The 72089-nt window shown below is 39.0% G+C and overlaps 1 protein-coding gene across 1 annotated transcript; it reads right to left on the bottom strand.

The window, feature by feature from the left end:
- Positions 1-41392: 41392 nt before the first annotated feature.
- Positions 41393-70838, bottom strand: CDH26 (cadherin 26). The gene is made up of 18 exons (XM_010281481.1): positions 70812-70838; positions 70398-70520; positions 69749-69910; positions 68345-68492; positions 67501-67667; positions 67201-67329; positions 64750-64935; positions 64295-64563; positions 63540-63682; positions 63062-63295; positions 62285-62512; positions 61082-61206; positions 60593-60667; positions 59497-59580; positions 58595-58791; positions 56710-56794; positions 43642-43727; positions 41393-41861 (listed from the first exon to the last, which is right to left on the bottom strand). Exons 1-18 carry the CDS (start codon positions 70836-70838, stop codon positions 41393-41395), a joined length of 2937 nt encoding a protein of 978 aa, XP_010279783.1.
- Positions 70839-72089: the final 1251 nt, after the last annotated feature.

Genomic DNA, 72089 nt, shown 5'->3' with positions numbered 1-72089 from the left:
CGGCGTGGTCCAAGTTGGCTGAATAACTGGTATGAGACAGCTGTGTCTTCCTGACACAGTCGTGAAGCCTTTGGGGGGTTACAACTGCCCCATTTTGTTTAACAGAAGTTATAAGTAGGTATTTTGAGCAGTTATAGCTGGGTTCAAAACTTCATTTCCTGTAGACAGCTGAGGAGACGGTTCTCTTCACTTAATTATTAACTTTGTCTAGAGATCCAATCATGTTGCACCAATGAGCCAAACATAATAAGACAAACATGTCAGTCTTCAAATTTGACTCTGACTTATGGGCATTGATCATTAAGGCTCTTTTCTCATTCTCTATCAGGTATTCACCTGGAAAGAAGTGAAGCCTTTTTTTTACTATTCTGAAAACCTGAGAGTTTCACAGGGAACTGATGATATCCACTCGCCACTGGTAGATTTCAAAATAAGAAGTAAAAGTGACAGAGGATGAACCAGCCAGTTCTCCACCTCATGCCATCTCCTGGAAGTTGAGGTTCTAATCTTCCTTTAGATTCTTTTCCTGAATTGAAAATCAATTAATTGAAAGGAAAAATATAATAGGATAACAGAAACTGTCAGAAAACTTTTTGATAAAGATGATTTTTTTCCCAGTGGGGCAAATATAGTCTCCAGTTGGTTACAGCAAGCTTACAGATTACTGAGACAGAAGAATCCTGTGAGTGTGAAATTCTGCTTAGTATTTACCTGGATGCTGTCATCTGACTCTTTCTCTAGAGACAAATGCAAATGTGTGCCACAGATTTTAAATATGCCGTTAATTACTGAACACTGCCTCCCTTGCACATAGTCACTGAATTCCATAAGTTGTCTTCGGTGTAAGGGGTACAGGGAAAGCGTGCCAACATTTTTCAGTTTGCAACTTACTGTCACTTCTGGAATCAGCTTGTGACAGCAGATGTTAATTCTCTGCTCAGTAGAAAGCCTCAGCACTGGTAAGCAGCAGTTAGCAAGAACAGTTGTCATAGTTCAATGCAATCTTAATGTTTCCAGAGACTTTTATATTCCAGCTCCATTATACAGAGGGAAATTTAACCTTGTAAATGGAAAACCTGTTGCATCACGTTGAGCAAAAGACACAAAGCTAACGGTACCACTGGCAGACATGTGAAATGCACGTGGAATCTAACTAACAGAAATGAATTTAAAAAAACAGCAAACAGGAAAAAGCCATTCACAGATTTAATTCACTATGTAAAAGCAGGACATGCTTCAGATGAGTATCATACTACAATATTTATATGTAACATCTTTCAGAAATGTGTTCCCAGCTGTTTTTTATTCTATTTTAAAGAGTTCCTCCTTACCTGCTTCTAAATGTTTGTCTCAAGCTCACAGCATAGTACTGTGTGATCACTGAGTATCTTCTACTTATTGCCAGAGGAATGAGCATTTTAACATGAAGACATGACTTTGATCTTACATATTCTTTGTTGTTACTTTCCAAAACTGGAATATACCCTAGTGGATTCAATTCTAGCACTGTGTATGTTGCTTCATTGAACCGGCCACTGCTGGCAATATAACAAGTACTTTCAGATATAATCTGCTTTTTCCCAGTTTTTCTGTTTTTTTCTCCCAAAACCAGATCCGCTTCACACTAGCGGGCTGTGACTCCGTTAGCCTTACCCGTTCAGAGCAGCAGTGCTGTTTGTAAATGAATTCTCCCACAGTCCCCACTTGCCACATGTTGGTTCAGTTGCAGAACCGTTTCGATAAGTCCAAACTAGATTCTTTTCTGTGAAAAATAATTCAGAAGCTCTGCTACTGAGGTGGACTGCATGCTGTCCAACAATCAGTGGGGACGCCAAGTCCAAACCAGCACTTGTTCCTTTAGACAGCTTCAGTCTACGTGTGTGATGGGAGGGGTCCAAGGGATCAGACTAAAGTCAGTCCAAAGTAAAACCCCAAACTACGTACAGTTTCAGCAAATGAACCTTTACACTGATGGCTTCATTCTGCTGATGCTTTTCTTTTGCACCCAATTTGTTTTTTAGACAAAGTCCTTTTAAGCAAATAACTTCCAGTGGTGGTAGAGGGGAAGGAATGGGGAATTACTGCAAGAAATTAAAACAAACAGCTTGGTCTGAACAGTTTTGCAACTGAAAAAATGTCATACTGCCTTGTATGCAATGCCCTCGTAAAGATAGAGTGATCTGTCTGATTCCAGAGGGGCAAAGAGGAGATGTGATTTTTTTTTCCAGTTGAGATGCAAATGTTAGTCAATACAGTGCCTTTTTAGTATACGTTGTAATATTAAAAGCTCTGTAATAATACAAAATTGGACTGCAAAATTGGACTTTATTTTTTATTTCTTCATCTAATTTCTTTAATCTGATTTATGCCGTTTACTGCATGTGTTCACTGCTTTACATATTTTCTTTGGAAAAATGACACAAAAGAGTCTAGCAGGCTTATGTTTAAGACCCCTTGTTAAATAGACGTATTTGTGATGGATGTTCTGCCTTGGAAATGTGTTATTTTCTAACACTTAAGAATAGTACATTTTGCTTTCAAAGTGCACTGTGTGCAAGAGACTTCTGTTCGTGAAGCAAAGCAAAAAAAGGCCAGACTATTGTGTATCTAGAATTAACTTCAGTAACTAGAAATCTGGACCTGTATTTTCCCTGAAAGCAGAAATACTTGCTCATTCCACCCACATTTATGCTATACACACAAATACCCAGTAAAACACTGTCATTTGAATTATTTTTCTGCCTCTTCTTGTTAAAAAGTCTTGCAGATGTGCACACATTGAACTAATATTTGGCTTCCAAAACACAATGAAAAAATATTTAAATTAAGATCTAGTTTGAATTAGGTATACTCAAAACTTTTAATCTTATGCTATGAATTTATATTGGTTTTATAGACTATGTTTTCAAATGCTTAATATTCTGTGAGGGTATATGTTTCCAGGTTTTTTTTAAGAGTGGTTCTGATGTTTGAATTTCCTTGATCTTTCTTTAAACGTTTTGTATTGATCTAACATATGTTCAAATCATTTACAGTAATCACAGGAACAAATGTAGTCATGATATAAAAGTATTGCATAAGTATCCAATATAATCCAATAGCTTGATTATTTCATACTCTTATTATCAGAATAATATTTTCTTCACATTAATGAACACTTGCAACATCTATTATATATTTCACCACATTTTAATATGTACTATTTTCCTTGGTATTAGACCTTGGACTTAGACTAAAAATAAGATAGCTTTAAGAATTGCTAGTTTGAATATTTGTTCATGTCTCAAATATTGGAATGGACTTTTGGGCTCAATCAAACTCGTTAATTTAAATTTGTTAATTAGATTCAATATTTAACAATTTATAGTATGGTATCTTTAATCCAAGATTATTGCCTTGCTGTGTTAAGGTCAAGGTATAATGAGAAACACATCAGGCTCACAGATCATACAGTCTAAACAGTCAAAAGAAATAGAGGGCAGCTGCCTTCACTTACGGATGGAGGCCAGTTAATAGCTGAGCCCAAAGCAAATTTAAGCTCTCCTGAATCTAAGGCAAGAGTTCTCTTTAATATTTCATGCTGCCTCTCAATATTTTTTTTTTAGATTTCTGCATTGTCAGTCTTCACTAAAAATGCAAGCGTAGAAGTCACAACATTGCTATCCTTTCTGCCCAGCTGTAATCAAAAGTACTGGAAATGTCACCAGGAAACACAGTTTCACAGGGCATGGCCAGCCTAGGTTTGTGGACGGGAGTAGTTCAGACAGCACTGATGATTTCTGAAATGCAGCTCAACATTTTGTTACTTATGTGAGCAGGGCAATAGCTCCAAACCTGCAGAGAGTTCCTCATTGTGCCTGCAAAGTAAGGAATGGTAGCAAGGCAGGAAATGAAACAATTACAATATTGAGTCTAAAAAGCATCTTTCATGTAGTTGATAAGCTATCCTTAATTGGGGTCTGGGATCTGTTTTAGTATCGCAAGATAACCGAAGATTCCTGGGGTATACAGGAAGGTTATGTCAGAAGAGTGAGAGATGTGATTTCACAGCAGTTATATCAAACTGATGGGACACTTCAGAGTGGATATGCTCAATCCAGTGTAGGAATATCTTTTTCAGTTGGCATATTTCATTAAAGAAACCGATCAACCAATAGTCATTTTTTCACTGGAAAAGGGAGAGGAGACAATTCTCATACACATACAGCTATACATACAATAGTGGCTACTCTTTCTGAGACAGAATATCCAAGGGTCAGAGATCATTTATCACTTTAATAAATATTTTAAAGTACATTTTCAAATTACCATTCCTGGGAATTTATTACAAATAAAACACTAGGTATCTCTCTGCATAATTAAGCGGGGGTTTTGTATTTCTGGAGCATTCTTTAAAATAGAGTTCAGGGTACACAGACTAACACCCAGATCTATCAGATTTGTTCTTCAACCTTAGACCTCAGTATGACTAGGGTTCGCTGATCGTACTGTATGACCAGGCAGTTAAGAATGCACTGAATACTTGGAGGAGTTTTAAAATAGTTATACCTAATTACTGACTGTATCAGCTCTCTTACTCTTTTGCAAAAATTCTTCTTTTTTTCTTTTCAGCCATAAAAGACCACACATTACTGAACAAGCTGACACTCTCTCAGATGCAGTCCTTTTTGCTGTAGCGGTTTGCTTGTCAGATTTATTTGTAGCAGTATCTCATACCAGACAACTCGTACAACGGCAGTGTCTTACAGGGACGTTTCAAGAGAACACGATGAATCTTCATGGCAATTTATATGGATCCAGATGATGGGTATTTGCACAGTATTAGAGGCAAAGTAGTTCTTCCTGGGAACACCTTTTAAGAGTATAACTTGTGTATTGTTTCACTGAAGGATTTGGGGTTTTTTTCTGTCTATTGGCTACCTGTAATGTGGTTTCTTATCAAGTTAGGGAATCATGAACTTGTTCTCAATTAGACTGGAATTATTTCAGGTTTCTATATTTGAAACATAATTTATTAGTGAAGGAGCTATCATATGTTAAAATTAGTACAAATATCAATTTTAGCAAAGCATTCTTGGTATCATTGGATTTTTGAAGTGTTGAGCACTGTTAAAAATCTGGGCCAAAGTATTTGCTGCTGAAACACTTGCAGACTGCATTTGAAAAATAGCCCACCTATAGACTGTTTTCAGTGTAGTGTCCAACATTTCATCCTTCGCCTTAGCTAACCAAGAATACCTTATGCACCTTTGTCCATGTGGAGAATTTTGTCTTTATCACCAGTTTTTAAATATGAAGAGAGTTGAATCATTGGATTTTGATTCCCATTCTACAGTTAGTTACCTCTGAAATTGTAGGCTTTGCCTTTCCTAGTCTACATTAAACCTGCCTTCACTGAGGGTTTGGTATGTGTGCAGGGGAGTTACGTCACCGCAGCGTATGTCTATACGCTATTGAGATTGCTAAACAAATTAATGGCAGTCGTTAACATGAAAACTGAAGCAAATGTTTGTGTTCTCTGGATTCCTAGTTCCAAAATTACGTGGAACTATGAAATGTAGAATTTGTCTATACTGTACAAAGCATTTCTGTCTTACAGTTCTCCAAATTAGCTCAAATACCAGCAGCATAGCACCTAATGGAAACTTTGATAAGACAAATTAGCCTGATAGTGATACCATGCTGACTTAACTGTACTGCTTTTGTAGCTACACTGTAATATTCTGCAAGGCATAAGTATGTTCATAGAACTCTTGATATCAGGTAAGACTTCATGGGGTCTTGCACAAGATAGTGTTTTTAACTGCATACAGCACATTATAACAAAACATTATTAGTTCAGCAATTAATCTACTTTCAGTTCAAATACGCAGCACCAGTCCTGACCTCTGCCTCCGTATTCCAAGGTCGCTGGGACTGAATGACACCAGCCATGCCCATATCCGTAAGGGTCAGTCAATTCTGATGAGTGCTGCCCAGCTAATTTATCAATAGTTCTTTGCCAGTTTATGACAATACAGACACTTTTGTCCTAATGATTTTTCCGTAATAAATACCATTTTAACCTGAATCCTGAATACAAAAAGCGATGAAAGTTACTCTCATCCATTATATGCAATACCTTCCAAATAAGTAGTTTCTAGACAGACACTTGTAATGTGATTTTAACTCTGCCCAGCAATTCTACTAAAAGATATGGTGCAAGAAGGAAACCAAATTAATTAAAACTATTTCCAAGTAAAACAGGAGTGGGAAATAGATAAGACATAATTATGAATAATAGAATTGCTGTTTCCTACCCTACAAGGAGTAGCAATACAGATCATTAGCATGAACTGGCAGGACATACACTTTGTGGTTTATATACTTTGCAATTTTTTCCTGGATACAGATGAGGCAAGGAGATACTGAGTAACCTGTTGTGGCTTCATTGTTCTCTTACTGGACCTATACCAAGTCTAAACTCAATCTGAAAGTCTCCCCTATTATTTTTGATTTCCACTGCTTCTACAAAACACCCCTGGTGTTCTCCATGGACCTGAGTATGCACTGTGTTAAACACCATGGAAACCATATTGATAACAGCTGAAGTGCTGGGGCTCATAATTAATAACTTGTGCTACCAAACTAGAATGGTTTATACTGTGTCCCAATAAGACAGTCAGGGTTTTGGCCATGAGGGGTTCTCAGAGAGTTGTTTCCTAGAACTTTACATTCACAGGGTACCTTGTCCCATTTTATTGAAGGTTCTCTTTTACCTTTTTCAAAAAAATTGCATGGTCATTACAGTCCATTGGATTTTACCCTAATGTCATTCTTTATAGGACTGCGGAAGAATTTTGTTCAAGTAGCAACCTGTGGGTGGTATAAAAAAAATGCAATTTGAGCACTTCAGTGGATTGCTGAAGTGCCCCAAGGTATGTGCATCTGATGTTGAGAACCTGGGAGCGATTCTGACCTTTCTACCTAGGATTGGGCATTTCTTCAGTAATGGATTTTCTCTTTTCCCCCTACTGTTCTGTTTGGTTTTTCTATAATAAAGGGAATTCTTTGGTCACACTGGCAAACATTAGTTGCTATAGAAATGCATAACTGTTTACAGGTGCAATATTGAATTATGCTTGCTTCCTGGAACTAAACAAGTTAGTTGTATTTATCTGTTATGGACAAAATAGCCTACAGCATTAAGGGGAATAGGGGACATACAGGTTATGGGGGACAGAATCCCTCGAGCCTATTCATCTGCCTTTCTCTTTAAAGATAATGTGTTTTCAGCTGCAGTGTCTTACACAATTTGTTATGAAACTTCATCTCTAAGATCTCCTAAAATGCAAGCATTGCACTCATTGATCTGTATATATGAAGGAAAGAGCACAAAGCTTTCTAACGTGCGTGTTTGCAGGCGTTCCCTGTTCCACCCGTAAGCAGGGTACGTAGGCACCGTTCTTCGTGGCACGCAGAACTGCTGTTTGTACAGGCCTGTGTTCTTCTATGTTCTTCTGAGAGGACACTGTTCAGAATGATCTTGCAGACACGTTATTCCAAACTTTGTTGTAATGGAAGTATATCTTCTACTTGGTATTCAAACGTATTTAGTAACACGTTAGAGTCACATTTTAAAGCCCAACAATCTGTTTCAGAGGCTTCGGGAGGCCACATTTGATGCTGCAATGCAGTTGCTTTCCAACGCGAATACAAGATAAGGGGCACAGAAGAATGACCTGTTACTTCTGTCTGCCAAAAACCACAGATTGCTTTCCTGTACCTGTCCACTCCATGATACATTTCAGCCTACTGTCATGTAAAAAAGTATATGTTTTTATACAATCATTTTTCTAAGCTCTTTGGGCAAAAACCCTATTGCTTGTTTGGCAAAGCTGTCACTTTTAAAACACTATATATGTTTAATGTTTAATTTATGTTTAGGTGTATGCTAAAAATTATATGAACCAGACATGTATAATTCTAACATAGTGACTTTCTAAGAAAATTTTTAATAATTTTAATTTGATAAAACTTTGAATTAATCTCTCTACTCCACAGGATTTATTTCTTTTAAATAGTATGAAACTGAGGATCTCATCCTGCAGAGCAGTTAATCGGGTATTTAATTTTTATACACTGAGTTGAAACAAAGAGCCGCTATCAGTCTGTAAATGCCCCATTAAATCATATTTAGGAAAAAAGTAAGCATGTGTGAGCAAGAAAAAGTGTGTCCTCCAAGGATTTCAGTACTCTTAACTGATTTATATGCTTGACTTGGCTGTACAAGGTCACCTCATCACTGAATTCTTTTTTAAATATAACCCTACAATGGTACATTTTATTTAAAGAAAGTTGTTGAAATAACTGTACCTGTGCAGACAGCTTGGCCACGTTGAGACAGTTGAGTTGATCAATTTATGCCTCCAATACATCTCTTCTACTTGGCAAGTGAACTCAGTTTTATCAAGGTAACTAACAGACAAGCCACAAGGTCAGAGGTTTCTTTCCAGACAGGCAGGCAAAAGCAAGATTTCACATGATCTGGTCTGGTTGTTTGCTGTGTCACTTTTATTCATGCAAGCCAAGAGGCAGAGATCTGGTGTTGATCCTTCCCCTTTCTCAGAAATCAGCTTGGGTTTGGGGACTTCCCCCACTGTTTCTATCATCATCTAGTTTCTAACTCTGGCGTGTTTCCTTCGCCTTACTTATCAGTCAGCCTGTTCCTGCCTGTGAAGGAGTACGAGATGGGTGTAAGAGCAAGGCACTCTTTTGGAATGCCTCAGTATCGCCTCAGTCAGAGGGAGGACTTTGCTTTGTAACCAGCTAAGTAGATGCCTACTTCTGAAAGGAGACTTTCCCACTTTGGAAACTGGGCAGCTCACAGAAGAGTCTGAACTGTTAAGTTTGGGATTTATGGGTTTTAAGAGCTGAAGTTTAAGTTCTGATTCTGCATGGCTTTACATCTTGTTCTTTCAGCCACTAAATGACACTACCAAGGTGGGAAGCTTAAGCTCCTGGTGTTCCTCAGTGTCTCAGATTTAGTGTGCTCAGTCGGTATTGCTCCCAGAATGTAACACTTACATGCCCACTCCCACACATGCATAAAAATAAAATGTTATGTCTGAAGCAGTAGAACAAATGTAACTAGTCTTGGTATTTAAATTAATCTTTCTAAGTTAGTTTTTTTAATATAAAAATTAAACTTAAGATAATTATTTGAAGAAATTAATTTTTCAAAGAGCAAAATGCCAGAATTTGTTACACAGTCAAATATAATCTTTTCCTTTTTTCTTAGTTTAGGTAGACCAAGGAAAAAAGGTGAGGGGATTTTGATCTTTAGGAGCAGCTTAAGGTTAAAAATACTGTAACATGACACTTGATGCACAGTTTAATTCCCACTCCCCTCTCCCCTCCCCTCCCGCCCAGTTAGGACATTTCCGTTACCAAACTGTCAGTAATCACAGAAATGCAACAGTGCCATCTCTAGGACAGACTCAACATGCCCTTCCTTGTAGGATATGTCAAGGAAGTTCAGTAAAAGACGGTAGAGGATGCATGGGAATTCACCCTTAGAGTTTTACAAAAAAGGAAGATGATTGCAAAAAAAAAAGGCTCATGTGATTCCCCCCTCCTTGTTCTGAAGTTTGATGAAAGTGTTCAAAGTTTCATCTGAGCTTATCTTCCCAGACCTCCTAGTCTTTGTGAGCCCTTCGCGTTCCCTGGGTGTTTTCAATCAGTAAGAACAGAGCTGCGGTTTTCAGATCAAATCCTTCCAAGTGTTTCAGAATGCAGCCATGGATGACACAAAGGGAAGCCCAGGCTTATTTTTCACATTCAGATACAGCTAAAACACCACAAATATTGTTGGACTGACATGATTTTAAAACCTTCCCATCCTAACTCTGTTCTTTAATGGTTTCATTAGATTTTCCATACCAGCATTTTTGTTTGTTCAATTAGAAAAGCAAAATGCCCGCATTATAATACCAAAGTATTTCATCAATTCCGTTCAAAATCTTTCAGTTCATTTTATTCTAGTATATTTTTAATTTTCCTTGCTCTTTGATAAACTGTGTCATCAAAAATAAATCTAATTTTAAAAAATCAAATTCAGAGTTATGTTATGATAATTTTTATTAAGTATATGTGTGCAAAGAACTATAATTTGGAAATTGATATATGAAGCAAAGTTTATTACAGAAAAAAGAACCCATAACTCTACATTTCTTTATCTTTCAGTGGATGGAAACACCTGCACTAATTCTCTGCTAGGTTCAAATTTTCTGTTTTCTACAGTGTGCACAGTATTTCAGAACTTCTGACACAGATTCATAAAAATTCTGATGCTAATTATTGATGTATGTCCTCAAGTACATTCTTGAAAGGCCCCGCCATACGCCTCATTTTGAAACGGTGTAGATTTCTGATTCTAGGCAGCCATTCTCTTTAAATTCAATCGCCACAGTGCTAAAAAGCACCTTTGCTGTGGGAGCTACAAGAACGTAGGACAGTTACAGTATCACCTGCATTGCACATTACAAGGGCTCACTTGCTTGAAAATACAAATGGTATATATGGGCCAAAGAGAGAAGAATTTGTGTCTAGGAGACTTCCCGCAGAGAACTAGATGATACAATTAACCTCTTATTTACTGTATTTGGGAAGAAACAAACTTTGGGTGAATTTTATTTGAGAAAGATAATTTCTTACTTACCTCTGTGTCTGAAGAAGTTGCTCCTGGCAGCTTTGCAGACAGAATATTGCACCAAATGAACTCCTCTGCTGGAATTCCTCTTTTTTTACCTGCTCTAATCTACATCCAAGACTAATATGTATTCCATACAGTACATACTATTGTTATTTTTATTTCAAGAAAGGGCATGAGAGAAAGATTAATGAAAGGAGTGTTGCCTCAGTGACCATATAGAAAGAGTATATAGTAAGACAACAGAGTAAGAGTCAAAAGGCAAGACCAGATGACTATTTCATAGGTTCTCTTACAATGCAAAATATCTTAAGCAACAGTAAACTATAAGCATTGTATGAGACATCTTGCTACAGTCTTAATATATACAAAAAGATGCTTCTGGATCACTACCATTTTCCTTTCAAAACTTCCCAAAGCAACACTTGCTGCTTCTTCTGCTTACAGAAAACTCCGGTAATCTGTTTGAAGAGTAAATATTTCAAAAAATTAAATAAATTTCCTATATAAAACACAGTGCTTTAAGCTTTTCTACAAAACTTTCAAAGTTTGGGAGCCAAAAGCCTTCCTATTTGGAAGGGAACACTACCATAGCCTATCTGCCTACATTTTAAACACTTGTTATTTTTAAAAAGAAAAGATCTTGGTCATCTCAGCTCATCAGTCCATCATAGTCATTCCACGGTTAAACAGGGCACTCTACAAGGACTGTGAAATATTCTTGTAGCCTTTCTTACCTTGGAAATAAGAAAAGAAGCATTTGTTTTTGCTTCATCTAACTTTCTCCTGCCCTAAGAAAACGAAAGCGTATTGTTTTCTCCTCAAAACCTTCCATTTCTCCTCCTTCCTTTTATTAGCATTCTCTTCAGTGAAAAGACTTTTTATTTTCTCTCATCAGGTGGACCAAAGAAGACTACTTTAGTCTTCATTTACTACCTTTTATGTTGAGCCTTGGGGTCACAGTCCCTTCTCTTTTTTTTTTTCTTTTGTTTTTTACTGTACAGTACAAAGGGAATACAATTTGCTCCTGGTCAATACCAATAACAGGTTATTGGATCAGAGAGTTAATTCACCTCTGTGACACCATTCGTGTTCCATCTAGTTCTGCCCCTATCTTGCCACTAAGAGATGCCCCTCATTGGCTCATCTCTTGTTTAGAAACACCGTAAATGAAAGAAAAGGCAGAAAAATACAGTATCCAATCTTTTGTCTTCTGCCTGATCTTAAGGAGATGGGGAAGGAGCTTATCTGCCCTCTTCCCTTTCTGAATCGCACTAGCAGGATCCAGTCAGGGTTCTTATCTTTTCTTCCCTTCCCGCTGCTTCCCCTTTAATTTAGTATTATTTTGTTGTACAGGGTCCTGGTTTCTGGTATGCAGGCTCACGACCAAGACTATGTGTGACAACTTGAGACTACCCAGACACGTGCTGTGTTATGGCTTTAGCCAAAGCTTAATACAGGTCCTATAGTTTATCGTGGATATAGAGAACTTGGAGGACTTAAGGGCATTACAAAAGGACAATGCTGATTTCCTCTGTCTGAAGGATTGCATTAATATTTGCTGCCAGTAACAGATTAAAGTGTTGGGAACACAGAAGTGCAGTAATGAGCTCGATAAAACAGAATTATTCTATGCTGCCTTAATATATTAGAATCACAGCTAACTACCATTTTAATGTTACTCGGGCTATGTGCTGACAAGACTTCTTCACAAAATGGATGAGTTAATTGTTCCTTCTAATTGTTTTATTTCTGGACTGGAATTTCTTCCAGACTTCACCATGCTTTTATGACTCTCTATATGTTTCCAGCCATGTGATGCTGACCAATGTGTGTCTTTGGTAGTCTCACGGTTGATCTCTGTCTATAATTTAGTTTCTTTCTAAGCTGACAGTTCTGTTTCTACTGTGACACTTTGTCCATTTATTTAAAATGTTTCTGCACAACATCTGTCCCCTTATTTTTCCTTCATCTTTTACTCCAAGCTGTCTAAGTGCTTATTTGTCACTTGGTTACATGCCATATTTTCATATTCATGACAACGATTAGTGAGGCATACAGGGGTATGAGCAGTCAAGTTGCATCTGAAGAAAACATTTGTATGTGCTATTGACAGTAAAATGTTATTTGGACAGCTCTCCGAATACTTACATGCGTGCTTAATTGCCATGTGAATTTTATTTTTTCTGTCAGTTGACATCAATGGAGCTGTTCAGGGTAATGAAGTCACATGAGATTACAGGTTAGGAGCTAATGGAATAACAGGGTCTGTGGCTATGCAGAGGGATTCAGGCAGCGAGCTCTGCAGAGTCCGCCTCTTCTCCTTGCCTGGAGCCCCACTGAAGTGTCAAGTTTGCTGAAATGCCAACCTGTGTGAAACCATAGACTCGGACCACAGCAGAATGAATTCCCTACGCTCACGGGGTATACATATCTTTACAAGTATTTGGTGGACAGGACGGTGTGTGTTTTTCCTAGAATGGTTGCAATGGCTGGACCAATGAATAATGACTTTTAAATACTTTTGACATCCATATAATCTTGAACCCTCAGGAAAAGCAGGTGGTGATGGTGACATGTCTGTATAGCATCTGTGGGATGACCTTTTTAAAGTACGTATTTTCATTATCTTCCTCTTCCATGAGGGCTTTCAGGAATTAGTTTGAAGGAGAGTGTACCAATTTAAGCATCCAAATACTGGCATGTGACAGTTAACTGAAAGTTAATTGTAAATGTTAAGTAGAACACAGGAAATTTGGTGACCTGTGTTCAAATGTCAATAAAATGAGTCAAATCTCAAGAAAATGAGGCACCTGTGTGATATTTTCAGTATAATATTTGCAAAGTTTATATAGTGCTTATTACTCTGTTATGTCTGCTCACTCTCCTCTACACATGAATTTCTACCTTTTTTTAGTACTTAAAATGTTTCTTCAGTATCAGGACGTTTTGCTGACATGGTACAGATTCTTTTAGGTGAAATTCTCATATTCTATTAGTAATTTGAAAGTATAAAAGAAATACATCTAAACCATTGCAAAGAAAGCTATAACAGTGCATCCTGCTGATATAGATGAATGCAAAACTTAATTTCTTATTTCTTCTTTTGTCTTGCATACAGCACATCCTATGTTGGTTTCCACTATAATATTTCATGCTGTCATGTTCTCCTAAGGTCTCACAGACACTTCAAACAGGAGAGGGAAACATTCTGTGCTTGCATTTATGTTTTACATGTAGAATATGCCTTCAAAACCTCTACACTTTAATTTTACAATTTAAATACATATAGGAGACATCATCCATGAAGAGTGAGTATTATGTTTCTTTCAAAAGTGTGAAGAACCCATAACTCACCAGACCCTCAGGTATGAATGAATTATGAAGGCCTTTCTCATGAGTGAAAGAAACATAATCACTCTTCAAGGGTGAGATATTCTACTTACTCCACAGATATTCATTTTAGTCTATTTAAAACAACAACAAAAAAGAATGTCTGTTTAAATCCCAGTGTGTGTCTTTAAGGGGAAAGGGTGACAAATATGTTAAATTTTCAAAACATCTCTTTTTCCCTTTCTTTTATTTTCACTTTCCTGAACACTATGATGGGAGGAGTGGATTAACCAGGTTTGCATTCAACTATCTGTAGACCCAAAAATATGGATATATCTGACTACACTGAAGATTTTAAAGTATAATTTTTAATCTCATTCTACAGATGGGGAAAGTAAAGAACACTTGATTGACAGGTGGATTGGTGTCAGTCAGAAATAGATCACAGGTCTCATGTGTCTTTATCAGGCCACACTTTCAGAGGATCTTAAAACTTGATCCTTGTGGGTACTAAGCATTTTACGTAATGTAGAAAATGTCCCAGCTTTGCAATGTGCAAACAAGTGATTTATGAAGGCCATGAATTTCATAATCAGAGTCTCAGGAAGTATATTAAGGTTTATAAGAGTTCTGCCAATCCTCAGAACATCATAAATCCCAAAGTGTTCTGCAGTTTTGAGAATCGGGCCCTTAAATGTGTATCTACAAGCTTGCGGTAGTTTCCCGGTACTAAACGGTTTAATCTACACTGCATGGCGAGATCCCCTTCCAAGAGCAATCGCAATTCTGTGAAAGTCAATCATCTTATTCCATTTTATCCAGCACTCTGTACATCGGTACAAAATTAACATGGAGTGAGTGTAAAACTCTTATACACCTGAATAACATTGATCTACATATGATTTGTAATAGTGAAAAAAAACAACAGAACAATGCTTTTAAAGCATTCACCTTAAGTCACGTGCAGCATACATACTATGCAGTGTTAGCTGTGTGTATGATCTGCTTGTAAGCCAACATGTTGTTGAATGATGGGTCATAACTCCCAGAAAAGGCAACAAGCATATCTAAATCATCTGTCTGTTCTTAGTCTAGCTAAGACCATGTAATAGACATGATTTACAACATTTTGTACAATCTGTGCAGATTAGGAAAAGGAATCTTCATAATTATATAGGCTTGCTGTTATTTAAATATTTACCAACATTAAACACCAAAGGGGCTGTGCAAATGATCCAGGGGATTCATATTGTTCTAAGCTAATATCCGTTGTACAATATTATGCAAATTGCGTAAACTTTATTTTGTTGCTTCTGCTCTGAGCAGTGTATCCCAAGGCAGCTATTCACTAAGTTGAAACAGATAAAGTTTTAATAATAAATAGTGATGATGAATAAGTCAGAAAGTTTGTGCAATGCTAATGTACTTGTTGGCCCCAGGGTAGTTTATTAGATAAACAAGTAACATTTTATAAGTTGCCTGCACATAAGTGACTTTCGTTTTCCAGGAAATGTTTATATGATAAATTATTTTGAAACATTACGTGTTAACGAACAAATTGTATTCACTTTCAATTGGCCACAACTTTCCCGAGACTTAAGATTTAAACAGCAAAATTCTACATTTGTTTTGCTTTATCAAAATGGCAGTAGCATGAGAAATTGAACTTTACTATGGGATGAGGTACAAAGTCATTCTGCTCTTTAATGCAGAATTCTTAAACCAAGAAATAGAGCTGCAACTCTTTTCATTAGTATTCAGGGCATTTTCAGAACTTGGGATCACAGGATCTTAGAGGGTGTAAAAATTAGATAAAATAGTCCAAGGAATACAGGAGTCCCAGTATGCCGATATTATAGTTTTGGCCACTTGACAGTATTGACCCATGGTAGATCAGACGAAAGGCATTTGTATGATTGGGAAAAAAGCCCTGCTAAATTAAAAAGGAATGAAGCATAAACAAGCTTATTTAAACAGCATGTTGTAATGAAAAACCAGCCAAATGTATTAATGGCTCTTTCTACTCTGTGCAATATATTCCTGACCCATATAGGGCTCTCTTTTTCTAAAGTACATTTTGAGCATCTGCATTCTAGTTATGTGGAAAATCCCCCTGATGATACATCAGATCTTAATAAACACAAATCACCATCATTTAGATCTTTGCTGGATTTTTTTTTAATGTAAATAACAAAACAATTTTATATCCTTGCACAGAAAGAACAGATGGTGCACTGGTGAGAAGGGTCTCATTACATGTTCCTGGGTTTTGCAGCAATGGTCTATAGTCTGTCTAGTTACTGCTGGACTGCTGTGAATCAGTGATGGAAACATTTATGACATGGGACATGGCTGCAGAATTTTTGGAAAAAGACTGTGTTTCCCTCTGTATTTGCTAACTTAGTGGACAGTATCAGTCACAAATTCCCTTCATTTCTATCATTCTTAGAGCTGGATGGATTCTGAATCGCTGCAAAAATATCAGGAATATGTATTACTCTCCAGAGTGAGTCAGAAAAACAAACGGATAGGAATTAGGTTTAATGGTTAGAATTTTGCACTGCAGGAGATAAGATTCCCATTTCCGTCTCTGCCAGTTTGTTACCACTGGTTAAGATAAGTCATTTGAGTGCTAGTGGATTCAAATAGTTTTGGGGTATTTTTTAAGAAATGTGTAGCAAAAATCACATTTTAATTTTAAAGAAAATTCTTTTGGCCTCATAGATGAGAAGTAATATAGAAAAATCCTTCCTTTGGCTGTACATCAGCACACCTGTGCTCGTATTTATTTCAGAAGGAGGTATAAAGATATGCAAAAAATAAGGGAGAAACATGGATTAAGTTTTTAAAACTCAAAAACTATTTGAACTTCTTAGAGTTTGGGCATAGTTTTCAGAACAGTGAAAAGGACAGTGAAACTTTTAGAGAGCTATCTGCTCTCTATTCCCCAAAATTAATTTGATCATTTAGATATTTGGCTCATGCACGTATGGGATCCAACATGCAGCCTGCTCTCCAACTATGGGAAGCCTCTCGCTCACATCCTTATTCTGTACTGAGGTGAAGTTCCTGGTGTTCAGATTCTTACTATATAGAGTGATGTTTGGCTTAAAATTTAGACATAAGATTTCTATGAAAGTAGGAGCTGAAATTGTTTTTTAAATCCTTTTTTTTAAAAAAAAACTTAAACAGTTGAGGAACTTCCTAAGAGGTCTTCTAGAATATCACTTCAGTGCTTGTCAAGTGTCTTTTTTCTGTTTGAATTTTCCACATTAACGGTCGTTGCTATGATACATCAAGCCCGCTGGTAGCAGCATACAACATGATTCATTTCATGGGAAGGAGATCCCATGACAAAGACTTATCGGAGCAGGAAATTAGAAAGATGCTGTTCCTGAAAGCCATTAGCATAAGAATGCACCTAAATATAATTTAAAATAATTTACCCTTAGAAGAAAATAGAAACATTTTAGCTAAAAGAAAAGTCTGGCAAAAATCCATCCGAATTGTTTTACTTTTAATGTGTTGTGGAAACCATCTTTCACCACAGTCGTGCAGTGGATGAGCATGAAAAATTTCTTTTGAAAATGTTACATACCCAAATCGTTTTAGTTCAGACCTTGTGGAAGCGAAATATCTTCTCTGATGAAAACAGAAACTAATTGTGCACTTCCCCCTACATTCTTTCAACATTACTCTTTGTTGGTAAAAGACATATCACTTCCATTCATCCATCTTCCACATCCTCCTAACTACACTAAAATAGTCAATTACAGTCCTTTATTTCTAAAGTGAGAGGTCCATTAGTTTGCAAATTTCTGCAGAACAGCTGGGCATACTAACTTTTGTTTTGACATTTGAGAAGAAGATGTTCTTCAGGAGATAATGAACCAGATCCTCAACAGATATATGTCAAAACAATTGTTTGGCATGAGTGAAAAAAGAGATGGAAGGGATGACATGGCTTGGGTGATAAAGTGAGGAAAACAGTACCTTTAATTAAATTAAAATGAAATTAAAAAGATTAAATGGAAACAGAATAACAAATTAGCACCAGAACTGCCAAAAGATTACTGAAGAAATGGCCATTCATAACATCTGAATGGATATAAACTAACCTAAATCTTCACCTCAGAGTTGTAACATTTTCCAAAAATACTTGCAGATTTTAAAATATGGTCCCAATACTTTATTTCTGGTTTGTGACGTTGATTCTTCTCTTGTTAAATCACTGGTAGCACTGTGCGTATTGAATTCATCCAGCATTGCAGTTCTAGGAAACACGTTAGTTGATTAGGTCTAGCAAGGAGTTGACTTATTCCCAAGTTAAACCATAATTCTCATGTTTTATGAAGGTTACAATTTTGCCAAGAAATAACATAATTATATAAAGTAAATGCATGTACAGGCTTATATAGACTTACATGTCCATGACCAGTGTGCTTATAGACACAAGATGAAGATAACAAAGAACTGCAAAGAGATCTTTTTCACAGCACTCCTGTAACAGCTAATTAATTCCACTTCCTTCCTGCAAACAACAACGCTTTTTTTCTTTAATGTATAATATTCCAGTCTCTCTGTGACCTCAATAGTAGGAGGCTATTTAGACAAATTATCTGAGTGCCAGTTTGCACAAGGCTGCTGAGCTCCACCAAGAAAAAAGGCAGTTTGCAATTCTCTTCAGAGGATTTGATTTACTCAGCACTCCAGTGAAAGCAGATAAGATTTGGGATTAGAATTCACATTGTTTTCACTAGTGAGATGCACTCTTGAAATAGCTGATAAAATGTCAGTTATGCTGTATTAAGTGAAGTATATAAATTGAATCAATCCCATACATAATTGCTCCCTTCTTTCAAACCAAACGAAACATGTACAACCCTCAACACCCTGATGCGTGCCTTAAGGCTCTGTTTTAACAGCTTGCATGTAATTTGCATTTAGCAAGCATCAGCTATGACAATTTTTGCGTTTGGAAATACCACAAGACGAGTACACTGGAAAAAAGATTCAAGATAAATTAGCATATCTTACCGATGATACAGCAATAAAAACTGCATTATGTCACTAACCTACATGCAGTACAAAATTTTTTCAGCTAGTCTCAAGATAGATTCTTAACTTCCTGGTCAAATTCTTGTTTCCTAGAGTTTGTAAGTATAATGCAGAGAAACAGAATCAGACTAACTGATTGAGTGGTTTAGGGAACATGGTGGTGCTGGATTAATGGTTGGACTTGATGATCTTGAAGGTCCTTTCCAACCTAGTGGTTCTGTGATTCTGTGAAAGATAGTCTGCAGTTTTTTTGCTGGAATCTCTCTTAAAATACACTGGCCTCTTCAAACGTGCCTGTAGACTCATGAGAGGAGAAATTCAAGAGGCAATGCTTTAAAAGAGAACCTACTGAACTTGCATATGGAAAGAATGAAGAAAATTAAGAAATAAAAATTATTTGGTAACTTTCAAAGTAATTCTCACTTTGCTGCAGATTCTTTCTATTATCCTGGCAAATTGGACAGGAAGAGATGGGTGTGCATCCTCAGAGATACTTAATCCATGCATCACCCATTTCTTGCTCTCCTGCCCGGTACAGTCCACAGGCAAAGAGGTAATGTTCAGAACTCAGCTTTTTATGTCTTGCCTGGTAACCCATCCCTCTGTTCTTGCTCTTGAACTGTGAGCCTCACCAGAGCTAGAAACCTAATTTTTGCATTTGCGAAAAAAAGAAAATACCCAGAACTCATCAACCACAAAATCCAGAGAAAGCGTGCAACTCCGTAATAGTCAGTTACTTAGTGGCTAAAGAACTAGTGAAGTTTTCACTGCCTTTTTGCTTTTAATTAATGTAAACGTCAAACATGTGTCCTTGCAAAGAGTTCGTATGTGTTATCAATGGGATATCTTCTGCAGCTAAACTTAATTGTGTTCACTAGTTTGTACAATGCTGGTATTTGTCAGTGGTGGCAGCATCTCATGGTCTGTATTATTCACCCAAACTGAGTAGTAGGGGTTCAGTTCTGCATATAAAGTTAATTGAGACTGCTCCATTGGTTTCAACATATACTGGGCAAAATATTGATCATATACCATTTAAGAGTGTTTCATTACAGTTTCTTATCTTCAAATGATTCTGTTTCTTAAAAAGACCTTTTTTTCCCCTTGAGAAGTAACATGTGAATTATTTCTCTTCCAGTATTCATTCTTCTGCTAGCATGGTTTGCATGAAAACAACAGTCTCAGTACTTGTAAAGTGCTCTTGTGATAGCTCTAGAAAAGCCCCGAAGGGCCTGACAGTTATATCACTACCAATAGATCATCCATGAGTAGGTTAAGATGAAAATTAGTTCATTACAAAATTATAATGTCATGGTGAAAACAACATCCTTTTCTGCACAATAAACTTACAGCATATGTCTAATGTGGAAAATGCAGCCCACAGACAATCACTTGCAGAAATCTGTATTGCATATTAAACAACCAGAACTGCCTCCTCCTGGGCTATGTGTAAATAAATGATCACAGTATTAGGCTTCAAACAATCTGACTTTAGAGAAGAGAAAATAAAGAGAGTGTAATGCTGACACACAAACCTTACAAAAGGCTCTTGGCTCAACTCAGATGCAGCCTTTTTACTATTAAACCAAAATAACTGAAAAAAAAAGTTAGTGGAGCACTGTTCCCTGGTGGCTAAGGCAAGGCTCTTAGGGCTCTGTGAATAATTGATTGGTTTTTGGTTCAGCTGCCAAACTGAGGGAAAAACAAATTCTGCTTGGACTGACCCTAAAGAAAACTTCTTTTGTTAACATGGAATATTGAAAAAAAAAACTATTTACACCCATGAATGTTTGTTCAACACTATTTGGGTCCAGATTTTCAATGCTTTGGTCTCTACTCTGACTCCAGAGCTGACCATGGGGCAAGGTACTGACAAGTGGACAAGAAGGGGGATAAGCACCGCGTCAATAGGATGTTGAAATGGTAAGAAATGTGAGTCTAGGCAGGTAAGCGGGAGGAGGTGACCTGTGAGACTACATATAGATTTAGAATGAGCTGCATAGAGGAGTAGCACTGCAGCGTAACATTTTACGATTATTTTCTGTATTTTTTTATCATTTTTATCTTTCAAAAAGTGTTAGTTACCTTAAAATGAGGCTGCTTTATATTTGGACATCATAGCAGTTTGTTATCTATGTTAACTTACTAATGCTGTTGTATTGACCCTGCATCAAAGCTGATACTGTGCTCTAACATACCAGCTACAAGGCTATTGTAGTTGCCAAAAGTGATGTTCTTTGTGTGCTCAGAGCTATATGTATAGCTCTATATAACCTGAAGATTTCAATGCAATGTTGGTGTGGAAAAGAGGACCGCAATCAAGTTATTGATTGATGTGCTATATAATGTTGAGGCCAATTCTGAATAGAGTTTACTCACTTCATTATTGAGGTAAAAACTATGACAAGAGTATCAAATAGGTTTAGATGTGATTGATTTCCCCAAACTGCTGTACAGTCATACCGGGTAACTCATTACAATGGCAAACTGTTTTCTAAGGGCGTCTAAATTGCCGAAAGGATGGCATTAGCAGGATATCTCCACTTACTGCAATTGCGTCATGGTATAAAATTTGCTCCTAGACCCTTTCTTTTAACCAGATGATCACAAATTTGTGGCCTTTGGTCTAGACTGTGAAAATGGTAATAACCATAATCACTTCTATCAGAGGATTACATGTCCACAAGGCCATATGCTCATTTTTATGGTACTGGAACAAAGCAGCATTCAAGACAGAAAGACCACCGGAGGGAGGTTGAAGTAGCATTGGTTTAGGGCCCAGCATGGGGATGCTTTGATTGATCACATACACATTGCAGCTTCTGCCCGCAAGGCTCTTCTGTCCCCAGTAGAGAGAAAACCTCTTTATCCTTCAAAGTGTTACCCTTCTGAAAAAGTGACTCTGTAGGGAAAACTCTACCTTCTTGTTTGAGGCATTCTGAATCTAGCTGAAAGGCAAAAGATATATGTCCTTCCTTTTTAATTCCAGGTTTAAGAGAATACTAAATGGAAAAAGGAAAATTTCTGAGCCAGCAAATAGAGAAAAACAGATTATCAAGCTGGCCTGGTTTGATCTGACAGTTGAGAATGACTTGCTGGTCATTGCCTTGCAGTGTTTACCTACTAATATTTGCATATTTTTTGAATTATGAATGAATATCAAGCCTATTATGTAATTTTACAGTGTGGTCCTTCCTTGCTCCCTCCCTCTGTCCCTCCCTCCCACTGCTGACTCTCTTAACAATCCTGACAGTTTCCAAGACACTCCTCTTTGTAGATCAAAAGAGGATTCCCAATGTTGTTCCCAAACCTCACAGGGCACATTCATGTCAGAAGTTTATATATGTCACCTGCATGTTCCTGTGCACTTGATGCTATGCACATTTACTGCTTCCTGGGAAACACCACCACAGTGTTTTTCACCTTTTAACAGCATCTCAAAACATGTTAAGCCAGAATGCTCTCACCTCTACCAAAAGGCTCTTTCCATGCTTCAGACTCTTTGGACATAGGTGGTTTTTTCTACACTTGTACAAGAGATAGTGTGATGATGTTGTAGTTCATGAAAGGCTCCCTACCACAGCACAGATTGTTAAACAATATTTTTATCAAAATTTTTACCACAGGTGTGAATCTCTTTCAATTTCCCCTGAAGCCCAAATTTTACTTTCCACTTCCCAGGCTGCAACATCCACAGCAGGAACTGAGCATCAGCTAGTCTTAATTTCTAAATTTACTTTTCATTCAGCTGGTATAAAGTTTTGTATGGTGGCCTTTCCATGTCATAAATATTAAATGTTAATGTGTAAGCTCCATCTGGAAGACTCTTCATTCTCGAATTCTCAGCTCTGTTTCCTCACATAACAACCAATAACAGAGATCATTAAATTAGAAGATTTTTATTTACGAACACTGAGAATGCAACCTAGAGTAGGCAACATATGCAAAAAAAAAGGAGTAATGTTTTATTGGCCAATTTTTCTTTATTGCTGCTTATCTATGAAGAAATGAGAAGATAAAATCATTAGAGTAGTAAAAAACTACCATACCAAGTATACTGCTGCAACAAAATTTACCTTACTTTTTTTGTGTGGTTAAAGTATATAAAGGAAAATATGCATATAAAACATTTCCTACTAACTACTCCAGTGTTGCTTACTGTAATATGGAGCTTTCAATTTCTTGTGTTCCTATTTGACACTAATTATCCCCCTCAGAATGCTCCATTATTCTCAGTTTTCTTTGCCTCTATATGTGCTTGCATGTGTGAAAGAGACGTAAAGTCTGTTGTTGTTCACTGTAAATTTTATTCAAATTCAACAGCATCAATTTATAATCACATTTACAAAATGCCTTTCACCCTGGATGATCCAAATGTGCTTTTTAAGACTTTTGTATATAGAAATGTAGAATGCAGCCAACTTCATGTGGATTGTACTATTTGGTAGCATCCAGCAGTATTACACATGTGGTTTCAACCTGAACGTGAGTATCCGCTAGCAATGTCATCAAATGTTGGTAGGATGGATACAGCGCCTCATAATTTCCAAGATAATGCCTTTCTAGTAGAAGTACTAATAAGTCTTTAGGGGTAATGGCACTGAAGGTGTGACTTCATAGCAAGGACTGAACTCCCACCAACTCTCTGCCAAGAAAAGCAGAAATCTCACTAATCACAGATTTTTGTTCCTAATCACATACTTCATCAGTGCTACCTTTATATTGGCTGTGATGCCTTCCTATCCCTTTGGTGAGCCAAACCAAAAGGAAAAAAAAAGAAATATAATGTTCTGTTGGTTAAGTGAAATGAGTTAACTCACCAAAGGTCACTTAAGGACAGCAGCCAGGACAAGAGGCTCCTGACTGTATGGCTGGGAGCCAGGGGAGGGGAAGCAGCACACTCCACGTGTCAGGAGCATGACATGATTGCTAGATTGGCCTGATTTGGTTGTCAAACCAAACTCTGCCTGGAAGAGTACCTGCAGCAAGGTCTCCTTTTTAGTACCTGCTTCAGAAACTGGGCAGTCACATTCCTATCTGAAAATCACCAGGACTGATTCCTACAGCACACTTGCCTTTTTCTCATGAGCCCCCAGTAGACAGATTGATTTTGCTCCTCTTTGGTTGCGAGATCTTCTGCAAATGCGCGGTGAATGCTGACACAGCTGCGATGGAACCACACAGTATGTGTTTCCGGAGTTAAAGTCCACTACTCGTAATCACAAGGATCTGGATACCCCACTCCAAGCAATGGTAGTGCAGAATTCCAGTACCCAGAGTGGCTAGGGAGTGGAAGGTGTATACTTCCTGCCCTTATGAAAAAGTTACATTTATGGTATTTTGGTTTCTCTTGTAAAATGAATATGAGCAAACTGTCCCTCTGATGTAGATTTTGTCATTTATCTTTGTAAAAATTGAGTTCTGCTGAAGCTATTATATAAAATTCAGTACTTTCTAATAGCCAGATCTAGCTGACAAGTTTCACAAACTCTTCGTAAGACAAGATCAGGTATTCACGTGAGCAGGCAGAGCTATGGAAATCAATTGAAATACTAAGACGACTAGTGGCAAAAAAAGGACTTCTCTCAGCCCAAAAAGGCTGAGAAATTATCATATTCTGAACATCAACAGAATTTTTTTTTTTCTTTGGGAAGGGGCTCAGGAGATGTTAAAAGCAATATTGTTTCCTTACTGTTTATGAAACCATTATATCTAGAATTCTAGAGGACTTCTCCAAGTTGTCTTTCAAAATATTTGAATGTTATGTGTAAACATATAAATGGTTCTTTTGAAGACAATAGGGTTAAATACAGGCATCTGTTAGATGTGACAACTGCTTTGTTGTGGAATCTAGCCCTACCATTGATTGTCTTTCTAATTCATATATTTCTCATCTATTATTAGTTGCATTTAGAAGGAGAATTGATGTGTTTTTCCTATTGTTTTAAGTAATTCTCTTTACTTTCACAGAAATAAAAGCAAATAGAAAGCAACTCCTGCTGATTTTCCAGTGGATAGATTACAAGTGGTTCATGTTGTTTTTTCTAAATATTTTCTGTAATTCCCTGGGCCAGCTGTTAGTTTTAATGTACATCACAATTCCATTAAGCGTGACACATAACTGTTACAAACCACAGTGCACCCATCAAGCTGATGTTTACCTGAAGGCCTTTGAATAGATTTTGTCAAGATCAAAAGTAATTACTTTGTAAAGTTCATTTCCCACCCCGCATCTCTTTTCTGCTGAATAAATATTGCAAGAGGATGAAATATGGACGAGTCTTTTACATCCATCACTTTTAAATATTAGTGATAGGCTTATGCAGCTCATTGTTGTGTGAAAATCATTTGGATACATTATTCCAAGTTGAATAACAGAGTATTTCAGATAAAGAACTAAACGAAGGCTCTCTTTGTCATCTTGTATTGAATAAAGCAAAGGGAAGGGACTGTCTATTAATTTTATGGCCATTATATCTTCCCTTTAAATGGCTACACCTTGTAAACATTTTTGTTAACAAATATTATTAAAGTGAGTATCTGATTCAAACGTCTATTACGGCTTATTAAAGTAAATACACTAAGTTACCTACAAGGATACATAATAATACATCCTTTCATTCAAGTAATAGATATTTTAAAATTACATTAACTTTCCATTTAAAGTCTACTTGGGAATTTAACTTTCCTCCAAATTTTGGGGGGTGATTTCATTCTTGAAGGCACATGAAGGCATCAATGAGCAGTCTCCAGTGAAGTTTTCTTCATGCCATGCTACGGAAAAGCAGAGAGAGAGGACTGGGAAAGTTTAATGCCAGCCATTTTTGCCCATCTTTTTGAGATTTAAGGTCAAGTCTCAAGAGGAGTCATAAAACTATCGGAAATGATATGGTAGAAAAACTTTCTCACAAAACACTGGAAGGTGCTTTGGCTTTATTAAGCTGTTGTTTTGTTTCAATTAAATACTCTTATTCTAATAAGTTTGGAGTTGCTTTACTCTCTTCCATGGAGTAGTTAAAGTCATTCAAGCACATTCTGCGGATTCAAAGGCAGACAACTTTTATCATGGCTATTTCAATTTCTAGAGCCAAAGCAGTAATGAACAGTGACATGACTTGAAGGTTCACACACATATCTGCTTTTTTTTTTTTTTTTGGCATGCAGACTTCCAACATGATGTTGAAATTTTGTTTTCACTTTAATTGGGATCTAGATGAATATACCACAGCAAATCTGATCCTAAAGTGTTTGTAATGGGTTGTCCTTTTTTTTTCTTCCCTCCAAGTTAGACATTGGTGTCTAAAGTAAAAATAAAAATGCTGCTGGGTGAGGACCAGGAGGATATTTTATGTATGAACTTGCTTCATAAACAATGTCAGAGAGATTTTTAAAAAACCCAAATCATGGAGGATTTTGCACATGTTCTGTCTTACAACAAAAGGTTCATCCATAACGTTGTTAATCTTGGTTGGTGTGACAAATTCAAAGTGTTTGAAAGTCTCTCAGGACAGTTCTTTAAAGTGTGTTTTGCTCTCTTTTTCATTAAAGAACTAGGCTCATGTTTGAAGATGAATCCTCAGCTGGAAAGTTGCTTTTAGTTTTAAATGGAGAATTGACAGATTTTTTTCAATTAGGTTTTGGCTGCAATCCATCCTTGTCTATCAACCTTTCCAGAACTCCAGTTTCCTCCTCTCTTATCCTTTTCTTTTTGAAGACAAGGGTTTTAAATTAAATAAATAGTGTGTGACATTCAGGAAAAGGTAGACTAATGTAAATTTTACAGCAAAGGGGGAGAACTTTTAAATTGGAGAGAGAACAGTGCTGAGGAATGGTCTGTTACAGCAATCTGTGCTTTCAGAGTCTACATATCCTTAGGGAAATTAGGAGTCTTGACATGTTTGATATCCATATCCAGAAATACAGTTTTGTCTGCACAAGCATTAATTAGCAATTTTGGGAATGATTTCAACAAGGCCAAGGATCAACCGGAACACTGAATTTATCCATTCCCACTAAGTACTCTGTTTGGGGAAAGAAAACACTGTATGCATACTTTTTACTGACTTGGGCAGGAGCCAAAAAAACTTATAGTCTTCAGTGGACCTCCACCTCAAAGTACGTTGGATCTGGTAGGTTGTGGTAAGGCTTTCCAAGAAACTAGATTCTGGTTAGCAACAAGCTTCCAAATGCATAGGAATTCAGATCAAGCTCTAAATTAAGTGTCTTAGTCTGCCATTTCTTGTAGCTAAAGTGTGGACACAACAGTTATTAAATTTACAGGAGGATTTTAGTATTTCTTCAGCAAATTCTTTGTCCTTCATTGTCTTTCTCTCTCATATACAGTAACGACTTCTACAGAGGTTGGGAGTAACACAAAGCTAAAACTGCTAACTCCATAGATTTCCCTCCTTTATTGTTAAACAATTGTGGAACTTCTTGGATTGTGCAGTTTTGGCTGAACCTCATTCAGAGAGTTCCTTGTCTCAGTTGCCTCACTGACTGTGTATTCATTTATTACCTGTTTTGTTTTCTGCTGACATATTCATCTGTCCAGCCTGAAGTAAAATGGTTTATCTTTAGTCATTACATGAATTCTTATGGCAATAACATTCAGAGGAGTCTTTCACTGGGAAATAAACTGTAGGCTAAAATGTCACAGGATTTTATTAGACAATCTAAACTTAATTGCAGATAAGTTGATGCACTCATAAAAGATGATGCAATGTTTCTATTAACTCCAACATATGGTAACTATTCATGGGAGGACAGCAAATAGAGATGTCACTAAATGTTACTTTAAAATGATCAAATTAGGAAGCCCATTTATTTTTTTAAATAGAAACTTCTAATGTATTAAGTACTAGTGAGACTTTACCTAGCATTAGAAGTATTGCTTCTAAGTATTCTAAGTATTAGGACATTGCTTATATAAAACTGTGGTAGGAATTTGATTATCCCTGCTGAGGCACTGGGTTGTTTATAATATTTTCCCATGATCTGTGATGGAAATGAGAAAAGATCTCTGTTTCCCTGAAGAGCTGCAAGGCTTACTTAACACAATGATCTTTCAACCTCAGTAATAAACTGCAGTGCAAACAAATAGATGTACCTGCTTTGGCATTTCATCTCTTAGTCGATATTCAGCAATGTTATGGTGATGATTCTTGAAAACTGAATACACTATTTAGAATAAAATGGCCTTTGCTCATTAGACTGGTAAGTTGGACTGGGAGCCATGGCTTTTGACCACTGAGTTTCAGTAAAAGTCTTGAACATATTTCCCTTCTTTCATTGAGATTCATGTGAGGTTTAATTAATTAATTCTACGGTGAATGATACTTGTAGGTAGAAGATATTGCAGATAGCACAGTTTAATTATTTGTGTCATTACTGTCCCTATCTTTAGAAATTTTAGTGATAAGCCCTAACAATTAAATGAACTGTATTAATTACAGTGCGAACTTTATTCTATCTTGTTCTCATGCTGACAAATTCTGTACCGTCCCACTTTGCCTTGATGTACAGTTTAAATGTGCCATGGTGACAGGTTAACTTTAAAGCTGTTCTGAGTTAATCACATGCTGCTAGAGACCATTGCACACAGACGAGTCCTGTGCTAGCAATTCTAACAAAGCATAGACGATTATATTTCGTGTTCGCCTCAGCTAAGATATCGACTGAATAAAGAGTGGGAGCTAAAGCCAGTTGCAATCAGTAGACGGTTAAGCAATTTCAGTTTTTTCCTTTCATTGCCAACAATCAAGATGGTTTCTGAAGACATCTGAAGTCTTGGCTAAATTACAGTTGTTCTACAGCAAGCGTAGTATGTAAGGGAGGACTGGAAAGAATCCAGGGAGCTTGTTTTCACACAAAAGATCCTTTATAGGATATGAAATCATACTGGAAGGACAGTGTGCCTTGGAGGATCAAAAACCATGGTGTGAGTTGTGATCAAAAATCATATCTGACTCTGTAATTAGTTTCACTCCGCATTTACATAGCCACTTCTTTAGGAGTTCCGATTAAAGCTCTTAAATTATACCATAGAAGTATTCAGCAGAGGCGAATATGCCCAGTCTGAGTAGGTTGCGACCGTGACACACTTCCAGTTTTCTCTTTGCTTACCCAAGTAGCCAAAGACAACCTTTAAAAGGTTTAACAGAGTACACCAGTAGTGTCATTATGAAAACATAATCTTTTAGAGACTGCTACTTTAACAGAGCACCATCTTCCCTCATCCAGTCAGGATTTACAAGTCTTGGCTGGAAATTCTCCACAGTATCAGTCAAAAGTATAGGATTCAGGAGTGTCATAACCATACAGAGCAGGACAAGCTCCAGAAATAGGACATCACTGAAAAAGAGTGCTAAAGAATGCCTTTACTAGCTGACTTACTAAATCGGTTAAAAAACAACAAAAAAGTAGGTTGCTAATGGTATGGGGTTTTATTACAAAACAAGTTCAAAGGGCAAAAGAAAAAAAAATTTACAAGTTAATGGATGGTGCAGGAAGAATATCTTCAGTACTTAACGCTGAGGAAGAGGATTGTAATCCCTCAGGCAGATGGTTAGCACAGAGGATAAAGAGCCTAACGCAGCTGCCACTTAAAAGATTTATGCCCTTCATGCCACAGGTAGTCAATACTCTTGCTGCCAGGAGCCAAAAATCCAGTATACACTTCCAATGCATGTTTGTGTTGTCCCATGTTTGTTTTATTAATAACATTTCTCACATTCAGTAGATATGTGTTTCTGTCGTGCTTCTTAAGAAATACTGTATTTGGAAAGTTTTTGTAGCTCTTGAGAAGCACTTTCTGGACTAATTTTTTTTTTTTTTTTGGTAGTTGATACAAAGACCCTAGATGTTCTATGTCAATATGGAAAGAGGTTAGAATTTTGTAGCCAATTTTTAAAAGTATTGTCTTCGAATTTATAAGACAATGTCTTCCAGGTAATGTATGATAAAATATTATGTCATCTGGAATATAAAGCTTGGAGATTCTACTTCTATTCACACACATTAGGGATGGGTAAGGCTGTTTATTGCGCTATGCTCTTTTACTTCCCTACTTAGTCTATTTGCTTCATAGATAATAGCACAAGTAAGAGAGAAAACTAAGCCAATGTCTTCACAGAAGTAATTTCATCTAGGCAGTCCCATCCTCTGAAGTCAGTAGAAAGCAACAGGCAGGTGAACCATTCGCATCTCATTTTCCATGCCGATGCTGTTCTCAGCCGTGAATGGCAGTCAGACTTCTGGGGGCACATGCCATCCAGTTAATGCTTCAGTAAGCTGAGCTGGGCTATCACAGCGAGCGTGATGCAGCGTGCCTCTTCTTCCTCAAATGGGACTTGTGCAAAGGTACTGAAGGCTAAGCTGCATTTGAATGCAGCTTGGCCGGGTCTGGTCTGCTTGGTGCTTATGGAAGCAGCTGAGAAGTTGTGCTTTATGAGGCTTTAGTTCATAACCTATCTTAGGTCAGTCAGTGCAAGTCGAAAACACTTAGGCATGTTGTGTTTAGGTGGGAACCGAATAAGGAGCTATAGCTGAGTTATAATTTCAGTTAATTTAGCATTGGAGGCAAGCTCTAGACGGGACACCTGTATATAAAGCCCAGCAACAGTAAACTCATTTAGACCGGAAAGTCACTTGAGACTGATCTACATGAATAACAAGCCATTCTCTTTGTGGCGTAGCTGCATCCCTTCAGAGCCGGTGGGGGGTTTTTTTATCTTTTGTGCTCCTGGGGCATGCAACGCTGCATCACCGTTACTCACAGCAGATCAGGTTATGTTGTTGCCCCAAATTCTCAAACAAGTACCTGTAAACATTTTGGTTGAAATAGGGAGTTCAGCTATTCAGAAAAAAACAAAGACATCGACACAGCTTGGTGACAAGTGATTAGAAATCAGTGAAGCAAAGAAAAAGAAAAAAGCAAGCTGTTAGTTATTAATTCAAAGTGCCTTCAAAAAGCAGTTGCTAAACCTCTAGTGATTTTGTATGATACCAGGTACCCAGGCTACAGGTGGTTGGTAAGAGCTTAATAAAGCATCAGCTCATCAACTCAATTTCTCATGATTTTCACTAAAAGAAATTCACTGCAGTTATTTAAAAACAACAACTTATTTTTTTAAATGTCCAGCCATACATTTCTGTACAGTAATGCCTGACTGCACAGAAACTATAGTGGGCAAGCGTTCATAGTTTTCAGCTGGATTGTTCTAATAATTGATCCATCATGTGAATAAGCAAGAAGAATAATGGATCTAGATCTTTCACTGTGAGACACAGGTCCGACGGCTGTCTCTGCCTGATATGTAAAGTAGTGCCAGCAGAATGAACACCTAGAAAAGTGTCTCATTAGTATAAAAAGTATAATTAGAGTTAGTCAATTTATTTTGGGGAGAAAAAAGGTTGCTTGTAACAAAAACATATTTTGCAGAAACATTTTTTGTCAGATGTTGAAATTAGCAAAATAATGCTTAGAAAAAACCCACAGTCACTTGCCATGTTTACCTGCTTTCCACTGAGAAAATAGGTAAGCAAGCTTTTGGAATCAACAATTTTCATATCATTTTAAAAAACAATGTAAAGTTTCAAATAAAATAATGATTGTTTAAAAGAAAATTACAGAGGAAAGAAATTTCAGAAATTTTTCTCATCATTAGTGCAAGACTGCCTCTAAAATAAACCTTCTCTGATCCCGCATTATATCCAGAGGGTAGAACACCCCAGGAGTCTTTACTAGCTGAAGAACTGAGAGTTTACTTTTTCCCCAAGAGAAAGAAAAGTGGAACAAATTATGACACAATCACAGTATTCTCCCTTTTCTTCTGGGTAGTACCAGCTACCTGCTGACCTGCACTTCAATCTTTTAGCATTTATGCCACAGGAGCTAGTCAGTGACTTCATAGGTGCAAGGTTGCATCCTCAGATCAAATTTAAATGTAATTCATAAATGGAAAGGGGATTTCACTTAAATGGTAGTAGGATGTGAGGAGGAGGGAAATGGTAGTAAAAGCAAGAGCAAAAATGGAGGACAGGAAATACCAACTATTATAGCTTTAATAGTGTGCCAAGATAGGAAATCAATGTCTACATGACTATCTAAAAATTTACCAAGTAGAGCTAAGGGCAGTAGTGAGAGTCATGATTATTACTGTTATTGCACTACATCTCAGTCATGCCTGAGTCACACTCTCATTCAGTAGAGCAGCATGAGGCATAACCTGGTATGGATGAGTAAATAGACTTGAAATGAGCATACGTGCACCCAGTGAGAATTTTCCATAAATGTAAATGTTACTAAATAAGTAGTTGCATGTAGTTGCCAAGTATGTCTGCTTTTCTTTAATCCTGTTGTGTTCTTAAGATACTGTTATGTCATTAAATTGACATTTCTTTTGTTTGAATAACAAGTAGAACATAACTTGTATTATTATACTAGATTTGGGCAGGTATTTTGTCACAGTTTCTGACTAAACATCACTTTTTTCCACCTACTTGCAGAATAAGCACCAAAAGGTGATTATTACCCCATGTTACTAAAGCTGCATGTTTAGTGAGGCATTCCCAAGGAAACATAGCTCATGCAACTACATTGCATCTGTGTAATATCAGTTCCTGACCCCCAGTAGCTTTTAAGTCCATTGCCCAACTTCAGCAGAGCGTGACAGAGGAATAAGGTTGGAAGCTAAGAGAATATACTGGGGAAGCATCTTTGTCTTGCCTTGTCCTTACCCTCTTCCTCGGCTGCCTATTGTTCACTGTGAGAAACAGAATGCAGACCTAACTGGGCTTTGGACTGGACTGGTAGAGTTTGTACTGAAGAACTATTTGCAATTGCACTTCTCAGACTCTGGAGCAGCTGTTTGTAGAGCTTTGGAGTACTTTCAGTGATTTTTACCATCCATTCTTCTATTCATCCATTTTTGCCCATCTCTTCATTGGGTATTTTTCAGCTAGAGGTAAAACACAGCCTCATACCCCAGTTGTGCATGCAAGCATGATGATCAAAGTGCAATCAAATGTATTTGAAGGTTTCAGATAAATGAATGTTTAGGAGGAGGAGATGAATTGGAGCCTTGGCCAGCAGTGGGTCCATCTTGGACCAGCTGGCATTAGCTCTATCGGACATAGGAGAAGCTTCTAGCAGCTTCTCACAGAAGCCACCCCTGCAACCCCTCCGCTGCCAAAACCTTGCCACGAAAACTCAGTACAAGGTCCTAGAGCTTTGTTATGTAGCTCCACCAACAGACCATCGTGTGCCTCAGTTGCCTCTCCTGTAAAAGTGTCTTTCTTGTCACCTTTTATTAAGCTTTCGAGATCTATGCAATTTTTATTTGCTATTGCTCTTCTGCTATCTTTTGCACTTCTGTTATCTTTTCTTGTATTTTAAAAGCAGAAACACTAGACTTATGCTACTTAAACAACTAGGGTCCTTCACTTGCTCTTGATAATAAAACGTGAAGTAGTGGATATTTTGAGTCTGTTCTGTCTTGATAAGGTTGCTGTGATAGGTGAGTTAATAGAAAATAAGTAGAGTAGATGTAGTAATAAATTACTACCCTGACAGATTTGATATATCTCCACCTATGTACTGAAGATGAGTTGGGAGATATGTGTATGATTAACGTTGCTTAAATGGGTGGTGTCTGAATTAGCATATTGTGCTGTAGGCGCCTGGAAGCTTCTACTTTAGTGGTAATGCTTAGCAATTAAATTGCACTTTACATCTTCCAAGTACTCAGAACAGAGAAATTACGTTCCATTAAAAACAGTGAAAGATTGTCCATACGTGGGAGACAAAGAAAATACACAATGTTGACCATGAGCATCGAAGTGTTAGTGGCAGAGAGAGATGCTAGAAAGACACTGCAGTTCAGTATTTTATAATAAGATCTTTTTGATAGCGAAGACTTTTACATAAGAGTTGTCTGGCTGAGAACTTGAATGTACTGTAGGAAGAGCTGCTTATTCTATCTAGTTTGAGGTCTAGTTCCTGCAAACATTTAGGTATGTACTTAGCTTAACTTTAAGCAGAGGACTACTCCCATTTGATTTCCACAAATATGAACATGGATCAGACAGAGAAAGAAATGTGGGTTTTCTTTTTCCTTGCTATGTGCACTGAATGCAGCACATGCAGGCAGCCAATATGCCCTAACAGAGACAGATTGTACGTTAATGTTTTTTCCTTTCATATTAATTTTCTTTGTAATTTTTGTGTGCAGCCTGTGTATTTTTTAGTTGTTTCTTTGTGTTGTTCAGTTTCTTGATTTATGAAAACAGGACTGCAAATGTAGTGTCAAGTTTTGGAGCAGCCATGTCTTGGTGAGGACAAACCATGTTTTGGTAAATTTAAATGGAATCCAATGGCAAAGGGAGGAGATAGTGAGCTGAGTTTAAAAACAAGAATATAAAAGGGATTTCAGATACCTTATCTACCCTTGGACTTCCTGTCTCTTTTTTAATGGTATGTACCTAGCTGAACAATAATAAACAATGCGATGCTGTTTGTTTAACAGGGGGTTATATCGTGTGATGCTATGCAGACCTACACAAACAGAGGGAATCCAGCTGACTGTACAGTATAGACATGAGACAGGCTAGACACAAACTGCTGTCAAAGGTACAAAGTTAGCTGACAGGCACGATAGATAGTTTCCCCTTTTTCGATTTCATTTGGGGTAGATATTGTTTGTAATCATAACAGAAATATTTTTTTAAAGAAATGCAATTTTAATAATTTCTTTTTCTGTTGAAATATTTCATAGCAGCAAGCATCATTTCAAAGAATGTCCTGTGGTATTAACCCTAAACAAATGAATCAGTGGACAAATCTTGAGTGGTTCTAAATATTTGCTAAGAATCAGCAGCTCTCGGGGCACACAGTAACACTGCAGGAGCTCAGCACTACATTATGTTTAAGATCAACTGCCTTTAATCCAGACCTATTTCTGACACAGTTTTAATAGAATCAGTTACTCTAATAGATGAATGTATTGCATTCTTTTTTCATTACTATTGTTTCCTACTTTTTCTTCAAAGAAACTTTTTTTTTAGACTTACAAGAGGGGAACTGAAGTCCTTTGATCTCTACAATGTATGTACTATTTATACCAGAGACAGTGAAACTGCTTTTGTCTAATTATTTTTGACATCTTGCAAATATTTGCAAAATTCTTCACAGGGATTAAAAAGATCCACAGAGTTCAATCTCTCCATGACAAAGAAACAGTGTTCTCAAAAGGCAAAACAATTGTTTCTTTGTTTTCTTTTAGAGAGATCCTAGACATTTATCTTCCAACATGGCACGTTTTATCTGAGATAGCAAATGAATGCATCCCATTTTTTAGAAGATCACTAAGTTTCCATAAATAGAACTGTTCCTTACAAGATCAAAATAAAATAGTGCTAAAAATGGAGTGCATTTGGAAAGCATCAATTCCACCTTTTTAGAATGTTTCACTCCAGCTTTGTAGAAACTGTTCTTTGCAGAAGCTCCCATTTTAGGGTGTAGTATCTTTGAGCTTCTGTTAAGTTACTTACTAGAACTAAGTTTGTGAGGTCGTCACTGATGCATTCCCCTGCAGTGGCTTACAGAACATCTATTAATTTACAAGTATATATTTATTTATTTATGCAAAATTCATTCCATGTGCGCAATTACAGTTCCACTTCAAAGGAATAGCCAGGGTTACTAACTCTCACTATGACTGAGACTCATCATTTTGTTTCTGTGGGTTTTTTTATCCCTCATCTCATGACAGAATTGAATGGGGGGGTTATCAGCCATTACCAAAAAAAAAAAATATTTCTAGTCTTTGTAGTTTGAGTCTTGAGAATATGGTCCATATGTCCAAAAAATGAGAAGCTGAAGTCCATTTTTTAAAGCTCATTATTTTTTGATTCCTCATGGAATTTATGACACTTAGGATAGGCAATAGTAATGAAGTCCACAGAAATCCCCTAAGACTAGACAGGAGGCTGGGACGGCTTAGGGGAGCTGTCAGCTATGTGGTCTCAGTCAGGAAATATTACCAAAGCCAGGCGGAATTACCAGTGGATGCTATGCTGGCTAAAAGTAATTCAGCAGATTTGAAGACTTCTGGATACTTTCCCTTCTGAAAATGGATAATTTCTTCTTTCACCTAGGCTCTTTTCTCTGCTGAATTTTCTGAGAGTTTTTGTCCACTTATACAAGTGTGCACTGACAGATCATAATAAAGTAATAATAATATAAAGTTTCCCATCATTTGCCAAAACTGTACTTCTATTGTACAAACTATTGTACAAAGTGTGGAAAAATTGAGTCATAAGCGGTTTTGCACTGCAAAGTAGATATTTGATTACCTTATTTAAAATTTGTATATTTTGTACACGGAGTTGAGAGAAGCACTATAAAATTAAGATACGTAAATTCTTTAATAATACAGACATATAGACTTTATTTCCTTAGTAAATCTTTTTGTTTTCTTGGAAAAGTTGTATTTCTTGGACATGATATGACTCATACAGTACAAGCACTGCAGTAAATTCTGGGCAATCTATTAAGAATGTCGCACTGTGTTCTTCATTTCATGTCCTTTCCAAGGTGAACAGAAGTGTCATCAGCAAGTGGTTTGTGAAGTTGTCTGTGAGTGTTGGCAGGTAAATAATTTTTTTAAACCAAAGTTAACAGTCCATGTAATCATGTGCATCAATCTGATTTCTGTAGAGGCAGCTGTTCTGCTTAGTCTGCTCTGGTAAGAAGTCCAAAATGTGCAAGACAAGTGGGAGCACAAGACTGGCAAAGGGCATAGTGAGAGCATTCGGTGAAGGAGGAAAGAGGTGTTATAAACCCTAAAAGTGTGAGAGACAGAGGGGCTGTGCCAGCTCTGTACAAAAGGAATGAAACATATTAGGGGCTTCACAGATTTGTAGATGGCTGTTTAGATAATTCTCCTGTAATTGTTGGAAGAGCTATAATGCTCCTTTCAGAGAGGAAAAAATAACAAAATAACTAAGATGCCAAAACTGTGTACAAGAAATCTATATAGCATGTAAATGCCTTTCAGCCTTCTGATGTCTGCATCAGGTGGTTAATCTGAATCTGGATAGGTATTTGCTTAACGATGGTTGTGCAACTAGAGCCAAACCTTGCAGAAGAACAGTATCTCATCTATTTTGAAGGGTTCCTTTAGGCCTTGACAAACTTTTATTCATGGAAGTCATTAAAGAGGAGTCTTCCTCAGCATTATGGGTCTGTTTTTCTGCTTTGAAAGGACTGACATAAACTACATATCAGACCCTGAGACTTCTGTGATGCGAGATGCTTGAGTACTGTACATCCAGGCAAAGCCTACCCTTGAAGAGGTAGATAAACAAATCCTGTGTCACATCTTTCTAACAAAGATGAGCTTGAAGAAACTTCCATCACTACTACTCTTCACTAGGTAAAAAACTGGCTGGATGGTCAGGACCAAAAAGTTGTGGTGAATGGAGTTAAATCCAGTTGGCAGCCAGTCACAAGTGGTGTTTCCCAGGGCTCAGTATTGGGGCGAGTTCTGTTTAATATATTTATCAATTATCTGCTTGAGGGTAGGAAGGCTCTGCAGAGGGATCCGGATAGTCTGGATCAATGGACCGAGGCCAACTGCATGAGGTTCAACAAGGCTAAATGCCAGGTCCTGCACTTGGGTCATAACAACCCAAACTACAGGCTTGGGGAAGAGTGGCTGGAAAGCTGCCCTGCAGAAAAGGACCTGGGGGTGTTGGTCAACATGCAGCTGAACACAAGCCGGCAGTGTGCCCAGGTGTCCAAGGCGGCCAATAGCATCCTGGCCTGTATCAGAAATAGTGCGGCCAGCAGGAGTAGGGAAGTGATCATCCCCCTGTACTTGGCACTTGGTGAGGCCGCACCTTGAATACTGTGTTCCCTTTGGGCCCTTTCACTACAGGAAAGACATTGAGGTGCTGGAGCGTGTGCAGAGAAGGGCAATGGAGCTGGTGAGGGGTCTAGAGCACAAGTCTTATCAGGAGCAGCTGAGAGAACTGGGGTTGTTTAGTCTGGAGGAGAGAAGGCTGAGGGGAGACCTCATCACTCTCTACACCTGAAAGGAGGTTGTAATGAGATGGGTGTCGGTCTCTTCTCGCAAGTAACAAGCAATAGGACAAGAGGAAATGGCCTCAGGTTGCGCCAGGGGAGGTTTAGATTGGATATTAGGAAAAATTTCTTCACCGAAAGGGTTGTCCAGCATTGGATCAGAGTGTCCAGGGAAATGGCTAAGTCTTTGTAAGACTTTATAAGTGGTATAAGTTTTAAATACCCTGGACGTATTTAAAAGACATGTAGATGTGGTGCTTAGGGACATGGTTTAGTGGTGGACTTGGCAGTGTTAGCCTAATGGTTGGACTTGATGATCTTAAAGGTCTTTTCCAACCTAAACGGTTCTATGATTCTGAAAGGTTCCTTCAGCAACAGGTAGAGTGCTCAATATTATATTCTATGATCCAATAGGTCCTAATGGCAGCCTATGGCTATGGATATGTTCATTGGGTCTTCCAGTGCGTTTTTACAATAAATTGCATTAAAAAAAAAAATACAATTTAATGTCTTCTCCTGAACCCTAATACACTGCGCTAAAGACCATTCATATTTAATTCAGGTCCTTTTATTCCTCTTTGTATGCCACATTTCAGTAGCGTCGTCCTCCTGTTATTAGGCCTAGTGGCCAAAGAGACTACTAGCATCTCATGTCCTTTTGGTGGATTTAGACATCTCCCACACCTTCTACTGGCAGTCTACAGGAAGATTTGAAACTTACCACTGCTCTGAGAATCCGTTCCTCTGTACTTCACATGACATTTTGCTGCATTGCCTTCAGCAGAACTGCAGTTCTCCAATCTCCTCTTGCAGCTTGTCAGAGCTAGTTTGTGTGGCTTTCACAAGTGAGTGATGGCCCGGTGCTGTCACACTAAGGATGTATTACTCACTCAGGGTATTTACATCTTGAGCTGAACTGACAAGAAGATGAAAAGGAGGCTTGGTTGCTCGGCCAGCTTTTGTTTTATAATTTAAAAGAGCCTTCGTATTTATGCATTGCATCCCTGTTGCAGAGTGTCTCTATTTCATCCCAGAGATGAAAAAATTTATAGTTCCAGATTTCACATTGTCTTTAAAATACTGTGTAATAATCACAATCGGGACATTGATAAAGAACAGTTAAAAAGATATTTCTTGTTAACCATTTGTAGTTTAAACCTATGTATTTCAATAGTAGGACAAACTAGGCTTATGGAAAATATAAGACAAATTAGTTTTGCTGCTTTGATTGCAAGCCATCCAGGTCAAATATTTCACAGGATGTCAGAAGTTAGCAAAATTCTCCACAGATGCTTCTGTTTCCTGCTTGGAAGACGGATGCCTAAAATCAGCCTAGATTCATGCTCTGCGAAAACCCAGTGACTCCAGTTAGTGTTTGTAGTATTTCCCACTTGTAAACTGTCAAGAGCCTAGAGATCATTGAAGCCATTTGGAAAGGCTTTAGTTTCATTTTAAGAATCAGTGAAGAAAAACCTGTAGTCAGTCAGTACTTGCACTGCAGTAGCGCCCCGAGGTTCTGCTAGTGCTCAGACTCCGATATGCTAGGTGTGCTGTGAGTACATAGCAAAGCGTGATCCACGCAAAGAACAGGTTGGTGTAAATAAAATAAGAAAACTTTTCACTTTGTGGTATGTTATATCAGTGACTCACACATTTCTGTAAACGTTCCCCAGAGGTCTCCACGGCACAGACCGTGGAAATGCAGAGCGCAGCAGACGGCACCCAGCAGGCGTCTGCATGAAACGCTGCTCCTGAAGAGCGCTCCAAAAGCAATCGCACTGCCTTTACCTTTGATCTTTTCCCCAACCAAAAGCATGTTGTGTTTTTGTTTTGTTTTATTTTTTTCCCTCTCCCTCTCTTACTATCTCATCCTCAGCCACAAATGCATTTTACAGAATTTCTGCCCTTTGTGTTTTTCAGCTACCATGAGGTATTTGAAATCTGACTGGCAAGGCTAAATATCTTATTTCATTGTCTATACACCAATTTGTTTACAGGAATCTGTCATTCTTCAAGTCATATCGCGTGGCTCTGAATATTAACACAAGACCACAACCACCTCGTCAATCCCCTGTTACTGAGCAGCATAGCTAATTTTAATGTAAGCCTTAAAAAATTAGGTCGCCATTTGGAATTTAGAAGTTTTGTTTCATGAATTGTTATGGATGCTGTGCCAATCATCAGATGACCAATATTCATACAAAGTTCTTACTAACAAAAATAACTATACATTCCTGTGTACTGAAAATCAAGTACTTCCATAAAAACATATGTCTTTAGGTGTGCCATCTGTCCTGCTACCTTGTTAGCAAATACAAAGATGCGGTATCTTCTGCAAAACATTTACCATCTGAAGTGAATAAAGAAATTATGGTGGTGGTGTGGAAGGAAAGTTTGTCCACACAGAGGGCAAATCAGGTTGCGAGTACCGGAGAATGACAGTTTTTCCTGTGCCGTACGTCTCTCTCTTCCCACAGCGAGGGCAAAATGCCTGCCCATGTTTCTGTAACGGACTGCAAGAGAGTAACAGGGATCAAACCTCGCATTTTGGCTTGTGTTTAAAATGAAGTAGTACAAAGTTTCTCAAAGCCTTGTTCTTGATGATGGTATTATTTTACTTTGTTTCTGTGCATCCATATTCATCAGGGCAAAGAAGAGTCCATTTTTTAGTTGAAACAACTGGATTTTAAGAGGTACTTTCTTGGCTGCTTTTAAGCAGCTGCTGTAATTGCTGGAAGGATCTGAATACTATCTTCCCAAGAGGGAAGAAATGTAATCCATGCAGGGATAAATAAAGAAGTAAGTGGTCCATCAGAAGGTTTTCTAGTAAGAACGGAGCCATGGTATGAAAAATGTGACAGCACCCAGGATGGAAAGGAAGGTAACATGTTCCAGATGACAGGGCATGCAAATAGGTCTCTCATGCTTTTAGGCACCACAGTAATTATCATTTTTTAATCCGAAAAGAATAGTCACTCACATTATTTCCTTCCATGGCAAAGAGCTGGCTTGAGAACACGGGCTTGTGCTACAGCTCAGGGTTACAAATTCACATAGACATTTCCTTCCTCTCTTGTTCAGCCCTCGTGCCTCGCCCCTTCCCCACCAGCGGGGAGTCCCGGTCGCTTTACAAGCCCCTCCACCTTTCGGGAGGGCGGCGCGGCCAGCCCTGGCCTGCGGCTCCTCTTCCACCCCCTTAGTGCCTCCCAACGCGGCGTCTCCTGTCAGCCGCTGCCGCGCCGGGGGTGCTCCCAGCGGTGCCCGCTCAACAAAGAGGAGACAACCGTCCCATGGGTGCCAGCAGATGAAGTGAGGCTGAGGCAGAGTAACTGTTTCAAGTATTTTAGGCATTTCTGAAATGTTCGCGTACACGAGATCAAGCCGTTATACGCGTGTACAAATGGCAAGATGACATCCGGGTGCAGCTCTTTGGCACCAGCTGTGGCTCGCTCCTGTTGCCAGCGGCAGGGGCGTTCACTAACCCAGCGGGAAGCTTCAGGATTTGCCGGTGCATCCTCTCCCCCTCGAAGCCGGAGTCGAGCACACTTCCATGGCGCTGACTTCCGCAGCTCCTCGCGTTCCGCAGGGAGAGCGCGCCGTACCGTACCGGGAGGAGGCACACCGCCGGTCCGGCCCACAGAGACTGCAGGCCCCGATCGCGGCCGTCGTGTCGTTGCAAAAGAGGAACAACAGCTGTTTTATATTTAAGAGACAGAAATTAATCATTCTTGGAAGGAAAGGAAAATAAATGAGTCTCTGAACAATCCCACCTGCAAACACTGCTTGCAAGGTTCTTGTTGCAAGCAGCCTCTGGGCTGCGTGATGTGCCGTGAAAGAGACGTTACCTCTCCATCCCTGTGCTTCTGCAGCTCTACTGCACTATTTAACTTGTCAATTTACAGCTACAGCACAAACTTTTGATTTCATTTTCTTAGAAGTGTCTGATGAGAAAAAAGTGTCTCCCGCCTTACCAAGACTGACTTTGACTCACTAAAGTAATATTTAAGGGCTGACACATTCATTTCTTCCTACACTGTGTAGAATTTCCTGATCATAGACTTCCTAACTAGGACATAAATTCTGAAGATAGGGTGGTGGTGTCATACCTTACATGCTGTTTTAACACTGACATGAAATCCTTCATCTTCAGGCATGCAAATTTCCTGCAGATATATGATCTGAGTTATGTGTGTGCGTACTAAAAACACAGAAAACAGTTGAGTCACTGCTCACAAAAATCCATTCAAAAAGTTAAAGAAAATCCCCATTGCTGGTTTCCCATCCGAACAACAATTTCTGATTCCTAACAGTCATAGCACTGGCAGTATGAAGTCCACTACCAATGAAAAAAAAATCTTTGCACTAAAGGACATCAAAAAGTCATCTTTTGTCTGGGATTCCCTATTTCCTTTAAGCCGCTTGCAGTGGCCTTGCAGATCACGGACAACGAACAGTACCTGTTGTCTAGTCCATTCTCCTCTTCTGATAATCAGGTATATTTTGACCATTCTTACCAGATGTGTTTTAAATTACTCGAAGATGATGATTCTACTGTATCCTTAAACAATCTGTTCCCATACTCACATTAGAAAACTGACCCTTTTCCCTTAATGAAAGTGAAATTATATACTTCTTGTATAGGGAGGACAGTTCGTGGCAACGTGTTGAAAAATGTTGTGGTCCTCATCTCTCCTTCAGTCTTCTCTTTACTTCAGCAAACCAGTCCAGGTGTTTGTTCGCATCTGCTGCCATTATTTTTCCTCTCCTCTGGCTTCTCTTCATTTTTTCAACAGCTTTCCCAAAGCTTGAATTTCAGATCCAGAGATAACACACTTAAGCTGAAGCATTAGTGCTCTTTGGAAATAAATAATTACTACCTGTATTTTAACAAAATCATATTTATATTACATTTTTCTGTAACAATATGGCCTTATTGACTGCCACATAGTTTATGGTCCACTATAACTCCCACAAACCTTCTGCATTATGATGCCTGTTATATACTTTTCTGACTACAATACTTAGCAATTATTTGATTGGATTTCATCTTACATTTGTCTTGTACCTAACTGGCCAATCATTCATGGAAAATCTCAGCCTCAGGCTGAAAAGCTGTACGATATATAATACCTCACATGGTCAAATTTGCTGAGGGGAGGAAATGAGTACTGTAATGCTGCACCTGACATTAAAGACTTCGAATTGACATTTCAGACTTCTTAATAATTTCCTATTAGAATAATAATTAACACAAAGAAAAAGGTAAATATTAAATGCTAATAGAAAGTGTTACAACTTATTTGCTGGAATGTGGCTCATTGTCCTGTTTAGTTTCATATCAATGTCAATATATGTGGGATTTTTAAGCATCATTATATACTGTATTCTTGTTGATGCTTCTCCAGTTATTGCTGTGGTAATACATTTGGCACAAGGGACTTATATAATGGTAACATTTCTATGATATACACACCCAATAAAAGCTTTTTCAATTTCATTATTTTGACAGGCAGATTCCATTAATACATCCACAACAATCATGTTCCCTTTCTTCACAATCTAAGAGGATTATTAAAAATTACAGACAATACCCCTATACACTTAATCTCTCCAAATTCACTTTACAATTCCTGTCAACATCAATAATGTCAGACAGTATAATCAGGTTTGTATAAAACATCAGAACTTGGGTATTCTCCAAAGGGCATTTCTTTCCCCACCCAACAATGCAGCTGCTGGGGTTTTTTCAGTCACAAAAAGATGCTCCCAAATGCCTGTGGCGTAGATATGTGCTGTATGATAGCCAGGCTCCAACTCATCCCATTCTCCACGCTGTACCTTTGGTCCACCTTTCCGTTTCAAAAACCATGTCGTAAATAATGAGAGGAATAGGTCTTCCAATACCACAGGAGCTTTTCTTTAGGAGAGGAGAGAGCGTAGAGAATCCCTGTCCCTTCTCCAGCTGTCACAAGTTGTATGTGAGTAGCCAGAAGTACAAGGCTACTAGCTAGTGGGCAAATTAAGAGTTTGTTGAGAGCTCATTTGTTTGCACCACTGGTTTGCTCCTCATTATAAGATAGAAGTTAAAATAATTTCTGTGGACAAATAATATGGCAAGTAATTTTTTTCTGGTTTTAATAGGGATTTTAAAGAATGCTTGTTGCACTGTTGTTAGTCTTTGTGTTTACAGCGCATGGAAAACATTCTCATCACGAACCACTATGCTGCATGTCCAGCTGCTCTAGCAGCATTCTTAAACACAGTTAGAGCTGGTAGAATTCAGGTTTTACTAACTTTGATACATCGAGCAATTGTTCTGGAAATCCACGTTTTCATTAAGACACCCCAGGGGAAAAAAAGTCATATTATTTTCTGTATATTGCTCTTAAATCAAACTATGCCTACTGATTTAATCTTTATTTTTATTGATACTAGCTTTTCAATATCAGTATCAACTCTCGTTCTGACCAACCCTGTATGCAACGTTTATAAAATCAGTTTCTATCATGACTTTATACAAAACAACTGTGTGCACCCACTTTCATACCAGGCTTATAAGTTAACCTATCAAACAAAATACAGTTTAGTTTTTCCATTAGGTTCCTGGGAAGCCAAGCTAAGTGTGAGCAACTGCAGTCGGTCTCTGATAAGTTTTTCCAACAATTCTATGAGTTCTCAGGCAGAGATTACTAAGACACAGAGGTATTTGTATGTTAAATAAAAAGTGGTTCAAACTGAGAAGTGGTTTGACATTAGCAACATTGCTAAATGTTGTCTGTACAGATTTCCAACAGCGTGGTGTTAAATAATGATTGTTTCGGCACACACTTTATATTGAACAAAGGGCTTTTATCCTTCTGTAAGTTCTGGTATTGTCTAAATTTATTGCAGGCATCTCTGACAGGGGAGACATATAACAGAGAATTGCTCTAATGTTTGAGCAAGAATACAACATCGATAGCACATATGTTTAATAAGTTTAACATGAGTGATGACCCCTAAACCCAGCACAGTCAGAGCTTCAGCCAGATAATCTGATTCCTCTTCTCTTAATGTTTGTAAACCATGAGATAGATATGTCAGATACATGCATATGGATATAGATCAAAAGGGTGACTGCACACGTTGACAGGACACTAATTAAATTGATCCACAGTTAGCGATTACCTATTCCGAGCTGTTAACTTTGCAAGTGATAAGATAGGCTGCCTTCTTTTTTCTAATTAAAGAGGCCCCGATGCTGTCTGTCTCCTCAAGACAGCGAGTGCCATCTACTGTACACTCACTGCCTCGGAACTGCCGAGAAGTCATAACGTAACATGAGTACACCTGAACAAAGAGAATACTCTGCAGTAATACAAAAAAATGCTTCTTCATCAGAGCCAATGTCTTAGTTCTGGCCTACAATATGTAAATCATCTCATAGAATAGATAGAGAATGGACTGAAATGCCTATGCAGGCGTATGGAAATTTGGTAAGTGATGGTTCTTCCATCAGCTGTCCGACATGGCCATGCAAGTGTTTTAATCAATAGAGGTGAAGAGCTTCAGGGAATCTAAAAGCTGTGACAATGACACCTCCCAGTACCACGGTGCTGGTTTTTTTGCTAAGGGCAAAAAGATATCCTGTGGTCAAACCTTGATTAAGATCAGAAAATAAAAGTACTGAAACAGTTGACAGTGCTGATATTTAGAAAAATAAAACATGGTTATAATTCTGATAATCATCTCAGTGAAACAAAGCAGGAAAAAGAGATTATAAGGCACCTGTTGAAAATTCCTTACCAAGAGAAATGTCATGGGTAATTCTCAGAAAACGGGCTTTGTGGAGGTTCAACAAGCCCTTAAGTGACTGTGTGAAGACAAATACTAGAAGAATACTGTTAGGAGAAGGTGGATTTAATAATGTATTTAAGAAGATTCTGTAATATGCCAGGCAGAGCTATTATTTTGCATCCTTAGAAATAGCACTGTTGTCTCAGGAAAAAATGCTGAGAGGGGTTCTTGACAAACTGTTACCAAAGAGGTTATGCAAACGCACAGTAGCACAGTATTTTGCATGCAGTTCATTTTTCACAGCAAAATGGCATCTCCATACCAAAACGACATAGGCATGACTTCTCTGATAAATGAGACATGGCAAAGGATTCCAATCAAAAGGCAGAAATGCTGAAGTTTGACAAAAATAAAACAAATTCAAGAAAGGAATTCTAGTCAGTCCATTGTCCTTTGAATTTCACTCCAGTAGGAGATTAGAAGCTAAATGTTCTTCAAATGACTACACAGAAAACTTTGCAACTGTTCCACAAGAGGGATTTGCCTGTAAGCAGGAAGATACAGGTTTACATACCTTGCTTAGAGTCTGAGCCAATGACCACATAGAGCTTTGGTTCAGATAGTTGGCAATAAAAAAGAAAAAAGTGAAATTAAGAAGTAAAACCAGTTCAAGGTCAAAAGATTTTACAAGTGATGAGCTAACACAATAGAGCTGTGTATATTTAATGCATATTGATCAGCATCTCATGAACAAAGGATTTAGGATGGATCCATACTTTATTGCAAAGCTTTCTTTCAGTCTAATAGATTTTTGTGTTTATAGGCCAGATTTGTAATTTAAGGGAAGGATTTACAAGAGGAGGCTAAAGGATGTAAGCACTCGGCTGTTTATGAAGTTCAATGGCATTTGCGTGTCTGACTCCCTCAGGGTCTATTATGAATTCTAACCGTAACATTGACAATAGACCTGTAGTTCAGCAAGCACAATATGGTTACCCTTTACAATAACAGAATATTTGTTTTGTAGCCATAACAATAATCTAGTCTGCCTTCCAGGGACTATTTTGTGGTCAAAATGAGGCTAATTGACAGAATTTACCTCAACGGAAAATTCAGATTTGTGTGTGTGCGAATGCTGACTTTACTATAGATTTACAATCACAAGTTGCTGCCAAAAATTTGTTATCACCTGCTCCAGCTTCGCACATCCAAAAACCTTTTCCTCTCATGCGGTCTAGCAGACCTTCAGCCCAGCCCAGAAATGCTTCCTCAGCATCTCTAAGCTGGGCCTGATCCAAGGCCTCAAAGACTTTATTCCCAGCTCCCTTTCTCCAGGAATTGACCTGATTCTACCAAACACCCCACTCCACCATCTCACTGCTGCTGTCCAGCTCTGAGAGTCTAAACACGTTAGGACATAAAACCAAGAGTTAGGCATGATGGAGATGGGTCTGGAGTGTTAGGTAAAGAGCCAGTTTGTCTTGTGGTCTTTCTAGGTAGATTTTGCAGGAGCAAATTCTAATAAATCTCTGCATGTGCACAAAAGGTACTCTTCCTCTGCAGCTGAGCTACACTAGGTGTGAGGTCTGGAGAAACGGTCAAACGGGGCTCAGAGACACATTCTGCTGTCCTGATAGTTGGGCTGGCCAAAGGCAGGGACGAATGCCTGTTTTACAATTCTTCACGTTAGATAAAGGATATTAAACTTTACAGCTGTCATTGCATAGCATTCCTTGATTACTAAAATGTCTGCTAAAAAGTGCAAAGAGACAGAGAGGAAATGGAATGCCTTTGCAATAGGACCAAAATAAGGATCGTGGTAGCTATTATGGGAATACTTAATAAGGTCTCTGAGTTGCTCTAGCAGCTCAACATATCCTTTTGACACAATGCCTATAAACAGTGATTACTGCTTGACTGAGGGTGTGAGGAGGGAAATTCTAAGACAAAGTTAATTTACATCTTAAAAGAGTTTCCTCTTAAAAAACACACTACAGTAACAAAATTTCAGTATTGTAATGATTAATGTCACCACACTGTACTGACTCTACTGCCTCATAATTAAATAGAAGATATTCAGTTGCATAGCACTTGAATATGATAATGGTTTATGTATTAACTCATTCACCTTGCAATTTTTGGACCTATTTTTCATTTTTAGAGCATGTAATGACGGAATGTGTGCAATAGCATAGACTTTGAGAGCAGTCTCTGAGTATCTTGGGGGAAGGAAAGACACTGTTGCTATTGGCTTTATGTAAACCTTCCTGATAAACTGAAATCAAAACCTGGAAGTCCATTTTCTGAGGACTTTCTAAGTATTCCAATCTAAGCAAGGGACACTTAATTCCCAGAAAAAGGTTCTAAAAATTTTCCAAGAACCAAATGACAGCTGAAAAGGAAAACTGGGAACTATGCTGTCCCTTTTGTTGTGAATTGCCACTTGTTGATGGTAGGGCTTGCCTTCACCTTGTAAAAGGGAGAAAACACTTCAACTCCTACTCAAACACACCTTCCTGCCCTCCCCAGTAACCCAGAAAGTGCAAAGAATGTACTCCGCATTTTGAGCATTAGACAAAATTCCCAATAATGTTGTTTCTCTACCATGTTAAAACCACCTACAACTTTCAATCATGGCATTTTAAATCAGTAGATGTGTGTGTTTGGGGTTTTTGCCTGTTTCTGTCAATGTCTCACTCTGTGATGTTTGCCAAGTATTTGAATGCCTAAAGTTAACCATTGAAGTTCAACAAGATACTGAAAAAAATCTCAACTTTTCAGGGGTGCTGAACTCCCACACTCTCCACTCAAGTCAAGCACATGATTGTTTCACCCTCATCATGGTCCTGTTAGCAAATATCCCACAACTTCATAGCAGGATGTCAGTTTTCCTTCTCGTTTCTGATATAACTAGCTTCTCCACATGAAAGCACAGACTATAAATAATATTGCATCTTTAGCTTAAAAAATGCATATCCTGATGAATATTTATTCAACACATTAAAAATATCATCCATGCCTTGCTTTCATTTGTGTCATAAACCTGAAAATTGCAAAAAAACTAAAGCCAATATTTATTTGGCACATCATCATAGCATCAGTTAAGAAAAACTTCATATTTCTGTTCAGGATACTTACAGACTTCCTATTACTGTCCTGTAAAAGCACTTCATAATCTTTGGAAATATTTCTTTTAGACAGGAAGGACTGCTCCCATTTCACAGCTGGAGAGATGTAGTAGACAGATTTATAACATTTAATTTCCACTAATTCCAGTGGAGGTAGATGCTGAGTGCTTTGTTAAAATTTGGCTGCAAGTAACTTACCCAGGATTACAGAGGAATTTCATGAAGCATGATTTTCAGAGTTGCAGATCAGCAATCAACCTGTTGGGACACCTAGCTTCCTGCTTTTCTTCTCAAGCTGAGAGTACTTTATTTTGAGTACCATGACTAGTTGTATGCAGCAATATTAGCTTAGGTTTTCAGCTCAAACTTGAGCCAAAACTTTCCCACCATCCATAGTGGTAGCTTGCTCTCTGGATCTGTTTTGGAGTAAGCCACCTGGATCCTCAGGCAAGAAAACTTATATTATGTCTTAGTTATTGGCCTTGGCAGTACTTGTTAGCTCCTGTGATGGATGCACGCTCCAGTTACCTTTTGCTGTTCTATTGGAACAAGATGCAAACACAAACCGTCTCCTCCACCTGAGGTCCTGATTTTCTTGGGAAGAGACACTGCTGTGTCTGGAGATGGATTTTGCAGTTTGAGTACTCTTCCTTGTATGGAGCTGCTCTGGAGGCACAGCACCTCTCTAGTACAATTATGTCGGGGTTGGCATTACACCTTCCCAGTACAGCGCTCTGCTAACAGGCAGTATGAAGCCTTCTTAGCTTTAGTGTTGAGTCACTCCAGAATTCTTTATCCTTGTTCATTCCAGTTTGGATTTGAAGACACACTGCTTTACACTGTGATTTCTAAGAATATCTGAGTAAGAAGTTGCCCAGATTCTACAGTCCAAGCTTTCTCAACTTCTGACATCATTGGGAAAGTTTAGCTTGTTTTTCCAAATTCCATAAGTTTGTGTCCTTTTGAATATATACTTTCCAAAACATCCTCTCTTCAACAAGACATATGGTTCCTCCTGTGTAATGCTGGTATGTGTAAGTAGAACGTCCTGGTCAGAGTCATGGGTACTCTGACCAAAAAATGTATGGGGCCCCATCCTCTCCACTTGCTTCTTTTGATCACACTGGCTTTACTAGAATCATTCTTGATTTCCCCTGACATAACAGAAGGAAGGATCAGGCACTGGACTGAAAAGTTCTTTCCACTGTAGATGGAAATAGGAATTCACTTGTCACTACTGCTTTCAAACGAATTTCTAAATGAAAATACCTTTTATACTGTCAGTACTATAACACGGAGATGACAGGTTCTGTTGGTTTTCCATCAGTTACAGCCTGTGTCAGCAGCTTTTCAGGATCCCGAATACACTCCAGTTTCTACACTAAAAGCCATTTCTTTATGTTGAATTTTGCTAGGAAAAACTGTGAGTGCTAGTGCCTTGTAATATATTTGTTATTCTTTTTTTTCATATAAAAATCTGTAACATGTTCTTTGGAAGATTTGTTGGTTCAGCTTCCACAATCATCTTGTGTTCTTTTCTGTATCTCTTCTAAATGCAATTCAATTAAATGGGTTGCTCGTGTTTGTATTAATCTAAGCAACATTCTTGGCAACATGACAAGCTGAACTGGACTGAGTTTTTCTGTTTTTATGATAGTCCTAGCCATAGCTGATGTTTCTTAAACTAAATGTTTGAAAACAAAAACATGCATTTTTTTTTTAAATGCGAGATTCCTATCTCTGGTTATGTAGAAGTTATTCTAGACAGGAGGCAAATATTACAGGATAAAAAAATACCCTTTCACAGATATCCTTCAAAATGTGTTGGAAAAAAATCAAAAGTACAAGTAGTAGTTCTGTGTCTTGACTGTTAAGTGTTTTTATTGTGGAAGCATCTCAGAGTTCTAATTAGGGAGTAAAATCTCTTCTTTCAGGCTCTATCAAGGAATAAAAGATGTCACCTGCCCATACAATAAGTAGCCTAAGATTCATTGATGTTTGACGGAGATCAGGAAGGATGGTCCAGTGCTGGTCTACATTCCTGAAATGGGTATGTGTAATATTTTTCCTTCTTTTTATATTAGTATGCCCATCTTTTCTATCCTAGACATTTTGCCGTTATCAATTCCTTGGAATTAATTCAGAACTTGGAAAAAAACACTTGCTTTGCCAGCTGTTTGCAAATCTCCCTACATAACTGAACTATTGCAACTCAGAGCTGATTTGCAACGACTCCACTAACCCAGCTCTTGGCCTTTCATAAGGGGAGGCTTCAACTATGACATTCTGTGGCACTTCGCAAATGCCCAGGAAAAAAGATGTGAATGCAGAGTCTATCAACATCACTTTCAGCATCTGTGTAACCAGGATTTGACCCAAGGTCCAAGACGGGTTGCCTGTTTAATTGCATTTCTCCATGGTTTCACTTCTAGACAATAACCTTAGTGTGACAGACAGCAGATTTCAAGTTAGCAAATTTCGTACTAATCCCAAGTACATTTATATTGTCAAGGACAAGTTTGACACTACCAGGCGTCTCCCTGAGCCATGATTTAGGCATTTCAAAACACTGAAGGAAGGGAGGGAAACTGATCTCCCCTAATTTTTGTTTCTTCTTTGAAGTACCAAGTACCACAGTGTGCAGAGCGTCTTTTCTGTTTATGGGATTTATAGGTTTGAATACTGAAAATACATATTGGCATATGTAAATTGCTCATGTGGAAAGTCACATATTGAAGGCCAGTTGCAAGCATAAATCTTCCCCTTTGTGCTTGAATTGTTCATTTGCTGGTGTAAATGGATTCTCCCATATGCGCTATATTTTTAGAAATTATTTGAATAAAACCCTTTGGAAAAGCAAACAGAATGAAATGAGCTAGACAGAGTGTAATACTGATACAAAAATAATTGTATATAAAGGATATCTTTTTTGTCAGTTGTTGTTGCTGTCTCTTCATCAAAAGAAACAGTGGACAAATACAAAGATTTCTAGATAATGGACATATCCTAATGCCAAAAAAAAATCATCAATATCTGCCTAAGATTTTCATATTAGCCTCCTCAGATTCCTTTTTCTCAGCAGTGTTGTATAGCTATTAAGTGGTACTTTCTTTGTATGATACTGATGAGGGAAGGGCTGTATCTTAAGAAAGAAAACTCCTCTCCACTGACCATACCAAAATATACATTTTTATAAGTAGATTTGTTTTGAGATAGGGTATTATTAATTTTAGAAGTCAAACTTCCTTAGTTTTACTTCTTGGTACTAGAACGTTGATAACTGGCCTACTTATGCCATCTTCTGGGTAGTTACAGAACTGTCTTTACACAGGAAAAGCCTCTATCAAGAAGCATTAATAATTACCAGTGCCTTGAAATAATTTGCTAATTGAATCCCTGAAGTAACTTTCTGTCTTATTTTATAGACTTCAGAACAAATCAAAAACTACTGAATTATTAATAATGTATCATATTCAGCTATTATGATTAATAAGTAGATTGTACAAAAAAAATCTTTGTAAGTGTGGTCCCAACAAAATTAATATATTTAGTGAAGTTATATTTTAAGAAAAAATGCTTTTTTATACTGATATTTTACTAATGAAACCCCCATTTTCTCAAAAGACTGGGCTTTCATCTGTTGGGGATAAATAGAAAGAAGGAATAGATGTTAGTCACGTTGCATAATACATACTGGAGGTAACGGTGCTGTGCGACACTCCGTTACTATTCTGATGCAAGCAGTAAAAGAACCTGCAAAGAGCAGATGATGTTGTATGAGCATCTGGAAATTTTAGCTTTGCTATTGTATTTAGTCATTTAGTCACTCTTGCCAAATCTCGCCTCGGGTAATTACCCGATGGGGACAGGGAAAAAGCCTGAAGGGCCCCCGCTGCCTTCTGCAGCCTCAGCTTGCTTCGTTTTCTGTAGTACAGAATGGCTGTCTTGCGAACTGGGGTTTACTGCAACGTCCTCAGCAGGAGAGAGGTGACACAGGCAGAGCAGAAGAAATGTAGAGGTTTATCCTTCAGAGTAAAACATGTTTATGAGTTTGAGTTTCAGTTCACACGGCATAGGGTAACTGGAAATAGCAGGCTCCTACCACAAGTGTTAAGCGAAACAAAATGGGCATCTGAAATATTAAATATTCAAGTTTTTCAGGTGCCTTCTGTTTCTTGAGAAATGTACCAGTCCCTAAGAAATGTACATTCAGGATAGAATTAAGTAATTACAGTAGACGTCGTGAATTATGTTACTCCAGTCATCAAGAAAGCATCCTGGTCAGATCCAGGTCAGTGTGCCATGTTTCACTAACAGGGTTAGCACAGGAGAATAGAGGTTTCCATTTTGAAGACTTCTCATCACTTCTGAAAAGTGTGAAATAATGGGAGTGTGAAGAGCAGAAATGGCACAAGGAGGTGATGGTACAGCACCTGCTTGCCTGTGCTTTGCATGTGTCTTCCCAGTCACCAGCTTTCCCATCCAAGTGCGACTACAGGCTAACATGGAAAGCCACATTGCAATGGCATAAATCTCTCATTATTCTCAGTCTTCAGCGTCAGCATGTGTTAAGAAAGAAAAAGCCCATTTTCAGTTTCTTTGAAGGCGATAGTGGCTTTTGAACGGAGTTGAGGAACTTTGCCACTACCACAAGTGCTACAACGTCTGTTCCCTGCTTGCTCTCAGAAAATCTTGAGAAAAGTCCCCAGCGTGGCCTATGGGTTTTTTTAAAACACTAGTCCAACACTCCGTTACTAAGTGTTTAATTATTAGGACTGTGAAATACAACACCACCTAAGGCATTAATAGAAGAAACTAATTATAGCCCACTCAGCATGGGGTTTACCCTTCACTTACAAAATCTCTTGTCATTTATTTGTCCTTTAAATGACTTCTTGTAATATCAGGACAAACGAATCCTTCAGAAGGGAGAAAATGACCCCAAACCGGCACAGAAAGATTTGATTAAAACTTACACTCCTTCTGCGGCAGCCTAAAGATCCCGGGGGATCTGCCATTGCTCAGCAGAGTAGAGGAAATAGCAGACGAGGGAAATGCTTTCTGTCTGAGACAAAAAGGTTTTACTGGTAACACGCTGACATCCACGCTCTGTAGGACTATCCTATGATCGGTGTCTCTTGTTTCCTTTAAAACTCAGTGTCAGAAGTTTGGTTCCCGTGTGATTAACTTCCCCTTTACTGATTGTGTGTCATTTACCTTTAAGTAAGATTTTTATAAATGAGGCAAAACAAAGACAGAGATGAAGATTGTGCGGAGATAAACAATTGTGCTGCTGGGACTCCCACTGCCTCGGGCACAGCAGGGGCCAGAAGTAATGGGGATTCACAGGCGTCATGATTAGACCTCTCGCTGGGAACAGGTAATTGAAACAGCATAGCCCATCACCAGCATTTACAAAGCAGCAAGCCATGAAGGTACTTAGTTTAAAGCAGACCCTGAACAAACCAGAGGCTTCACACGCTCCCTCTGCCATTATGTAAGAGCAAAGCATTAGCTGAGGCCGTTGATAACACCTGCTTGGGTCTGCGTAGTCAGCACCCCTCTGACAGCGGCCCTGGCATTGTCCCCTGAGCAATGGCTGTTCCTGCGGGCGATGCGTGAGCTGTCTGCCCGGCTTTGGACAGGGGCACCAGGCAGAAGCCGAGGGGCCCTGGGGAGAAATACAGCAAGTTGCCTTGACTAGATCTCCTGTCCCTCAGCCCAGGTTTGCTGCGAGCCACTGGTGGAGAAGCGGTGTATGTCAGGCAGGGACCTCAACCCTTCACGTGGGCATTGAAAGCTCCCTCAGTGACTGGGCGTCTGGTGGTTCACTGCCACCTCCAGTGAGGACAGGGTAACAGCACTTTTGAGGCCCGAAACCTGATTGGGATATCATCATAGTATTCAGTGTGTTGTGTGGCACAAGGAAACGTGCTGCGTCCAGACGCTTACCTCTTCGTCTGTCTTCTGATGCAGACCTCAGCCTACACGGTTAAGAGCAGTTTACTGACTAGCTTCCTGCAATAGTATCTTTAAAAGCGTGATTGATGCAAATGTGTGATGGAGGTGAGAAACGCTCTGATTTATGCCTCATTTTCACTACTTAGTAATCATTGTGTCTCAAGAAAGCCTCTAAATAAACCTTTTTGATTGTAATAATTTAGCACTGGAGGTATACCTCACCAGCCCGGGCCTCCCTCCTGCCAAACTCCACTAAAACATTACTGGTATCTCAAGCACGTGTTTCTAGTTTTTAAGACAGTGGGAGATTAATAAATTAATTTCGGTTTCCTTCATTCCCATTTGAGAAGAACTGTCAACTCAAACCTCAAGCACAGATGGAGAAAGAAGTAATTGTCATACGGAGCTGAGGTGCAGACCTACAACGCTAGACTTTCTGGATCCTGTTGAGTTTTGCTGTTGTCCAGACACCCGCAGTGTGATTACCTGACAGATTATCTGTCCATATTTTGGCAGCAGGGATGATAAGAGCTTTCAGCAGTTTGAGTGATTATTTAGGTGTTTGTAACATGCTTTGTAATTCCTACATAAAAGTACTCATTCCTATTAAAAGGCACACAGTGACATTTAAAATATTAGAACAATCATTCAAACGAACTGAACACCTCATTATGCACTTAAATGGTACATACAGCTACCAGAGTTAGATAAAAAGATCAATGAACAATGTGATCATTAACGGGGGTTCAAGTGTCACATCACCAAATTTGTGATTGCAAATGCTTAGTGCAAGGAATTAAGGATGGAGGAATATTTTTTGTCCAGGTAATTGCATTAATGACAGGGCTTCACAGGAATTATGAATATGGACCTTCAATGATTACAGTGCCAAAAGCAGTTTCTGAAAATCTAGATCCATTCTGCAAGTCTCTTTTTGATTATGGGAGCCGACTTATGATTTCTGTGCATGAATCCCTTACCTGTAAAATGAGGGGTTTAATTATTTGTTACTTCCATCACTGTTTGCTCCAAGACTGTATATACTAAAGATTTTGTACTATTTTGATATGACCATAGCAAAGAACCTATTCCTTGGGTCTGGTCAAAAGGAATGGTGTAAAAAGCTGCTGCAAAGGTCAACTTTATTGGTGAAAGAGAAGACATACGCAAAGCACAAGGGCTAAGTGCTATTCCTTAGTTTGCTGCAAGCTCTCTGTGTGACTGTGGTCAACCAAGGAACTCTTTCAGCCTTAATTTCTGCTCTTTAAGTACAAACACTACATCTTTCCCTCAAAACGATGCTGGGAAGCTGTAGTAGCTTAGTGTGTGTAAGTCTTCTAAATCCTTGAGGACACTGAAATAATGAATGTAACTACCTGTATGGGCACATTGCATATGATTGTAAGAAACCCCAGTGGACGTTCTCATTTGCTATACAATAGCTTTTCATTAAAACAGTTCTTTTTTTTCCCATGCAAGAGAGAGACAACTTTTTTTGGCATTAGCAACTGTGGGTCTGATCACATCTAATATTTTTGTGTTTTGTAAGCATGGTGTGCTATAGCCCCAAAACAAGTTTACACCAACAAAAAACACACAGAATAATTTAATTATTATTTTTAATCTTGCATAATTTTCAGAAGAAATAGTAAAACACAGCACAATTCTAATCTTACCAGGATGATTATAGTTTGCAATTGAAAAGCCATCTTGGTTATTAGCAGTGCTTCTAAACCACTGGCCTGATTTGAAGTCTTCCATCTGGAATTATAAGTTAAGGACAGTTTATCAGAGTAGTGACTTATTGTGTAAACAGAACCTGCTGATGGCATTTAGGAAAATTTAACTGCTTGCCACTCAGCCAAATTCTTTTATCACACTTCACTGAAGTTTCCAGCCTTGAATTATTAGTTAATAACATCTGAGCAAAAGCATAATTTATTGTTTAAGTAAACTCTGAAACAGAAGAACAGTGCCTTAGATACCAGACTTTGTGCTCGCCTTAAGCAAAGCATTTTTCTTTTAGTACAGAATTGTAATAGAACAGCAGTAAGATTTGTGACTAATTCCATCTCTTATTGCCTGTATACATTACCTAATGGCAGAATACGATCTTCTGAGCTATTCTTTCCTTATACATGTATTGTAAAACCAATAGCCATCATGCTATAACTGAGCATAGGTCAACTGCACACATTCAGACAGGTACAAACCACAAATTTAAAAGTAACACATCTGTGGTTAAATTTCTTTATCATTTCCTCTGTTTTATCAACGGTGCTTGAGGAAACCCATTAATTTCTTCATCACAGTCACTTGTAGCTCATTTAAAGGAGGTAGTTATTTGAATGAAACAAATAACTGTATCTTGTCCTCGGTCAGCAATTTCTTAGCATTTAGAATATTTAAAACAGTGTAATAATAGTAACAGCCACCAGATGCCAGCATAAGCATGCAGGCACTAAATAAGTGCCGGTTTTGTGCTTAAAGGCACGATTGGTGGCAGACCTCTCAGGCCATTACACTAAGAGTAGAAGTGCACTTTCTCTTAGATGTTCCAATGTCATTGTCCTCGTTTCAGCTGGGATGGAGTTAACTTTGCTTCTAAGCAGTCAAGGACTGTTCAGCTTCTCGCGCTGGCCTGCCAGCGACTAGGCTGGGGGAGCACAAGAGGTTGGGAGGGGACACAGACAAGGACAGCTGACCCAAACTGGCCAAAGGGATATTCCATACCATACAACATCATGCTCCGTAGATAGAGTTGGGGGGAAGAAGGAGGAAGGGATGGGGACATTCGGAGTGATGGTGTTTTGTCTTCCTAAGTCACTGTTATGCGTGCTGGAGCCCTGCTTTCCTGGAGATGGCTGAACCCCTGCCTGCCCATGGAAAGTAGTGATTTAATTTCTTGGTTTGCTTTGCTTGCATGCACGGCTTTTGCTTTACCTGTGAAACTGTCTTTATCTCAACCCATGAGTTTTCTCACTGTTACTCTTCTGATTCTCTCCCCTATCCCACCAGGGAGGAGCTTGGTTGCTGACTGGGGTTAAACCACGACAGTCATGTAGAAATAAACTATCTGATCATCAAGTCAGGTCCACATGGTGCTGTACTAAAGTTAATCTTGGATTTAAAGAGACCAGTTACTGGAGAAAGGACTGTATTGCTGGCCTAGCTGGTAATTGCTTTCTCTGTTCAAAACTGGCTTATTTCCATGTAGAACTTTGACTGGAATTCCTAGCCTCGTAGATCTATTTTTTTCCTTTGCATACTACATTGGGGATCCTTAATATCAGATCTTCTATTTGTGTAAGTCTGCACAGAATATGCTAAAGTCACTCCATCATCTCTTCACAGAGAGCAGACCTCCCAGACACGTCACGTTCTTGGCTGCAGGCATGCAGTGTAGGCAGGAAGAATGAAAGGCCAGGTATTCATGGTGCAAACATACTGCAACACTTTCAAGTGCAGATGGTTCTTTTTTTCCAAATTTGTCAGTGCTTCTGCCGGAAGCCTTTGTAATACTATCAAATAGTCACAGCCTTCTGAAATCAGCTGAATGACGGAAATCGCTTCTGACAGATTTCTTCCAGAGCAGAAAACTTTGGTCCCAGAGTATTCAAAAAATCCACCGGCAAGTCCTCACTGCCAATGGAGACAGAGCAGAAGGAGTTACTTCGCTCTAGTTCTCCCTCCTCAGCATACCTGTAAGGTTCATAGATGGCCCCATAATCTTCCAGTGTGTTTTGGTAATACAGTTTCTAGAGAAGGGAAGAAGCAATGCAAATCGTCACGGAAGCTCCTATTGCCCTTTCGGAAAGTAAAGGAACTCATGGTATGCAAATGAGGCAGGTAAGCAAGGAGGGTACAGCGAAGAGCGTGAGCCTTTCTCTGACACGGAAGCGTTGCACTGAAACTCCCAGCTGCATAAGCACCAGAGCCTGAACCTCCTCTACAATACAAATGAGGCAGAAAGGAGCATTTCATCTGCCGTGGGCCAGCCAGCTAACAAGTAAACATGACTGTGTGAAGGCATGCAGTCTGGCCCAAGGAGGCACAGAGGACATGCCTGTGAACATGTCCATGCCAAGAGGAACTAAGATTTCCCTGACAGCACGGAAGTAAAAGAGCAGGCAACTGAACTTGAACCTGCACAGCAACAGAAAGCATTTTAGCCCCACTTCCCTGTCTGGAAGAATTTGTTATAGGTGACAGACACCAGCCTTGCAGTAGCTACTGGGTGACCAGCCAGAGGCAGCGAGAGGTTTAGGAGACAAGACATTTTCAACAAGAAAGAGTCTTGAATGTTTCCCCATCAAATATATCCCTTGCTTTCAATTGTAATGATTCTTAGATGTGGGCTGAGAGAGTAGCTGAAGCCATAGCAGCTTTCCAGTTTTGCAAGCCTTTCTTCCTATTCTTACAAGCCAGCTTGACAAAGGAGGGATCCAACATTCGCTTCTTACCTGACCCAGAATTTTGTCGACTGTCTCTGTGAGCCAATCAAGGTGTCTTACGTGGAATGTCTCATAACTAGTGTGCAGGCCATCCTAACAGACAAACATAGTACCTCAGGTTTGACCAGCATAAAGTCACCTACTAACATTTCTTTCAGATACAAATAAATCCAACTGTCTTTCTCTTCTCCCCATTTCTCTTGCGCTGTCTTCTCCAGTTACATTGCAGCTTTTTCTGTTCAGGGATGGTTTCTTCTTATAAATACATGTGTACATGGAGTCACCAACTGTAGGCATTCTTCATAATCTCCAATAATTAAATACGTTTCTTCCTCTAAATTTATTGGATTCCTTGTCATTAACAGCACCAAATCTGACCTCAGAACTTTATAATGTTTACTCACACAGGCAATCCTAGCTCCTAACTATGGTCTTAAGGATTGTGGAATTGGGTTCTTACACACATAAAAGAGACTATTTTATGTTTTCTTTGCCTGCTGTAAGGCAGAGATTTTTCTTAGAGTCTCTTGGTGATCACTAGGTACTTATGAACAGAACACATGGCAGTCACCTACTGAATTTCCTTCAGGCGTTCTTTACAATCAAAGTAGACATCTGTTAGAGAATACAGCACAAAATCCACAGAACAAACTCAAAAGCCTTCAAACCCATAGAAGTACATCTTATAGTCATAAAAATACTCATAAATCCAGTTGACACTTTTACAGCGTGTTAAGTAGAAGATGTTGACCTGCAAGTTTTTGATAGATATCTGAAGAATGATGGTTCCAGTTCACATACCAAGAACTGAATAAAATATTTTGCATATCAATTCAGGTACTATGATAAGAATTTTGGAAGAAATTACACTTCCAAATATTCGGTACAATAACTAATGAAAAGAAGTGCCAGTCTCAAACTGAAAGCTGTTAGGAAAAAAGAAGTTGTAAACGGTATTTTAAATAGCAGTGGAACCTCCAACAATTTTCTCATAGAATTGTATTGCATTGTTCTTCTCACTATTATTAATACCAAACTTCATTCTTGGGATTACCAATTTCTGTGGCATTAAAAAAGGCATTTACATAAGGAAAGAGGCAGTTACCTCAGCAATCACTTCTTCTTCAGCTTCCACAGACACAGGTAGATGAGCAGCATGGTCTGTAATATCCCGCTTAACCTGCATACAGGGACAGCAATGGTATTAATAAGAAACTGAACTAGGCTGTGAAGGATCACACTTCCCTGCAGACTGTTCCCTTTTTCCACTTTCATTTACTTCCTTGTTGAAAACACTAGTATGTGCAGCGTGACAAGAGATGATGTGCCTCCTCATCTGTTGGATTCACCAGTAGGATGAGGCACCTGGGAAGGTCCTGCAGATACTGAAAAATGGTAGGAGTGATAATAGGCTGTCACCAGAGTGGTAATATTCAGTCCATGCAGAACAGCACTCCCCAGATATGCTTAGTGGCAAAAAGTTTTATCGTGCTTGATACCAAAACCAGAGGAAATGTAATGAAAGAGATGACTAGTACCAGATTCAGCCACACAACAGTGGTAGGGTAATGTGAACATATGCTTTTGCACTTACTTGAGACAAAGATGTTCTGCTCTCTTCATTATATTTGATTAAAGTCTGTTCACCCTCTTGAGGTGGAACAATGACTTTGCTTTTAGAACCCGGTGTGTAAAACCGCCAAAGTAGAATACTGGAAACTGTTGAAACAAGAAAGGGAATGGTGAAATGGGCATTGTGAACAGATCTGCATGGCTCAATACAGTGGCTTGGTGAAGGACCCAGCCCAGTTCCAAATGAGCTAATTTGGAAACCTCCAGCAACTGCACTGAGCAGGCATACTAGACGACTCACAGGTAGCCAGAGGAATAGTGGTCTGATAATCTATTATTTTTTGCTTCAGATAAAGAATCAGTAGTTCATCTCTGCTGCTGCTGCTGCTACAGAGGCAGCAGCTCTGTAACAAGCAATTACCGAGTATTGTAACCCTATGGGAGAAATTAATTACTTCCAGTTAGCCAGTATATGGTTAATGTTCAAAAAAGTAAAGTATTCAATTTTATTCAATGCAAGTAAGAATATTTACTTTGTTGTACTAGAGTTCACCTTCACCACATATTTAGATTTGCCAGTTGTCTTCTAGCCACAATATAATGATTCTCACAAGTAAAAAGCTGAAAAAATCCACCTGTTAACATTGCAATTCTGTTTTATTAGTTTAGATATTTTCTTTTTTCCTAGGTTATATACTTGTATTTATTGTTGTTCATACAATAGTATTCCATGCATCTATGTTATCTTCCCATTTTCACTTCTCTATAATACACAATCCTCACCTTTTCACATCCCAGCCATGAGTGTAGATAAGTTTTAGTAATCTTCCTAGTGTCTTTTACCCTGTATTGTCAGCATTGGATACCACCTTCCTCTGCATTATGCATTGTCTGATAGTGCCTAGTAATTTGAAAGTTTTCTCGGCTATCAAAAAAGATCTCTTTGGTTACTAGATGGAAATAGCAATATCTTGTGTTGGAAAACTAAGGTCTTCCTAAAATTTGAAGAGAGAAGGGGTCATGGACCAGGACACGTGGATGGAAGCGCCATGAAGAATGCAAGTATTATCTGCTTGCACCTTGACTACACTCTAACACATAAAGGCAAATGGTCTTTCCTGTTAAGACTGGTAGATTTTAGCACATGTTCATTAGCTGCAGTTGCAATGAAATCCAATGGGCCAATGACAGATAATTTTCATGTGTAAGTTAGGAGGTTACTTACCCAGCAATAATAAGAAAGCCATCAGTATTATTGCAATGGCACCACCTCCAAGTCTCACTGCTGCTTGTGGAGGTGGTGAATCTTTACATGTACGTCCATCTGGGCAAAAGCAGAGCCTAACATGTTGATTCTGCCTTGTAGAAAATCCTTTCCTGTCCTGAATAATGATGGGTACCAAGTAGCTACCGTGTGGGAGGCTTCTTAACATGAAAAGTTCAACTGACTCCCCTAAAAAGAAGACAAGCAAATTATTTCAATAGTCACAGAAAGAAGTCTGACATTCTACAGTCCCTTCTGTTGATCATCAAAGGGAAGCTCATTTGCACCCCAATTGCAAATACTTTTTGCAGCCTCAGTGCAAACAGGACATAATAAATAGGACAAATGGACATCCCACTTTATCACCTTGCTGAGCTTTCTGGGCAACGAGATCTGTCCCAGCCTTGCTGCATTTTGGCACAGCCGCACTGATAACCTCTAGAATTCATTAGGAAGTTAACCAAATGCAGAAGTGGTTCTTCAGCTGTCTTATCCCCCTTTTTGCAATCTGAACACATTGCTTCTGGCCCCGTCCTCAGCAGAGATGAAGAACAATGTAACATGTTTTCAAATTGCAGCAAATTTCTATTTTGAAAGCTGTTCTTCCACGTCCTTTCAGCCTCACTGAGACTAATCAGTAACAAACCATAAAGGTAAAAGACAGTGAAATAAGTGACACTTAAGTGTCACATAAGTGACAATGAACTTCTCATGAAGGATATGAAAGGAAGAACTCACCAAAGTTCCTTCCTAATTTCCAGTTATGCTTCACTTCTTCAGAGTCCTCAGCCAGCTCAAATGTAAATGGCCCAGAATGTGAGTGGACCGGAGCGGACTTAGCTTTTACAATGAGATGTGTCCCTTCTTTTTTGTCACACACATCTAAAGAAGGAGCCACTAATGTTGGCATATGATCACTCAAGTCAGACAAGTAAAGCAGGATGGTGCCAGTGCCAGTCTGTGGTGGAATACCTATATAGGAGCAAAAGAAACAGAAAAACACACATAACCGGGTATGGACAAAAGCCGTTCCATCGGCAGGATCTCTGTCAGGTTTATCCTACTAGTCACACATAACACAAGTTTTAAACATTAGGATCTTCTACATTACAATTCTCCACTTAGACCTTTAGTCTTGCTATCATTTTATATCTAACATGCACCTCATCTCAAACAGTCCAAATACTGCTTGAATATTTTCTGACTGGCTATTTACCATGATCAACAGCATGAATGATGATGGTGTACAGGCTGTTGTTCACATAAGAAGATTCTTGATCAAATTCTTTTGCCACAGTAAGAACTCCAGAATTCTCATCCACACTCAGCCAACCATCTGGGTCATGGGCTAGTTCATATCTTAAAAAGAAATCAAAAAGTAACAAGTGCTATATTTTCTTCAATGGATTTTGAAGAATAGAAAATTTCTACTACATCTTTCTTTGTTCTTCTGAGCTCTGTAGGAATTTTTACTTGTTAATGATGCTAACTTCTGTTAACTGTATGACAAGCTGTGTGTTTCAACACAGCCTACACACAGGTCCCCGTACAAGTTTCCACACCTTGTACAGGCCCATCAAACTGTACCTGGGAACTAAGAAAATATCTAATTTCCACATCAGATTAGCATTCTTAGAGCCAAGCATACCTTAGTCCTTTCTATGGCGTCGAAATTTTGTCATCAAATATAAATAATGCGACCTGGTTTTAGGCAAGACTATTTTAAAGACAACAGAAATATTGAGCAACCAAGGACTGACTGCACCTTTAAATTGTATCTTATAGAACCAGCTATCTGGATCTGCAATAGCATCAATAGTAAACGTGCACCTTTAATGTGTATGTTCATATAACTGTAAATACATTTGTGTATATATATTCATATATGTACATATACCAAATTAAACTTGAAAACCACTTTATATTCCTAAGCTATTTCTTATTCTGAGAGTTAGAGGTATCTCCACTTACTTTATCTTATTTGGCACATCATCTGGATATGTGGCAGGATACCTTCTAAATACTCTCCCAGGCTTCATTGAATCTTCTTTTTGGACAATAAGTATAGGAGGATGAAACCTAGGAGCACGGTGTGACTGCAAGACCTTGATGTTCACAGTTGTATTTGTGGATTGTAAGCCTAAGATCATCACAATGCCGTTATTACACAAGAAAAAAGGTTCTTCATTTGCTACAGAAATGACAAGTCTCATCTCAGAGACATCTTCATAGTTGAGAGGCTGAAAACCACAAACAAAAGTCTGATTAGCAATTATGACTTTTGGTTTGGCAGTCACCTCTATACACCTGGAACTCAGAGGTGAGCTAAGCTCACCAAACCCAGCTAAGAAGCTAAGCTATTGGTCTAATCAGGCGGGACACGCTACACATTGCCGTGCTGTAGCTCAGCTATTACTGCTCCTTACCTCGATAATACTCAAAATGCCTTCATTTGTGTCTGGATCCGTCTCAATGATGAACTGTCCCTTCTCATTGCCTTTTGTTACTCTGTATTTTGCTCTCCAAGCTGGAGTGTTGCGGGAGTCTTTATCTTCCACTTGGAGCCGTAATACAGCTGGATGTTCCTGACCTGCTGAAATCTGCAGCTGGTACTGGGAGGGGAAAAGAAAGAAATAAGGACTCTTTCTGTTTCCCAAGAGGAAGAAGCTTGTTAGCCAGTTCTGAGCCAGAGTTCCACTACCAGACCATAAGGAGCTACTTTCTGCACACAATCGTTGCCTGCGGTGGTTCATGTGTCCCCACTCAGTGACAGAGAACCCCTGGGGGAGTTACAGAACTAACTTTCTTCCAACACATTCCCACATGATGAAGTTATTACTAAACCTGATCTTCTTCTAAAACCAGGAGACTACTCATCTCTCCTAATATTGACTATAGCAATAGACCCATAAATGCCACTGGGGCTTTTCATCCGGGATTGTCTTCCGCCATGTAAAAGAGATTGGTGCATACAGGCTTAGACCAGAACTAGTCTGCAGATGTTACATACCTGACCTTGCAGGAAGGAAGTATGCGTGAGATTTTAGGTAATTTCTTCACAATGGTTTAAGTTTTTGATGGTGCAATGTAGCCACCAGCTTGCCTAACTAGCCCTCCAAACACAGGCTAAGAAATGCCAATTAAATCATCTAAGGCAGAAATATGTCTTAAAAGATGAGATGGTAATAAAACGTAATTTTTGTTTATTTTCTTCATATAAGTTGGTTACTGGTTGAGATCTGAAAATTCAGCCTTGTGCCTTCTACTATGTAAGCAATACTGTCCTTGCATCACAACTTTTAAAAATGCTGTGAAGAACAATAGATGTACTCAGACAGAGGGAGCAAATCACTCCTGTAAGAAAGCTGGGAATTTTACTAGACTGGAGTTAATGATGACAAAGCACAGATTTCTTGTAAAAACCTGTTTTGGCAGATTATCTAACCTTATTCCCTCAGGTCTTCTAAAGAGCATTCTGCAGCTAGGAGACCTACCATACTAACACACTGGTGTATTTGCTTTCATGGGTGACTTTGTACCCATTGTTGTAACTCAGTATCTATTCTTACTGTTCACAACTTCAGATATTTAGACATACCAGTGCTTGACACAACTCTGCACTCTGGATGTGTGTACTGGTTTTGGCTGGGATAGTTAATTTTCTTCATAGTAGTTTGTATAGTGCTATGTCTTGGATTTGTGATGGAAACAGTGTTGACCACATAGGGATGTTTTAGTTATTGCTGAGCAGTGCTTACACAGAGTCAAGGCCTTTTCTGCTCCTCACACCCCTCCACCAGCGAGCAGGCTGGGGGTGCACAAGAGGTTGGGAGGGGACACAGCTGGGACAGCTGACCCCAGCTGACCAAAGGGATATTCCATGCCATACGGCATTGTGCTCAGCAATAAAAGCTGCAGAGAAGAAGGACGAAGGGCAGGACATTCGCAGTGATGGCGTTTGTCTTCCCAAGTAACCATTATGGGTGATGGAGCCCTGCTTTCCCAGATATGGCTAAACATCGGCCTGCTGATGGGAAGTGGTGAATTAATTGCTTATTCTGCTTTGCTTGTCCATGTGGCTTTTGCTTTGCCTATTAAACTGTCTTTATCTCAACCCACAAGTGTTTGCACTTTTACATTTCCACTTCTCTCCCCCATCCCACGCAGGGGAGTGAGCGAGCGGCCATGTGGTGCTGAGCTGCCAGCCGGGTTAAACCACAACAACGTGTCAATGTGCAAATTGCAAAAACAGCCTTTGTGGGACCTGAGCTATTAATGGGACCAGAGCCTGAAAATGGATAGCTCTTAGCCGAATTCAAGTGTAGTTGTCTGCTTTTCCCAGCTTTTAACTCCTCCGAGCTCTCTTCCTGCCAGCAACCTCAACTGCTCCCATTCACACAGCAAATGCTCTACAGGCACCCTCACAGCATGTGCCAGCAGAAGCACTGCTACCGCGCCTAACTGCCCCATTCAGACGTACCGAGTTCGAGTTCGAAGGCAGGCAGGTTTAGGGCCACTGAGGGCTTCATGGATCAGAACTAGGATCTTTCAAGAGTCGATTGTAATCAGCACTTAGCCCCTCTCAGACGTTACAGTAAGCTAGTCTGTCAGCATCCTTAGACTAACGGTGAGACAAAAACCTTCCAGTGCTGTACGCAGAACACTAGCAGAGTTTATCACTGTCAATAGCCAAGCATTCTCTTACTGTCCACATTTTTGAGAGATACTTCTTCTAACACGTAAGGCTCATTTGCACGTGTTTTGGCCTGATTCTGCAAGTGTCTGAGGGTTCCCATTTAGTATTTAGTGTATTTAGCAGTTTGAAGGACTGAACTGTATTTAGAAAGGCTCAATAAAGTAATAATGCTTTTCCTTACATTATCCCTAGTAAATACAGGGAGGTGGTTGTTTCCATCTTCAACAGCTACATTCACTGTTGCAGTAGATGACAGCTGGGGAGTTCCATGGTCACTGGCTTTAATCAGAAGTTTGAAAGAGTTGGCAGTCTGAAAAACAGAAGAAAGGAGGGGCCCAACTTAGTGCAGAAACAGTTCCCACATTTTGCCAGTCACAGCTACAAAGCTGGATGTGAGACTCTCCTTCCCCTTACACCTGGTTAACGTATAGTGAACACATACCATGCACTAAATGATAAGAAGCTGCCATAGGTACATCACCTTATAATCCAGGCATTCTGACAGATGTATTGATCCTGTGGTAGGATCAATATTAAATATGAATCCATCTGGAAGGGGCATTTGCATACTTAGAGAATAGGACACCTGAGAATTCACAGTGCTGTCTTCATCTTTGTCCAAGGCAGTAACTTGGAAAACTGGCTCATCTAGGATGAAGAATTGAAGACATTAATAGAAGTGTTTAGTCCCGACATGGAGTTTCCCAGGCCTGTCTGCAGGCTCTTAAACACACAAGTCCTAAGAAAACCTGTAACTTCTCCTGTGGCTACAGTTATCTCTGCAAAGACTCTGGCCGCCACCTCATTTGGGTGGCAAATCTGCCTAAAGTACTGTTAGACAAAAGAGAGAGTTACCGCACTCCTGAATTTACTTTACCAGAAACATTCACTAGTTATTAATGCCAGCCCTCAGCCAGCTCCCGAGGAGCTGGCAACATGCCCACATGTCTACACACCCAAATTAAGTCTTTGTATTTCTAAAACAATGTGTCTGATCATCTTCTGTGAAGCCGTGTGCATGTGCAGGTTCCAGATCCACAGTTCAGTTTAGTCTGCTAAATCTTGGCTTGTAGTTAAGAAGAAATATCTTAGTTTTTCCAGAATGCCTCCAATGTTATGCTAATGTACATTGAGGTTAATCAGACAAGAAGTCAAGAGGTAGGAAGTAGTCCTTCACAGGAAATAGTCCCTAAACCCACAAGTGTTTAAGTAAAACCTAGGGAGAAGAACGGATTTAGTAAGAAAGGAAAAAGAAAGACAAAGGAATTAAAAAGAGAGCACTCATACACAAAACCCGTAGTATCCCTTGTTTGGATGACGCTTACCTTTACTGTGGTTCTCTCTTATTGTAATGCTGTATTCCTCCTTGGGAAACTCAGGTGCGTTGTCATTAATATCTTTAACCTTTATCTTGAAAAACAAAGGGCTGTCCAATGGTTCACCAGTTTTTCTGCACACAACATCGAAACGTATCTAAATGAGTAGCGACACAGATATCAGAAGGGAATGAATGTTACCATTTAGCTATCAGAATGGAGCAAAAAACTTTCAATTTTGAAGCTTCTTCAGTCACATTTGGCTAGCGTTTGGCTTTGAGTTACATCACTAAGTCATTATTTCACCTTTCAAAGGTAGTATATTCATAAGGGTCACCCAGTGCATTAAACGATGCTTTTAAAAAAACCAGTACCTGGAGCTAGATCTGGGTTATTTGCAATGACTGCCTAATGTAAAATACATAAGTATCCTTGGGGCCAGGCAAAAGAATACTTTCACACGTGCTTCCCAATTCTGAAGTATTTATTCCAGTAGTACATTCAGTTTTCTCTAGCTGCATTTCTATGATGTTTTAGCTCCATATCCATGAATGTGCAGAGGATTCAATTCTGAATGCTGAATTCTCCTTTGCTACACTTATTTCTGCTTTAAAACCAAGCCCAGACTGCCTGCCTGCAACAGCCATGTGTCCAGTGAGGGGGAACAGAAAGCTCTCCAAAATTTATCTTTTCATTATGGAACGCAAGATCTTGCACAGAAAGCCACATGGAACGGTAACTATCAATTAGGTACAGTTAATCCACAGAGACACAAATAGAAATCATCACAGTATAAACATACGGAGACCGCAACTGAAGATTTTTAGCAAGAGGAAAACAAACCCACACTCATGTATTTCATTCATACACTTGTTATCACATTTCTTTCATTACACTTACAGCTTATGATCACTTTTCTGCTTTTTAAGGAGAAACATACGCTTACTGTTAGGTAAAGTTACAGTAATACAGCTTTGCAGCTCCTCCAGTATTATCTATTTTTTTGTAATGCATAACTATTTGCTTCCGTTCTCTTGAATATGAGTTTTTGGGTTTACAGCTCAGAGTTCTGGCCACTATAGCTGTAAAATACCTTGAATGTCAGGACAACTTTTTCATTTTTATATTATGATCAAGGGTCATACCAAAAAGAAGATAGAAAATAAGTGTAAGGATATTTGTGGAAGTCCAAACATGCCATAAAGATTTATAATCAATAGTGATATGGAAGTTACCTAACCATTCTGCTGAGACATCTTAGCATTTATTTAGAGGTTCAAAATAAGAAAAGGAGGTCATAAAAATACACTCTTAAAATTCTTATAAGTGTGTCTCATGCCTGTGAAGCATTTAGCCATGAGAAAGCAGTTAATATTTGCAAACAGTTTTAAGTATTTTTTTAAAGTGTGTTACCTTAAAAGTTGGGGTCTTTTCTCTGTCAATGGTACGATGTACATACACATGTCCATTTGCATCATCTTCTATAGAAAACAACCCAATCTCTGGAGATTCATCTACCCCAGGTCCACTGATCAGGTATTTTACTGATGTATTAAATGATTTGTTATTGAACAGCTTTTGAAAAGAGAAGTAGCACAATGCAGTGTAAGGAAGATGGAATGGAAATAAAAAAACTTTAGAGCAATTCTCTTCCTGCCCACCTTCTCTTTGCAGATTGGGCCTTGCTTGCAGGCTTGGTCTCAGCCAACTCAACAGCCTTCTGGCTCGCAGCATCACTACTCTGCACAATGTGCAGGTACCCAGCTCCGGGCAATCACCCTCTTACTCCTCCCGCTCCGTAGCCTTCGTTCCCCTGAGTATGCCTGCAGCTTCCCATAGAGAGGAGCAGTATACCCCCCCCGAGGGGGGGCGTTTACCCCCCCCCCCGCAATTCCACCCAACTCTGTGTAAATAAGACAACTTTGAACAAACAAGTTTTTTAAAAGGGTGCTGTTTGATGGGCAGTTCTTGCCCTCTCCTACCTTTGGTATATTATTGTACAATCTGTGGTGATGAATACTTTACTGAGGTTCAAGAACTTCTCCGAAAAGGTAGTTTGTACCTGTCCAGCATATTTTGGGAATGGTCCTTTGTCGTCCTCTTGAACATAAATGGTGGTGATAACCCAGGTCCTTTTCGTACGCTGTAGAGGACGTAGACTGTCTAACTGATAAGAATCTATCCACTATAGGATAAAGTGTATTTAGTGTCATAGTTTACATATCAACAGTTGTGTGTCTGTTATTATATGATATTGACTACAAACCTGAATACTCTTCTTTTGGATGGCTTGTCTTAAACTGAAATTTTCAAGTTCAGGAGGAAAACTGTTGGCAGCAGTAACCTTGTAAAAAAAAAAAGCGATTGTGAGAAGTGTGGTTAACTAGAAACCATTGATATGTTGTCTAGGAGGAATTTGGCTTCACAGAAACATATTGATCCAGCTTTGACAGCATTATATTAAATTCTATCTTACCCTGGACACTCCATTAATATCATCCATCTCTTTCCAAATGAATTGGCTTGAGAGCTTGGATATACTGTCTCTGGTCAGGTGATGCCAGTCCCTGGCATCTAACACTGCATCTAACAGTCCATGGTATTATCTCTATGGCTTTTCTCAAACCAAGTATCTCCAGTTTTTAAAATATTCACCTCTGTCTCTCTGTGTCTAGTGCTCCTTTAGAAGTTGTCTGGTATTGTCAGGACATGAACCTACTACTGGAAAAAAGTAAAGTCTAGGGAGTATTTCAGGTTCTCAGAGACTCTACTGTGTTCCAAACACCACTGATTTACCAGAAGATGAACACTGGACCGAAGTCTCTAATCCAGATGAGTAAAATAAATTGTTGAGAATGGTGACTGCACCCTGGTTTGCAGGGTTTGCCCTTTTATTAAGCATAAGATTTCTGCACCGGCTTCAAACACTACTTTTTACTTAAAATCTTGTACCAGAACGGAATATGACAGTACTCAGATTACGCTATTGCCATTAGCTCACAGGTGACTTGTACACCTTCTCCTAGTTCCCACTGCTTTCATTGGAAAGCTTGGGGGTTTATGACTCATTCCATCAAATGTTTCCAGTGGCATTTAACAAATGAAACAGAGCTCCTCCTGCCTAGACTTGGGCAAAGGCTGGACCTTTACCTCGCGACCTTTTTCTGCAGAAATAATATACTTATAAAATTGCCATGGCTATGAACTTGCCAAGCAATGGGGGCTCACCAGTAATGCCTTGGAGCTACGCTGTGAAGATGTTGTATGACCTGGGGAAAACCTCTGTGACATAAAAACCGCACGGAAGGCTTTACTACGCTTGCACGTAGTATTTATTAGCTTTGTTCCAGGTTCAGCTCTGCCAGCTCAAAGTTTAACCTGCCAAAGGTTAAACTGTCTGTGCCGGACCCCCGGGACGAGCTGCTTTCCCCTCTGTCTATGTGTAGCCACTTTCGATTATATGGGAAGCTTTGGCTCTGTGCTTCGTGGCTTCCGCACTGCTCCACGTGCACCAGCTGGCTCAGGCCATTGCCGGATCAGTTCCAGACGTGGTCACTGCTGGAAAGGAACAATCCAGTTCAGGCCCGCCAACCCCGCGGAGACACTCGTGGAAGTGCCACTGAGTTACTGCGGGGGCTCGTCAATCCAGCGGCGCCAACACTAAGCACCTGTGCGCTCCGCCAGGCACGAACGCCCTGGGGTCCCTGGCCAGCGGCCCCGGAGGGGCCCCGTCCCGGGAGACCCGAGCCCGGTA

Source organism: Phaethon lepturus, unplaced genomic scaffold (assembly GCF_000687285.1).
Source record: "Phaethon lepturus isolate BGI_N335 unplaced genomic scaffold, ASM68728v1 scaffold12462, whole genome shotgun sequence".
Classification (NCBI taxonomy): Eukaryota; Metazoa; Chordata; class Aves; order Phaethontiformes; family Phaethontidae; genus Phaethon; species Phaethon lepturus.
The sequence above is the reverse complement of the archived record's forward strand: the minus strand, read 5'-3'. Positions and strand labels throughout refer to the sequence as shown.

What these genes read in the sequence shown, in the direction of transcription:
- CDH26 (XM_010281481.1), bottom strand. Translation starts at nt 70,838, where the DNA reads ATGGATGATATTAATGGAGTGTCCAGG. An exon ending in AAGAGAGAACCACAGTAAAG is followed by an intron (nt 67,668 to 68,344) that starts GTAAGCGTCATC and finishes TCTTCATCCTAG; the next exon opens with ATGAGCCAGTTTTCCAAGTT. An exon ending in CATTCATGCTGTTGATCATG is followed by an intron (nt 63,296 to 63,539) that starts GTAAATAGCCAG and finishes GCTCCTATATAG; the next exon opens with GTATTCCACCACAGACTGGC.